The following is a 72,089-nucleotide window of genomic DNA, read 5'->3' on the forward strand; positions in this document are numbered from 1 at the left end:
AGGGAATATCACATCCAACAATCAAGCTAAAAATAAAATCATGGGACCATGCCCTTGAACCCACAGAGAAATCGGCCTTTATTTTAAGATATACTTTGACCCTGATGTTTTACCTTCTTCACTCCTGCTTACACCACTGACAGTTAGAACAATTTTGTCGTGCAATGCAAGTCCGTTGGGGTCGCACGTTGTCGTAATAATTTTATATAAACAGATACGTTTCTACGTTGTGTAAATAGGTGTTAAAATGTTCATGATAACAATTAAGAACTGTGTGGTGATTAAATCAAAATATTCTCAAATCAGGAATTGAAATATCTGATTTGCATGTTTTGTTTACAATTTGCGACATTTAAACGGTTTGCGGCAGGCGGCTTTCCAATATTCTGAATTTGTGAATTATTCTCAGGTAAACTTTTAAGATATTATAAGGTTGATAAATCTTAAATCAGCTTAAAGTGACATTGTTTTACACAAATGATTACCTCAATCGATTTGCAACGTGTGTTTATAAATATATGTAAAACTTACTCCAACTTTTGCGTTTATTTACTCGTTGAAAACGTGTCGGTTCATGCAACATTATGGCAAATGAAGTTTACTTTCAATGCAGGAACTGTTTTATATTGCGTTGAAAAAAATGCAATAAAGCACTGACCTGTGCGAAGTTAAACTCAAGGAGCACATGCTGGATGTTGATAGTCTTTTGTAAGACACCTTTTACACCTAAAACCAGCCTTGTTGAGCAAAATGTAGATTTGCAACAACGGTATCCGTAATCAGCTGGTGTTCGTCGCAATTCATTTAAAAAGTGAAACAGGGGAAATATCAGGGAAGGGGATGTACGCCCAGATCAGGGCTGAAAGTCACAACTATTTGAACACTAGCATGGCCTCCTATTTACTGAGCATCTGTTTTATATCCACGCCCACTTACATAGGCCACTATAACTTTATGCTGGCTGCTAAATGTTTCTGAGCCCAACAGGAACTTGCTAAAATGAAATTCTAAGGCAGCTATCTTCCCAGACTGTTTTATGAATCAACATTGGTTAAAGCTGTACCGGTTGGGTGAATTCACATACATGTAAGGCACCACGCTTGCTGGGATTGGTCTGGCGCTAAGGAACTGAAGCAGCCTTAACACTTCAATTGTGGTCTGAAGTATTATCATTGTAACTCTGAAATATCTAATTATTCACCTGGAATATTTCAAAGATCACATTTGATTACTTCTCAGACAATAAGAGAATAGAATAAATATTATTAATTTCTTCCTTCCAAAATAGTAATATTTCTTTGCCTTTGATAATTACTACAAATTAATTGATCACTTGTTGTAAAAGTTTCCTTTTGGCATTTCACCCTTGTGGAGTTGTTTCTTTACATACAGTTTTACCCACATACTGTGGTTTCACTTACTTTGTCATTATTGCCTGATGTAAAATTTCAAAAAAAAATATTTTTTTTATAAATTCCGGGGGATTTTTATCTCCCGTCGGGAGACCGGGGGATGGATCGAAATTCCGGGGGATTTTTCCCCGGGGGAATATGGCATGTATGCTTCTGGTAGAAATTAATATTGTAGAATTCTGATTGGTTGTTTCATCTGGCGGCAGATTTGTTGTAAAATATTTCGCTCTAAAATTCATTTGATCTTTGTTTGTCATTCCTGACAGTTGGCTTTTAAAAAAACTAGAAAAATGAATGTTCAGAACCAACCGATGTCTAGATATTATGATAATAATAAGTCTCAATAAGTTTTTGTTTAAACAATTGTTGAATGGACTTAGCTAACTCAAGTTTCACATCCCATCATCTACAATTAAGCCATCTTTTAATGATCCCCAGCATGAAATAAAAGACATGTCTGAATATTTTGTGGCATGAAATAAGTTAAAAATTCATAGTTTTATTGAGTTACATGTTGCCATGACATATCTTTTAACTCTGCCAAACTTATCCCCCTTATGACTACAATTTCCATCCTCTTCTGTCTATAACTTTTTGCAAGTTTCAGAACTGATAATGTATCTTTAAACAGTAGAGTTATGTTGACAAAAACAGTGTCCATGATGCAAAGTATCCCTAATAAGTCGTATTGGTTATAAATGTTCAATACCAGGGCATCAAATATGTATACAATTCTATTTGAGTGTTTGCCTGTATGTTTTTGAGTCTGCTGCAAACAACATAGAGGGCTTGCAAAACTCTATGTGTACATACACGCATAGCTAATTACTTGCAAACTATCACTTTAACTGGTACTTGAAGGCTTGTGTACATAAAGGAATAGCTAATACTTGCAAACTATCACTTTAACTGGTACTTGTAGGCTTGCTGATGTTTTCACAAATGTCATTCAGATGTCTAAACATGTACAATGTACACATACCTTGATTCCTGGATGATGTAGTACACAATGGGTACAAGTGAATTTGTTTGATTTGATTTGGCTTAAAAAGTCACCAGTATTTATTAAATGCTTGAAATACATACATGTAAAAATTATATAATCAACTTAAAATTTTGTTCTGTATGAATCAGTGAAAAACAAACGCAAGGCTGTTTTTACATTTTTCTATAGATAATCACCTCTACAACTTTTTTTAGGTTATTTTTGTCCGTGGATGATATATCAGCCAGTTTGTGCTCTTTTCCAGAATGGTAGTGCAGGGTGAGGGATAGCCATCCAGGTCTAACAATCCAACATGACTGCTCTCACTGCTGGTAAATATGCGTGTTTGTCTCACTTGAAAAATGATTATGAACTTTCAGTATTTTGTAATACATTCGCTCTCACATATTTTTTATGGGTATTTTTCATCGAAGGGAAATACTCCTGAATAATATTTGAGTGTAACAAAAACTAAAGAAGTGCATGAAATACATAAGTAAAAGTTTTGTTCCCCAGTGACTTATCATTATATAAAGCGCTTCCTTGAAAGAAACTTACATAGAAAGATATTAACTGTTGTAGCTGTTTTGTTAATAATTTAGATGTCCTGTTATTTCTACTAAATGAGGATTGCATATGAAATGAGACAAAAGTGTCACAACGTCTGATCTATTACCTGAGCTTGATCTTACATTTAACAATTTAGGGACAAATGCCCCCGTAATTAAACTCTTACACTGCCTGTAGTGCTCTCTGTCCATTAAACTGTGAGAAGAATTGTCAATCAGCGCCATACACTGTCCAAGAGTTGATGAACTTCACAGGTTGGACAGGCCTGCAGTAATCTCAGCCTCAGACTCATTACTGCTGGCCATTTCCATGTCAAATTGTTCAAGTATAACTCAAGATTTACAACCAGGTACTGGGCTTTTGTTGCACAAGGTGTCAAAGCTCAATAAGGCTTATACTTTGTTTCCTTCTACTACTTAAAATGTGTCATTGATTTGAACTGACTTATTCAGAAGTTTGTTGGATAATTTACTGCTTTCTAGATCTGTCTGACACTTCATTAAAATATCTGTATATTTCAAATAAGATGTGTGGGTTTTAAATTATAGATAAAAAAACCTTGTATATCAATGGCTTTACATTGTTCTTTTTAATTCTATTGACATAAAGTATGTGGTATTAATCTCCATTACATGGATGCTACATTTATATATTTTGCACTGGTCAGTGTAATGGCTGAGGCTTTCCAAAAAGTCAGGGCAGTAGTTACAAGATTAACCGGCTTACATTTCATCTTGGGACAAAAATTGAAGTCGACAGTGTCTAGGGATTTAGAGTCGCCAAATTGCTTGTCGGAGAAATTGTATGGGCAAACATGTCAACTTTTGTTTTATGTTTCATGGATTTGTTGTAGAATTATCCCAAATCTATTAGGAAAACTATCCAATTTTAGGACGGTTTAAAGGCTGGGGCTGTGGGTCACATGTATGTATAATTTGACAAAAATTGGTATTATATGGGCTTGTCTGTCTACTTTGTCCAAAAATGGGAAAAAATGGCAGATGACAGACAGGAAATTGAAATGCTGGTATGATCTTAAAGATAAGTCTTTTTTAATTGTCTGGTACAAACTAGCCTACCAGCTACTTACTTTATTATTATAGTTCTTATTTTGTTTGACTTTAAATAAATCTTATCTTAGTTGACTGATGTTAAATAATGAAAATTGAATGGTGCTCGTGTCTGACAATTGGACATTGTAACAGAACTGATGGACACTGACGTTGTTTTCCATAAGTACTTTAATATACAATTGGAAGAACATTGAGCGTTCTTTGTATTTTCACAATTCTGTTTAAGCTGCAGACCATGAGATTGGCCGACTGCTGGAGGAGAATAGACATCTGGCCCAAGACCTCAAACAATGCCAGGTGAGTGGAATTGTGTGAGTGGAACATTGTCAGGTGAGTGGAATTGTGTGCATGAAACAAGCCAGGTGAGTGGAATTGTGTGAGTAGAACAATATCAGGTGAGTGGAATTGTGTGATTGAAACACGCCAATGAGTGGAATTGTGTGAGTAGAACAATGTCAGGTGAGTGGAATTGTGTGAGTGGAACAATGTCAGTTGAGTGGAATTGTGTGAGTAGAACAATGTCAGGTGAGTGGAATTGTGTGAGTGGAACAATGTCAGGTGAGTGGAATTGTGTGAGTGGAACAAGCCAGATGAGTGGAATTGTGTGAGTGGAACAAGCCAGGTGAGTGAAATTGTGTGAGTGGAACAAGCCAGGTAAGAGGAATTGTGTGAGTGGAACAATGTCAGGTGAGTGGAATTGTGTGAGTGGAACAAGCCAGGTAAGAGGAATTGTGTGAGTGGAACAATGTCAGGTGACTTGAATTGTGTGAGTGGAACAAGCCAGGTAAGAGGAATGGTGTGAGTGGGACAATGTCAGGTGAGTGGAATTGTGTGAGTGTAACAATGTCAGGTGAGTGGAATTGTGTGAGTGGAACAAGCCAGATGAGTGGAATTGTGTGAGTGGAACAATGACAGGTGAGTGGAATTGTGTGAGTGGAACAAGCCAGGTAAGAGGAATTGTGTGAGTTGAAAAATGTCTGGTGAGTGGAATTGTGTGAGTGGAACAATGTCAGGTGAGTGGAATTGTGTGAGTGTAACAATGTCAGGTGAGTGGAATTGTGTGAGTGTAACAATGTCAGGTAAGTGGAATTGTGTGAGTGGAACAAGCCAGATGAGTGGAATTGTGTGAGTGGAACAAGCCAGGTAAGAGGAATTGTGTGAGTTGAAAAATGTCTGGTGAGTGGAATTGTGTGAGTGGAACAATGTCAGGTGAGTGGACTTGAATTGTGTGAGTGGAACAAGCCAGGTAAGAGGAATGGTGTGAGTGGAACAATGTCAGGTGAGTGGAATTGTGTGAGTGTAACAATGTCAGGTGAGTGGAATTGTGTGAGTGGAACAAGCCAGATGAGTGGAATTGTGTGAGTGGAACAATGACAGGTGAGTGGAATTGTGTGAGTGGAACAAGCCAGGTAAGAGGAATTGTGTGAGTTGAAAAATGTCTGGTGAGTGGAATTGTGTGAGTGGAACAATGTCAGGTGAGTGGAATTGTGTGAGTGTAACAATGTCAGGTGAGTGGAATTGTGTGAGTGGAACAATGTCAGGTAAGTGGAATTGTGTGAGTGGAACAAGCCAGATGAGTGGAATTGTGTGAGTGGAACAAGCCAGGTAAGAGGAATTGTGTGAGTTGAAAAATGTCTGGTGAGTGGAATTGTGTGAGTGGAACAATGTCAGGTGAGTGGAATTGTGTGAGTGGAACAATGTCAGGTGAGTGGAATTGTGTGAGTGGAACAATGTCAGGTAAGTGGAATTGTGTGAGTGGAACAAGCCAGATGAGTGGAATTGTGTGAGTGGAACAAGCCAGGTAAGAGGAATTGTGTGAGTTGAAAAATGTCTGGTGAGTGGAATTGTGTGAGTGGAACAATGTCAGGTGAGTGGAATTGTGTGAGTGGAACAATGTCAGGTGAGTGGAATTGTGTGAGTGGAACAATGTCAGGTGAGTGGAATTGTGTGAGTGGAACAATGTCAGGTGAGTGGAATTGTGTGAGTGGAACAATGACAGGTGAGTGGAATTGTATGAGTGGAACAATGTCAGGTGAGTGGAATTGTGTGAGTGGAACAATGTCAGGTGAGTGGAATTGTGTGAGTGGAACAATGACAGGTGAGTGGAATTGTGTGAGTGGAACAATGACAGGTGAGTGGAATTGTATGAGTGGAACAAGCCAGATGAGTGGAATTGTGTGAGTGGAACAAGCCAGGTAAGAGGAATTGTGTGAGTGGAACAATGACAGGTGAGTGGAATTGTGTGAGTGGAACAATGACAGGTGAGTGGAATTGTATGAGTGGAACAATGTCAGGTGAGTGGAATTGTGTGAGTGGAACAAGCCAGGTAAGTGGAATTGTGTGAGTAGAACAATGTCAGGTGAGTGGAATTGTGTGAGTGTAACAAGCCAGGTGAGTGGAATTGTGTGAGTGGAACAATGTCAGGTGAGTGAAATTGTGTGAGTGAAACAAGCCAGGTGAGTGGAATTGTGTGAGTAGAACAATGTCAGGTGAGTGGAATTGTGTCAGTGAAACAGGCCAGGTGAGTGGAATTGTGTGAGTGGAACAATGTCAGATGAGTGGAATTGTGTGAGTGGAACAAGCCAGGTGAGTGGAATTGTGTGAGTTGAACAATGTCAGGTGAGTGGAAATGTGTAAGTGGAACAATGTCAGGTGAGTGAAATTGTGTGAGTGAAACAAGCCAGGTGAGTGGAATTGTGTGGGTGGAACAACCAGGTAAGTGGAATTGTGTGAGTAGAACAATGTCAGGTGAGTGGAATTGTGTGAGTGAAACAAGCCAGGTGAGTGGAATTGTGTGCGTGGAACAACCAGGTAAGTGGAATTGTGTGAGTGGAACAATGTCAGATGAGTGGAATTGTGTCAGTGAAACAAGCCAGGTGAGTGGAATTGTGTGAGTGGAACAATGTCAGGTGAGTGGAATTGTGTGAGTGGAACAGTGTCAGGTGAGTGGAATTGTGTGAGTGGAACAATGTCAGGTGAGTGGAATTGTGTCAGTGAAACAAGTCAGGTGAGTGGAATTGTGTGAGTGGAACAATGTCAGGTGAGTGGAATTGTGTGAGTGGAATTGTGTGAGTGGAGCAATGCCAAGTGAGTGGAATCTTGAGAGTGGAAAAAGTCAGGTGAGTGGAATTTTATGAGTGAAATAAGTCAGGTGAGTGGAATTGTGTTAGTTGAACGAGTCAGGTGAGTGAAATTGTGTGAGTTGAACAATGTCAGGTGAGTGGAATTGTGTGAGCGGAACAAGTCAGGTGAGTTGAATTGTGTTAGCGGAACAAGTCAGGTGAGTTGAATTGTGTGAGTGGAACAAGTTAGGTGAGTGGAATTGTGTGAGCGGAACAAGTCAGGTGACTTGAATTGTGTGAGTGGAACAAGTTAGGTGAGTGGAATTGTGTGAGTGGAGCAATGTCAGGTGAGTGGAATTGTGTGCATGGAACAAGCCAGGTGAGTGGAATTGTGTGAGTAGAACAATGTCAGGTGAGCGCATTTGTGTGAGTGGAACAAGCCAGGTGAGTGGAACATTGTCAGGTGAGTCGAATAATGCAAGATCAGTAGAATTGTCTGAGTGGAACATTGCCAGGTTAGTGAAATTGTGTGAGTAGAACAATGTCAGGTGAGTGGAATTGTGTGAGTGGAGCAATGCCAAGTGAGTGGAATCGTGAGAGTGGAAAAAGCCAGGTGAGTGGAACAATGTCAGGTGAGTGGAATTGTGTGAGTGGAATAATGACAGATAAGTGGAATTGTGTGAGTGGAATAATGACAGATAAGTGGAATTGTGTGAGTGGAATAATGACAGATAAGTGGAATTGTGTGAGTGGAATAATGACAGATAAGTGGAATTGTGTGAGTGGAATTATGACAGATAAGTGGAATTGTGTGAGTTCAAAAAATGCCAGGTGAGTGTATTTGTGTGAGTGGAACAATGCCAGATGAGTGGATTTGTGTGAGTGAAATTGTGTGAGTTGAATAATGCCAAGTCAGTGGAATCGTGTGAGTGGAAATGTGTGAGTTGAATAATACCAGGTGAGTGGGTTTTTGTAAGCAGAGCAATGCTAGGTCAGTGGAATTGTGTGAGTTGAATAATACCAGGTGAGTGGGTTTTTGTAAGCAGAGCAATGCTAGGTCAGTGGAATTGTGTGAGTGGAATAATTCAAGGGGAGTGGGTTTTTGTAAGCACAGCAATACCAGGTCAGTGGAATTGTGTGAATGGAATAATGTCAGGAAAAAGGAAGGAAGATTGCCTGAAAAGAGTAATGAAAGTTGAAAGAAGTGCCAGGAGAATGGTACAATAATATTTCCTATTTTTATTATGTTCTTAAGAAAGAAAAAACAAGTAGTTTAGTTTAGTACATTGTGTTGGACCTTTAGTAACAGGTTCATTTTTACCTTTATTTCTGAAATGTTGTTTCAATATTTTGTCTGTGTAACTCCAGGCTGACAAGGACTTTGTGTGGTCGCTGTGGAAGAAGCTGCAGGTTACCAACCCTGATGTGACGGAGGCAGTCGGGCTTGTTGTGCAGAGGTTGGTGTCTCTGCATTGTTGTTATACATTTACTTTTCAGAGTACTTGTACTGATGTTGTTTAATTGTGTGGAGGCCTTGTTGGCAGTCCAAAAGTATATGTTCTTGATCCACATAAGCAACCTAGCTGTGTGTCCATTTGTAATGAGACAAAACCAGGTAGCTTTATGGTAACTACTGTGAGAATAACAGGGATGCAAACAAAAATTTAAGTATTCGAGCAAATGTTTGGTATTCCATTGTCTAAATCCGTATTCTAATATTCAATATTTTTTGTTTTAATGAATAAAATAATAAACCTTTGGCCTACAACTGTTTGGTTGTGTTTAAAGTTTGTTTGTCCTGTTTTTACAATGTTTGGTTCCTTATTCACAGAGGCGTGATCTTGATGACAATACACATATTGTCGGGAACAATAAACAGTCCGCGTAATTTAACAATAATTAGCTAATAAAAAGTGAATAAAACCATGCCAATTAACGGTTAAAGGAATCCCCCATCACACAAATGTGTTGACTGCAATATTGCTAAAATCGCCTAAATCAATGATATGAATGATGTGTGCTTGTTATGTGCTATAAACTGTTTGCCATGTTTAGATATATTGTTGTACAATAGATGAGTCCAAATCCACATTTATTTTCCTTTTTCATAGTTATGTTTAGTAAAGGCCAATCCCAGAACAAGGCTGCAAGTCCCACGGAACATTCATCCATTGGCGCATAACGTCATTTAACCAGGAAATTATGAATTTCCCTGATTTAATTTCACATTGTTTACAAATATTAACGCAGTGGAATTAAAATAGTTTCATTTTTAATTTTTATGCCCCCGAAGGTGGGCATATTAAAATCGCACTGTCCGTCCGTCCGTCCGGCCGGCTCTGTAACTTTCCCTTGTATAGACAGATTTTGAAATAACTTGCCACATGTGTTCCACATACCAAGACGACGTGTGGCGTGCAAGACTCGTGTCCCTACCTCAAAGGTCAAGGTCACACTTAGTGTTTATTCACAATGGAGTGCTGCATATAAGGACATAGAGTATAGGTTGTCGTGTCCGGGCTGTAACTTTCTCTTGTATGGACAGATTTTAAAATAACTTGCCACATGTGTACCACATACCAAGACGACGTGTCGTGTGCAAGACCCGTGTCCCTACCTCAAAGGTCAAGGTCACACTTAGTGTTTATTCACAATGGAGTGCTGCATATAAGGACATAGAGTATAGGTTGTCGTGTCCAGGCTGTAACTTTCTCTTGTATGGACAGATTTTAAAATAACTTGCCACATGTGTTCCACATACCAAGACGACGTGTCGTGTGCAAGACCCGTGTCCCTACCTCAAAGGTCAAGGTCACACTTAGTGTTTATTCACAATGGAGTGCTGCATATAAGGACATAGAGTATAGGTTGTCGTGTCCGGGCTGTAACTTTCCCTTGTATGGACAGATTTTAAAATAACTTGCCACATGTGTTCCACATACCAAGACGACGTGTCGTGTGCAAGACCCGTGTCCCTACCTCAAAGGTCAAGGTCACACTTAGTGTTTATTCACAATGGAGTGCTGCATATAAGGACATAGAGAATAGGTTGTCGTGTCCAGGCTGTAACTTTCTCTTGTATGGACAGATTTTAAAATAACTTGCCACATGTGTTCCACATACCAAGACGACGTGTCGTGTGCAAGACCTGTGTCCCTACCTCAAAGGTCAAGGTCACACTTAGTGTTTATTCACAATGGAGTGCTGCATATAAGGACATAGAGTATAGGTTGTCGTGTCCGGGCTGTAACTTTCCCTTGTATGGACAGATTTTAAAATAACTTGCCACATGTGTTCCACATACCAAGACGACGTGTGGCGTGCAAGACTCGTGTCCCTACCTCAAAGGTCAAGGTCACACTTAGTGTTTATTCACAATGGAGTGCTGCATATAAGGACATAGAGTATAGGTTGTCGTGTCCGGGCTGTAACTTTCCCTTGTATTGACAGATTTTAAAATAACTTGCCACATGTGTTCTACATACCAAGCCGATGTGTCGCGTGCAAGACCCGTGTCCCAACCTCAAAGGTCAAGGTCACACTTAGTGTTTATTCACAATGGAGTGCTGCATATAAGGACATAGAGTATAGGTTGTCGTGTCCGGGCTGTAACTTTCTCTTGTATGGACAGATTTTAAAATAACTTGCCACATGTGTTCCACATACCAAGACGACGTGCCGCGTGCAAGACCCGTGTCCCTGCCTCAAAGGTCAAGGTCACACATAGTGTTTATTCACAATGGAGTGCTGCATATAAGGACATATAGTATAGGTTGTCGTTTCCGGGCTGTAACTTTCCCTTGTATGGAAAGATTTTAAAATAACTTGCCACATGTGTTCCACATACCAAGCCGACGTGTCGCGTGCAAGACCCGTGTCCCTGCCTCAAAGGTCAAGGTCACACATAGTGTTTATTTACAATGGAGTGCTGCATATAAGGACATAGAGTATAGGTTGTCGTGTCCGGGCTGTAACTTTCTCTTGTATGGACAGATTTTAAAATAACTTGCTACATGTGTTCCACATACGAAGACGACGTGTTGTGTGCAAGACCCATGTCCCTACCTCACGTAATTGACACGTAAAGACGTAAAGGCAAGATCAACTTTTCATGTACTGACCTTGTTCGTAGGTCAATGTCACATTCGGGGGCATTCGTCATATACTGTGACAGCTCTTGTTTTAATTTTTTTTTTTGCTTTTTGTTGGGATATATTCTGAAAATGGGGAATTTCAGAGACTAATTTGGGGAAAAATTAGGGTCCATCGCGGGTACCTGCTATGACAAAGAAGGGTAAAAAAGCCCTGGCCATTTTACTAAAGCGAAAATAATAGTTAACTACAATTTCCAAAACATTTATTTTGGTAATCGCATATTTTTGATAGAAAGAATTACTGAATATTAGAATATCAACATTGTCATTCGTTTGCATCCCTAAAATATAACCTTAACATATGACAAATTTTGTACATCAGAAGTTGTCAAGTTAACTATCATTTTAATGAAAGTTATTGTTCTAATTCCTATGCTTTAACTAGATTAAAATAACTGCAATGAACTTACTTGAACGAATCCTTTCACAGGTGTAGTTTTCCACTGTTAGGTAATTAGAACGAGGCTGTGAATGAAAATTCCAAGTCGTTGATGAGTATATCATCATATAGATTACGCCAGTTTACTTAAGCATACCAATTTAAAGAGATTGAAATAGTTAAAGATTAAACTTTTATTGAAAACAAGAGAAATAATGCAGTGTTGAGATTATAATGGATAGATTCGCTATGAAGTTTCATATCTAACTGACCAGTTATTTAAATTTAATTGGTCAAGAGTGATGACCAGCAAGGTATTATTTCACTCATAAGGGTAGTGGGTGTAGTAACTGTCTAATACCATGTTCTCAAACTTACTACATGCAATAAGGAGTGTGCGTATATTGTAATTTATCTGCATGCTACACACTATCCAATATAGTACAATTTCTACAAACTTAATATGAGGCGGATTACATGCAATGAATGCATTCATTTGCATCATTCATGGCTGTAATGCTTGCATTACACTTCAAAGAATACTCTCACTGTCATTTAGACTGTGTTTATGGGAGTGCAAATTTTCTATTATTCCCTCAAAAATACCGTTGTAAATTAGTAATAAATAAGAAAGTCACTTTGAAATGGGGTTAAAAGTAGTGTGGGTATCTATTATTTAAAGGTGCTATAAGGTAATTCCCTGCCATTGGACCATTACTGGAAACTGGTCCTTTGTCCAATGATAAAATCCACAGATAAGACAGCCAGTAAATTACAAAGGTAATTGTGGCCCTTGTCGTCTCAGAACAGGGAGAAATTGTTGACGTAATTAATTACCGTCATTACTAATTAACTTTGTTGTGATTAAATTGGGATGTCAATGAGAGGATGGCATGAATGGGAGTCATCTTTTCATCCTACAGTTTTCAGATACAAATATGGCATTGAAGTATTTAAGTCTTTTGAATGTGTCTCAGATATTTGTTTTTCATTTCTCATTTTAACCAGTAGAATTTCATAGGGGTATGTAAAGATTCATTTAAAGAAATATAATTAAAAATGCCTTTCTTAGTTATTAATGTGTTTAATGTTTAACACTGGTAAAGTTCAAGTCTTCTAGCACTAATTGTAACTGACAAGCTATCAGAGACCATGTGTTGTATTGGGCTAAGTCATCTTGTGTTCACATGGTTTTAAGTACTAAAGTGCTAATTTGTCATATCTACATCGTATATTATGAATGAGCATGTTCTAGAGTCGCGATATGCAACAGAGTCTCACGACTGTCTGACATGGCTGCCATTCTATTTGCCATCCTTGCATTAAATATGCATCAATATCCCGACCTTAAATTGTTCTTTCAATGGACATAATTCTTTCTTTTTTTTAAGTGTCTTCATTCGATAGACTGGTTGAGTTGTTAGTGCCTTTAGGCAATATGCCATTTTAGTGGTTGTATTGTCAGTTTCATGAACTTGTTTATACGTCTGAAAGGGTGTGATTTTCTTACCCCTTCTTTTTACGATCCACATGCTTTTGACTGAAAAAATACAAATGTTTCACAAAATGTCTTTTCACCCCAGTGTAATAGTAGTATAAAAGTGATGTATGAGTATTAAGCATAGAATGAAATACCTACTGGTATGCTCATGATGCAATTTGGATTTTTGTTCAATGAAATGAGACTAACCTCTTGGTTGTTTAAATACTATTAGTATTATTTAACCTTTTATTGCCAATAATGATGAAGTTCAGTATTTAACATTGCTATGTTACAGAGAGCGTGAGAAGGCTGAGCAGCGCGACAGGAAGGTGCTGGAGATACTGCAGCGTAAAGATGATCGCATCGACGAGCTGCAGGCAAACCTCGCGTACAAGACCCGCGAGCTCGGACAGTCCACAGTCAAGTATGTGTCATACTATGCAAGATAGAGGTATCGGTTGTAGTGTCTTATGTGTGCACTATTATTTGCATGAGTAATAGACTAATTTTGAAAGGTGATAGACTGATATAGTCCCATTATCTATCTACAAATTTGTATGTCCTTCACTATTCAGTGCTCCTTTTAAAGAAGCATTTGCAGATAATTTACTTAATTCTTTAAAAGAATGGTCATAACATGATTTCTTCAATGATCATGACAGAGTTAAAACATACATCTAAATCAACTTCTACCGGTACTGTTCAACAGCAAGAAACTTCTGCAATTTGAGTTTAATGGCTCCGAGAAGCCTGTTAGATTTGCCTTTCATTGTTGCAAAGAACAGACAGTTAACATGTACTGGTCCTCATTATCCCCCGCCGAATCGAAGATTTCAGGAGGCGGATATTTTTTTGGCGTTGTCATTCCGTCCTTCTGTCCGTCCGATTCCATATCTTGGTAGGCATTGATCTGAAAATGTTCAAACTTGGTCAGAATGTTCCCCTTGATCATATCTCGACCACTCATAAAAGTGGGTCACATGGGGTCAAAAACTAGGTCAGTAGGTCAAATCTTAGAAAAATCTTTGGAACATACTAGAGGCATTATACATGGTCAAATATTCATGAAACTTTATCAGAATGTTTTCCTTGATGAACTCTTGGTTGTAAATAAAACTGGGTCACATATGATTGAAAATTAGGTCACTAGGTCAAATCTTAGAAAAATCTTGTTAGGAACCATATCATGGTAATGATTGGTCAAGTTATGTTCAAAATTGGCCATGATGTAAACCTTGATGAAATATGGACCACTTAAAAAAGTGGGTCACATGGGGTCAAAAACTAGGTCAGTAGGTCAAATGTTAGAGAAATCTTTGGAACATACTAGAGGCATTATACATGGTCAAATATTCATAAATCTTAATCAGAATGTTTTCCTTGATGAAATCTAGGAATATTTAAAACTAGGTCACATATGATCGAAAATTAGGTCACAATGTCAAATCTTAGATTTTTTTGTCCGAAATGGAAATGATTGGTCGGATTTTGTTCAAACTTTGTCATGATGTACCCCTTGATGAAAAATGGACCGCTTGTAAAAGTGGGGCATATCGTGTCAAAAATTAGGTCACTAGTTCAAATTTTAGAAAAATCTTTGAAACACATTAGAGGCAATATGTATGGTCTTATATTCATGAAACTTGATCAGAATGTTTTCCTTGATGAACTCTTGGACATGTTTCAAACTGGGTCACATGTGATAAGAAATTAGGTCACTAGGTCAAATCTTTCAAAAATCTTGTCTGAAACTATTTTATGGTGGTGATTGGTCTGATTAAGTTCAAACATGGTCAGAATGTTCTCTTAGGTTAAATTTCGACTGCATTTTAAAAGTGGGTCATATTGGTCAAAAACTAGGTCATATCTTACAGAAATCTTGGGAACACTTTAGAAGCAATATATCTGCTCTTATTTCCATGAAACTTAATCAGAATGCCTCGATGAAATCTTGGAATAGTTTGAAACTAGTAGGTCATGTGGGGTCAAAAATGATCAGAATGTTTGCCTTGATGAAATCTTAGATTAGTTTTGAACTGGGTAACATGGAGTCATAAACTAGGTTTCTTGGTCAATTCTAAATGTTGCATTATATACAATATTATTTTTTTTCAAACAGTTGCAATCAAACTCAAACTCATATATATATATATTTCATCAACAATTGATTTCTATTCCTTGACTTAGCCCAATCAGGTGGGGGATATCAATTCAACAAATTTGCTTGTTTCATCTGTTGTATTGTTCGTACAGGCAGGGGGATGTGAGTGACGAAGTTTACCAACTCCAGCGCCAGGTTGACATGCTACAGGACCGCAACTCCACTCTCGAACTGCAGGTAATGCACCCACCCATCTAGCCATGGAGTGTAGATAAACATGGCATCCTTTCTCAATGTTGTATGATTCTAGGCAAATATCAATGCTTTGAGAAATACTTGAATATGATACCAACATACTGTGCTGCCTTAATTGCATACAGGACTATTGACCATTTTGATATCTTGTATGTAAACAGCTAGCTTGGAATGTAAGTACAGTTATTTTCGTTCTGGAGTAAGGTGTTGTGTTATTTTCTAGTTATTTAAAGTTCTTAACGTAGAATTATTAGGGTTCTCAAAAGCTGAAAAGGCAAATTATTAAATATGTATCAGTTCCATATCCTGTGTTGAATATGTGGAATAAGTGTGTCATAAAACGAAATTGTGTGTTCAGAAGCTGGCAGATAGGAAATAGTGAGAACCCGTAATAATTTCTTAGATTGCCTATCAGTATTATTTTCTTACCATATTAATTGTACACATATTTGTAGCCTTAAAATTGATTTTAAGTTGAAGAAAGTGAAAAGGTCAAAATGTGTCAGTGAATCCCCTAGAAGAGACCAAACCAATCAAAGATTGTCTAACATGTCACCTAAACGGTCTAAATCCGTCAAAGAAGTGGAAACTCCAGATATCAGAACGAGACAAACTAAACATGCTAGGTCATCCCAGGTAGATGTAATGCACATGTAATGTTGGTATTAGCAGTTTCTGGTGATGGTTAGAATAATATTTTTATGTTTCCTGTGATACCATGCAAATAGGGATTAACTTGTCCGCATAGCTGTACTGTGTCGTCCACAGCGTCACACTTTCAAGTCGGCACTTTTAGTTGAGCATTTCTTACCCAATCTTTACTAATCTTGGTAACAATGTCTATTGGCATAATATCTCAACTGAATTCAATCAAAAGTCGTATCGCACTATTCACAATATAGTTATTTATAACCATTGAATTGTCAAAATTTGACTAAATTGACCTGGGTACACAGTCCCCAATTACCCATGGGTAGACATATATGCATTCAATGCTGTGGAATAAACATGACATAGAATATTCAATACACTAGAGAAATAGTGAGGGATAGGATTCATTTTCTTAAAGTACCATGAAGTTACCAACTCGCTTGAAACAAAAATAAGTTTGGAATGTTTCTTATCCTTTGTGAAATAAAAAGATGCAATGATGGTTCTGTACATGTGGGCTCACCCAGGTAGAGGATTGTTATTTATCGAAAAGCACAAAGTCATGGTCAAGCTCTTTCATTCATTTCAGCAAGTAGCAGGCGACAAGAGTGATATTAAAACACATGAAAAGCTCCTAACATTAGATTAGTATTGCTGAATTGGTTGGTACCGAGCACTAAAATTGTTCCTGGGTACCCTTCATAATGTATCCAGACTGCGGTTACCCTGCTACCCATCCAGTGCCCTTCTTTTGACTGAGTTTAATTAACAGCCGCATCACACAGTTAAGGCTAGTGTTTTTGCACTGGAATATTCAAACTTTCACCTCTCTCTTGACTTGACTACTCTGGATGACAATGTTTAAGGGCATTATATCCCAAACAAATTTGATCACATTATTAAATCCAGAGTTATGGCCCTTTATTTGTCTTTTTTAACAAATTTACATTTAAAGCTCTCTAACTTGAGCATTTGTGAAATATATTCTTCCTAAACCACACTGGATTACAATGTTTAAGGGCATAACATTTTCATTAACTGCCAGATTAGATTCTGTAGCAATGGCACTTGAATTTTTATATTAAATTTGACCAAATAAACTTAGTCTGCCTCTAACTTAAACATTTCTTATCTAATCTTATAGAAACTTGGTGATGATGTTCATGTGCTAAATGATAAACAGTTCAAATGTTTTGCTCCCGTTACATCAATCTTTCTCATAATTCATACTTGTTTAATTATTTTATCATTTCAAAATGAGGTCTTTCCAAGCCTGCAACATATTGAATTTAAAGAATTTTAGTTATGTTTTATCTTTGTATTGTAGTTTAATTTGATGTAAGATCAATTTGAATTGTTTAATCCGATTTCAAGTTGTGTCACAACATGAGAGAATCTGTTCCATTTCTATATGTGGTAGACACCATCATTTCACAGTATGGAGTGCAAATTGCTCACAAGTGATCCTAATCTTTACACAGGGAATCAAATTAACTGCCACTGGACCAAAATTGGATGGGTTTTCAGGCAAATTCCCGCTGTCGTAGGGCTGATTACATTCTGTCCAATCACGGGCACGAACCAATTAACGTTTTGACAAATACTCAAATCTGTCAAGATGGCTGATTTCTGCCTTTCGGGTCAGTGTATTGGGATGAGGGAATGTATCGTTTTAGGCTGTGATTTTGTAACTTGTCATGATTATAGGACAGACACATTTCTCTCATGTTGTAAGTCATTTGTTCAGCGAGTCAGAAGTCAAATCTACAAGCAAGGGTTCAAATTAACTCAGATTAGTATAATGTTGTAAATAGGTTGTTATTTTATTTGGAAATTTAATATCATTGCATCTCAAGCGGAGATCAGTATTGAAGGACATTTTTATCTAGCTGTTAAAATTCACATTGGATTACACCCTTCAGGAAATATACCAATAAATGGAATAATTCTTGGTTTTGCAGAAATTTGTAATTAAGATAAATGAAATAAAGATGAATAATTATCTTCTTACAATGGTGAAAGTTCTTGTTCACAGAAATTAATAAGTAGTATCTTTTTAATCAAAGCTTTTCTGCTCTTAAATATTATTGCTGTATTACTGTTAAGAATGTTTTACCTAAAGGCTGGCCATTGACGAATGCAGAATTTGCCAAGTCCTTTGACCGTCCAACATGGTGATATAAAGGAGGAGGGAATTTGGTCAAAGATTTACCAATTTTTCTATGGACAAAGAAAAAGAAACGGAACATCAGTTTTCAGTCTGCCCTGCATAGCAAGTGCATGTAAACTATCAGTCTTGACTGAGCTGCCATTTATCTATCTTAAGTAAAATGTTTTACGTTAAGTGACATGGGACTCCAACTTGTTTTCTGGCTAAACATAATGCCAGAGTAATGTAAGACTAAGTAAAGACAGGATCCCCGGGGAGGGCTCCATAGACCATGTCGTGTTACACTCATTAGAGACAGCGCTCCGTTGCATGTCTCCCCCAATAAAAGACAGTCATCACCCATTGCGGTGTCCATCATTTGTTTGTGAGAGACAAAACTTGAGCCTCTGTGGTTTGGGTTGGTGCCCCATGGTGGTCATTCCTTTACTTTAGGGGGGGCTGGTGTCTGCTGCCCGGATGTATGTTATGTTGGCTTTTGTGTTTGTGATGGAATGCAGATGAAAGGAGCCAAAACATTTTGTAATGTTGAAGAGAAATTGATATACCACTTAGTGAGGAAAAAAGCAAATTAATCCACATTAGTTTTGTATGTCATGGTCCAAATAGACAGCTGACAGAAATGAAGGTGGTTCTTTGCTTTGTGAAACAGTTGTTGGTTTCAACTTCTTGTTTAATTTGTTACCAAATCATATGGTTTTATATTTTTTTAGCAATATAGAACATGAGCATAAATGCACACATATGTAATTTTATACATTTTATATTAGTATTAGTTATTTTACTATTATGAATCTTTGTGGCTCAAGTTCATGTTACACTACTAGCCCTGTCAGCTTCATTGTTTCTATTTACCATGCTTAGATAGGCATCAGTTTGTCAAAAATTTGGTTGCAATGAAGAGGGTTATCTTGAGACATGATTTCATTTCCAACGTGTTTGATTTAATTTTCAATTCAAAGGGATACACCCTAAAGTCTGGTGTGTGTAACAGATAGGCCGGCGGGACTCACTTTGTTGACAAGTTGAGTAAGGCTCACATCTTATCCCGCAGCGCTAATGTGGATGATGGTCGTACAAACATATTGTGTCACATCAAGCCGACTTTATGGAAGCATCCCGGCCACTGGGAATGGAGAACATTTCCCGGAGACAGGAGACAATAAAAACAATCAAGCGCTTCCTTCAAGAAAACAAGAGCAAGAATTACTTTCACCATAAATAAAATGGTTTTACCTCCTATTATTTTGATTTAAATGTCACATAGTCTAAAATTGTCCTTGTGACCGAAGTTAAGAAATAGATAGAGAAATTGGAAGGAGAAGTTTTATGGTTTTTGGACAAAGGGGGCAATGCAGTAAATGTCACCCTGAACATTTATCAGAAAAAAATGAAAGAAAAATGTGGTGGGAAGATATATCTTCTCTGACTTGAATTTGTATGGAAAAGACAAAAACATCAAATGCTGATATTTGAACAGAACTTAAAGAAATTATCACTGAGCATAAAAATGAAAAGGTCTTAGGTTTTAATATGGTAATCTGTATGTGACCATTATACTACCATCGTCATCGTTGTTTTGCATCATTTTATAAAATATCCATACCTCACAAAGACATCACAAATATGCAACAATGGCCATGTCTGTTATTGTAGCTGTTGTCACTTGAATCTCCTGATCAGGAGGTAATTCAGTTTGCTGTGTTCTCTAAAGATGGCCAGTGTCTTGGTCCTTGCAGATTAAGTCTTTGCCTGATTAGATGAACGTGTGAGGATGTTTTGATTAGATCAATCTGGTTGGATGCTTCTGCACACTGTGTAATTGTCATTTGTGACGGTTTATTGCCTGCCGAGGTCTACCACAGGTCTGCATTGGGACAATACTAAGGCTATTGATATAGTCTCTGCAGGCTTTGGCACATTGCTATCAAAGAGACACAAAACTTACACTAGTACACTGATGTCTTTCCTTGATTTTAGTTTGTAGGAAACACTAGGTGAACAGTATGTTTGAAAAACATGGATACAAATGTTTAAATGTCCATGGGAAATATGTCATTGGTAAGGGATTTGTATGATTGCTTTGCTTCTCCAAATGACATATTTTATATCCAGAAATTGGTAGAAAATCATTTGTTCCAATGAAGAATAATGTGTATAAAACTTGCACACCATTAGAGCTAAAGACATTTTATGGAGAAATATTGCAGGACTCTTAACGAGTCCTAGCGAATCAATATCCAGTTAATTTTGTGTATATTTGTTGAAGATATCTAAACAAGGATCCCCGGAGCACACACAGTTCTCAAGGAACTCTTATATTGTTTGACAGTTGATAATATTTGTCTCTAGCATTTAAGCGACACTGAGGGAAAGGCTTGTCAAACAGATACTCCACACATTGCCCGGCCTGGAGGACAATAAAACCACCGTCCGGCTGTTAAAACATAATTGGATTCCTCATTTGTCAATTGTTTCCTAATAATGCAGTCATCTATTTTGGTTAAACATCAATAAGAATTGTCATGGAGGACTTACTCAAGAGAGCCTTAATGTTTCAATGACAGACGAGAACCCTTTGTGGTGGAAACTAACTACAAACACCGACTCCTTGCCTTTGACAGAAGCTTACTACGTACCCCGGCTCCTTGTGATAGCTAGGTCACTTGAAAAACAAAATCCCAGTGAATATACTCATGTTAGCAATAAAAATAATGATTTATATATTAGCCAGAAAAATGGTTCTCTATATGAAGAATAACACTAGTGAATATAAAATCTTTTAAGAATGTTCTTAAAATATGTTACAGACAGTATCACTGAATCTCAAGAAAGGTCATGAAATCACCAGTTTCTGTGTGATAGTAGCTAGCACTGTTGCCATTACATGCTGAATGATGTGTTATTTCAAAAGCAGAATATTCCTGAACAGTATTAATGCTCTTTTCCAGATAATGGCTGTAATTAAACCGGTGACTCTTTTATTATCTTGCAAAAAGGCAAATTGATTTGTGACATTTTCTTGCTTTTGTGTGATATTCCTACAGTAAGAAAATACTGAATGCTTGGAGTATGACAAAAATTATAATGGTAAAGATTTTTCTGAAACATTATTTAACATTTACAACAAGTTATCAGTAAATCAGGACTATGTGTATATCTTCATAAAAAATTACTGGTAGCATTTCTGCAGTTGACTAACATTCCTTGACGGGTTATTTCAGGTTCGTAATATTGAGGGTCGGGAACGAAACCTGGAGGGTGCACACAGTGAGACGATACAGGCTTTAGAGAGGGAGAAACGAGGTAAGGGGTAGTAAGGGGTTTTGTAGTCAGGGGTACTGTGAGAAAAATAGCAAGCTTTAAAACATAAGTTACTTGGCTAAAAAAAGTATTGATCTACTAGGTCCATTAGCATCGAACCATTAATGTTGTTTTAACAAATAGATATTTTCACATCAGAGTTGAGTCAACGTGTGCAGTCTATGGGCCATGATCTGGACAAGGCGCGGTCAGATAAAGCTGATGAGATGGCTCTACGTGTACAGTTGGAGAGTAAAGTCACGGTAGGTATCGGCAGTGTGTCAAACACACATTTTCAATATCTTATTGAATATAAACAAGTTTCAAGCTTGACTTTCTTCTAATCTCTATGTTGGCTGGCTACTGACTATGTTTCTATCCTGTTTCAGGCGCTGGACAGAGATGTGCAGCAGAAACTGGGCAAATTTGAACAGCTTGTCACAGAGGTGAGTCTCTTGAATGTAGCTAGGGTGTTGAGTGACAGGAGGTGGGGGTGATGGCTTGAGCTTCCTCTGTGATGACATCACAGTCTGAGTGGGCCATGATGGACCCAAGCAGATACTACACTCAAATCTCATTAGTTTAAGTCTGAGAGGAACCTGCTAACAGTTATATACATACACTAGTTGAAATATTCCTACCCCTTTGCAATTGTGGAGTCCTGTATAGATCAAAGTTCGATGTAGCCGCAAAGATTAATTTCAACCAAAGTCTTAATGGTACAACTGGCCTCAGCAAAGCCTAATAAGTTGGATTTGGTAAGGCACTTGCCCTTTTCAAGTGTACATCTAACGCTCGTGGATTCATGATTTGTGTTTGGCAGCTGGAGGAGGCTCGGTCCGTGCTGCGGAAGTTTGAGTCGCAGGTACGGCAGATGCAGCAGGACCTTGACTACAAGAACACTGAGCTGGAGACTGTGAGGCGGGAGCTAGCTGAGCTGTGGACCACACACAACCAGCTCACCGAGCATTCCTCACAGCAGGCTGACCTCATACGCCAGATACAGTCTCTCCAGACAGACACACAGAAAAGTGAGTTCACATTGGTAAATTCTTCATTTTCATGTGTAAGTTAAAAATATTTTTGACGTTTTATTGTTGATGATTATTTGATTTGAAAACTTGAAGTTTGGCTATTATTTTACTGTGATAAAAATGTCCTTGTGACCACTAAGTGGGTTTTTTTCCTACTTTCCCCTACAAGAGTTTCCTCATATTTTTTTCAGTGATGAAGAACCAGGAGGAGGCCTACTGTATGGAGAGCAGCTCCATACAACAGGTATGCTTGCATTTAGGGTCCCCTCTTTGTACACAACACATATGGTACATGGGGGTTTGTTGGCCTTTCGTGGCTCCTAAGTTGTTGACATGTTATTCCTGATGGCTTAACACTATGTTTATACAGTTTGTGTAACAGGTGAGATGTCTGAAAATTGGTTGTATATACCAACTTATAATGTTTCAAGGAAAATGTTTCTGTGATTATAAATTTACAACATGCGGAGGTTGATTGTTTGTTCACAGGGGATAGAAATTGTATTTGTTTGTTACAGTTCTAAAGACAACTTTCTATTAGTCATGTCCAGTAAAAGTTTCAATGCACATTAATCTTACAGATGTACACTGACTTGACTGCCAGGTACGACCAGGCAAAGAAAGCCGAGTCCGAGCTACGCTCACAGGTCCTCACTCTGAAAAAGGTCGGTCATTTGAACTGTGTCAGTGTTTTTTGTCATGTGACATTTTTTCTTTGGTCCATGATCTATTTTTTCAAGAGCATAAGCATTTCAACAACAAGACAGAATATTGTGATGCTATGCACTGAACATGATGGATGAAGCTTGTTTGCATGAGTGTGGCATATTTCCCCGGCAAATCTTCATCGGACGGCACAATTTATTACCCAATCGGGATACTCAACCATGATGAGGCTGATTACAATTTTTTTGTCCTGTTACAATCAAATTACTGTTTCTTAATTTCATATCTTCAAAGTTTGTATAATATTTGTTTTCAAAGATAATTAGAAATGGACTGTACAATAAATTTCACAATGTCTCATGGGGCAGGTTTTATGAGCCTCGCGTTTCCTTCATGATAAAATGACATTGGTCGTAAAGCAGCGGCTACGTCACCACTTTGACAGCTATTGTAAATATTGACTCCATTTTAAGCAGTTAATTACTACCGGGTCGTACAAGCAATTTGCATTTTTTTGAGTAAATATTGTGAGAAAATGATTCAAGAAGTTAGATTTGGAATTTCAATCCCTCAGAATGAGGAGAAATTCTAATTGTGTCACTGCCATATTATGTTGGTTGATTGAAATATTTCTGTGTTATGTATTTTTCCAATTATCAATAAAAGTAAATTTCACAACCAAGTTAATTATGTGACGACATAAAAAAACAGAATTGTCTTTTGTTGCCTATGTAAGTGTAAAAGTCTTCTTTTTTTTAAATCCATGCAAAAGAACATTTTATTATTTGCATTGTATTACATGTTAAACGGTATATATTTCTTTATGCTTTAAGACATATGATGTGTTCTATTGTATAATTTGCTTAAGTGGAAAATTAACTTGAGGTAAATTAACAGGTGTTTTTGTTGATTAAATGATAATGTTTTGTTCACCATTTCATCATAACAAGGCCATGTTTAAAATATCTAAAAACTCTTATTCCAAAACATAGAATCATTCTTGTGTGTCTGGATTTAGGTTCGCACAAAACCCTGTTTTCTGTTGGGTTTTTTGGCAAAAAAAACATAGAACAGCTGAATTTTGAACAGAATTTTGTCTCAAATTTTCTTATTATGCCGATTTGAACAAATCTTTAGACCCTTCCACCTCTGATATAGACTGTACTTTATTTGACGTAGTTTTTAAGTCTGAAATACACACTGAAATGAGAATCCCTTTTGGGGGCAAAACTTACTTTTAAAAGTAGCAAAAGAAAAGATTAAATTGCCAACAAAATGTGCAGGAATAATTTGGTGTAAATTTTTAAGATCAAGGCACCATATAACAGAAGCATCTTAAGTAAAAATTTTACCTTTTCCTTAAATTCAACATTTTCCTTACCGGTAACTGATTAATTTCATTTGAAGAAAGTGTTATGCTTAGTGTATATTTTGCCATTAAAATATGGACATTTAAGTTTTTTAAAAATGAAAACTTCAGTTTTTATAAGGAATATAACAAAAAATTACACCTATTAGTTAAAATATGTTAAAAATTCATTAAGATCTGATGCTTTTGTAATACAGACCAAGACCAACTAGTAGCTGAAAAACAATCGGGTTTGTTCTTCACACATTTTCACTTTTAATGTCACTTGAGACTAATGTTATCATAAGTGTCAACAACTTTTAATTGGAAAATTATTAACTAACTCATGATGTGCAGTAACTCATATTTTAATGTTATAGTTTAATTGTTCCAGGGAAACTTTTAAAAGTAAACAACAACAAAAAATCAAATAATGTTCATGTAAATTGCCGCATTAGCTGAGTGGTAGAGCGTCCGCTTCTAGGTCGGGAGGTCCAAGGTTCAATTCTGCATCATGTCAAAGACAATTACACAAAGGTACCAGTGCCTTCCTAGCGTGGTGCTCTGCTTTGAGAGTAGTACTGAGAAACTTGGAGTACTGAATACTGGTTAAACCCAGGAAAGTTGTCTCCTGTGTATGGGTGCTTCACATTTGTCATGTTGAAGAATCAAGGGTCTTTTTCGAAGTGAGAGCTGGACTCCCTGTTATATCCTACTTATTCTTCCACTCTGTCTTCAACTACCAAAGGACCCCATTGGAAATACCTACAGTGATCTTTTTAACCAGGTTTTCACATAGTGAAACCTGGTTATCAGAATGACGAACTTTGTTGTGCGGGCGGGCGGCCGGGCGGCATCAAACTCACTTATGAAACTGAATAACTTAAGTAAGGGTTGACATATCTTGACCAAACTTGGTCTATAGAAAGAGTTTATGGGTACCTTTCATGGGATTGCGTTTGGGGTCCCTAGGGTCAAGGTTAAGGTCACTGTTACTAAAAATAGAAAAACGGTTGAAACTGAATAACTTTAGTTAGGGATGACATATCCTGACCCAACTTGGTATAAAGGAAGAGTTTATGGATACCTTTCAATGGATTGCATTTGGGGTCCCTAGGGTCAAGGTCACTGTTACTAAAAATAGAAAAACAGACACAGGCTGAAATTCTTCTGACGATCATTAAAAACCTGGTTTCGTCGCATTGCGGCGTTTCTTGTTTATGATATCCTTGACAGCAAGATCTGAAAAATTAACATTTTTATAAATGACAAACATTTAGTAAGAGCTAGGGTTATTCCCCCTTGTATCTCCCACTATCTGTTCCACTCTCCTGTCTCTCCAGCAACAACCAATGGACCCCATTGGAAATGCATACAGTGAACTTTCATGGGCGGTCCTTTATTGCAAGATTCGGAATGATAAACAAACATACATAAATGCACACATACATGAAATGAACTCTTTTTTAATGGGAATTTGTAACTGAGTTAAAAGCTTTGGTCAAGACACAACAAGTGTCCCTTCTCTGCATTGGTCTTTTTTGGTCCAAAAGAATGAAAGAAATTATGAATAATTAAATTAATATTGAAATTTATTATGTTTACATTTGAAAATAAAGACATATGTGATGTAAATGATTTCTCTGAAGCTTTGATTCTACTGTATTATCCAGGAGATTATGGATCGAGAGGACATCATATCGGACTTGAAACGGCAACTTGACAAACGGCACACTCGTGACCTTAGTGGCAGCTACCTCGACCAGGACGAAAAGGTGGGTCTCAGTATATATTTTGAACAAAAAAACATAGGATAATATTCATTCTAAGTGAAAGAGGGAAGTCACTCAAAATACAAGAGCAACCATGCAACAAATAGTTGTCTCCCAGCTTCAGTAGCATTGTGATGAACACATGGGAGCCGTTGTTTAAATGGACATGACTTCTGTTACTTAGATATTTTACTCTGAAGCCAAATGTTAATATAATGATTCAGCAATTAACAGATGGAATTTGTGGTCCATTAGGGCACTTCCTTATACATCATTAATTAAAGTGTAAATGTTCAAATTACTCTTCGAGCTTGATTGGATGCATTCTGATTGTGTTGCAAGACTTAAACGGGTATTTGTGCGTGTTGTGTGTGCAGGTTGAGCCAGTGCTGGACCTGGAGTTCAAGTGTCGCGGCATGCAGAAAGAGATTGACAATCTCCGAAGACAGCTCCTCGAGAGGGAAGGGTAAACTGCACTCAATCACTTTAATAATATTAGAATACTCACATAAGAGTACTAACATTAAATTGTACTAGAACAGCATATAATGTTTAGAAAGCCCTGAAATAAGGAATTTTCATTATACTCCCACAAACGAAGTTTGAGGGGGTATATAGGAGTGCGCTTGTTGGTCGGTCGGTCGGTCTGTCTGTCGGTCGGTCTGTTGGTTTTCATGGTTTCAGGACGATAACTCATGAAAGGCTAGACAGATTTGAAAATTTTTTGGTACACAGGTGTAACATCAGAAGATACAGGTCAAGTTCGATATTGGGGCTGGTGGGGCCAAGGTCAAGGTTACTGTTACTAAAAATAGAAAAACAGTTTCCGGACGATAACTCATGAAAGGCTAGACAGATTTGAACAATTTTTGGTACACAGGTGTAACATCAGAAGATACAGGTCAAGTTCGATATTGGGGCTGGTGGGGCCAAGGTCAAGGTCACTGTTATTAAAAATAGAAAAACGGTTTCCGGACGATTACTCGTGAAAGGCTAGACAGATTTGAACAATTTTTGGTACACATGTGTAACATCAGAAGATACAGTTTGGTACACAGGTGTAACATCAGAAGATACAGGTCAAGTTCGATATTGGGGCTGGTGGGGCTAAGGTCAACGTCACTGTTACTAAAAAAAGAAAAACGGTTTCCAGATGATAACTCATGAAAGGCTTGACAGATTTGAACAATTTTTGGTAAACAGGTGTAACAGCAGAAGACACAGGTCAAGTTCGATATTGTGGCTGGTGGGGCCAAAGTCAAGGTCACTGTTACTAAAAATGGAAAAACAGTTTCCGGACGATAACTCATGAAAGGCTTGACAGATTTGAACAATTTTTGGTACCCAGGTGTAACATCAGAAGATACAGGTCAAGTTTGATATTGGGGCTGGTGGGGCCAAGGTCAAGGTCACTGTTACTAAAAATAGAAAAACGGTTTCTGGACGATAACTCATGAAAGGCTAGACAGATTTGAACAATTTTTGGTACACAGGTGTAACATCAGAAGATACAGGTCAAGTTCGATATTGGGGCTGGTGGGGCCAAGGTCAAGGTCACTGTTACTATAAATAGAAAAACGGTTTCCAGACGATAACTCATGAAAAGCTAGTTTTTCTTGTCAGCAGTGTAACTTCTAAATTACTCAACAGATTTAAATAAAACAATACATGCATGATAAAAGAAGATGCAGTGTGCAGTAACCTTGGAGGTATGGCCTCTTTTCAAAGGAATGGTTTGCCATTCCTGTGTCCATGCGGCATTTGGGGGTATTCGTCACTCCTGTGACAACTCTAGTTTAAGTAGTAGTTAAATAATATATTTAAATAAATGTTTCTGATTAAGTCAATATCTATTCAATTCGAATCAATATTTATTTATTGTTGGGTACTTCTAGTATGTACAACAGTAAACATGAGCAATGTATAGCTTTTGACTGAAATGACATTATAATATAAGCAGTACATTGTGTGCTGGATAACATTATTTACCTGGGCTTCTAAAAACCCACAATTTGCCAGTTTGGACCGATTTTGACAAATTTAGTTGCAGAAAATGGCTAAAAAATCTGTCCGAAAAATGTTTATTTTTTTCAATTTTGTCCAAAACAGCTAAGTCAGTAAAAAGAATAGAAATTGTTTGTCATTCCACATCCTTAAATACCAGTGGACATCCTTGAGGGCATTAACCCCTGTGTTAATTGACTTTGCTGTTTTTAGCTCACCTGTCACGTAGTGACAAGGTGAGCTTTTGTGATCACTCTTCGTCCGTCGTCCGTCCGTCCGTCCGTCCGTCCGTTCACAATTGCTTGTGAACACAATAGAGGTCACAATTTTGACCTAATCTTTATGAAACTTGGTCAGACTGATCATCTCTATAAAATCTAGGTCAAGTTCGATATTGGGTCATCTGGGGTCAAAAACTAGGTCACTAGGTCAATTAGTAGAAAAACCTTGTGAACACAATAGAGGTCACAATTTTAGCCTAATCTCAATGCAACTTGGTCAGAATGGTCATCTCTATAAAATCTAGGTCAAGTTCGATATTGGGTCATCCGCGGTCAATAATTAGGTCACTAGGTCAATTAGTAGAAAAACCTTGTGAACACAATAGAGGTCACAATTTTAGCCTAATCTCAATGCAACTTGGTCAGAATGATCATCTCTATAAAATGTAGGTCAAGTTCGATATTGGGTCATCCGCGGTCAACAACTAGGTCACTAGGTCAATTAGTACAAAAACCTTGTGAACACAATAGAGGTCACAATTTTAGCCTAATCTCAATGCAACTTGGTCAGAATGATCATCTCTATAAAATCTAGGTCAAGTTCGATATTGGGTCATCCGCGGTCAATAACAAGGTCACTAGGTCAATTAGTAGAAAAACCTTGTGAACACAACAGAGGTCACAATTTTGACCTAATCTTTATGAAACTTGGTCAGACTGATCATCTCTATGAAGACTAGGCCAAGTTCGATATTGGGTCATCTGGGGTCAACAACTAGGTCACTAGGTCAATTAGTACAAAAACCTTGTGAACACAATAGAGGTCACAATTTTAGCCTAATCTCAATGCAACTTGGTCAGAATGATCATCTCTATAAAATCTAGGTCAAGTTCGATATTGGGTCATCCGCGGTCAATAACTAGGTCACTAGGTCAATTAGTATAAAAACCTTGTGAACACAACAGAGGTCACAATTTTGACCTAATCTTTATGAAACTTGGTCAGACTGATCATCTCTATGAAGACTAGGCCAAGTTCGATATTGGGTCATCTGGGGTCAAAAACTAGGTCAGTAGGTCAATTAGTAGAAAAACCTTGTGAACACATTAGAGGTCACAATTTTAGCCTAATCTCAATGCAACTTGGTCAGAATGATCATCTCTATAAAATTTAGGTCAAGTTCGATATTGGGTCATCCGCGGTCAATAACTAGGTCACTAGGTCAATTAGTAGAAAAACCTTGTGAACACAATAAAGGTCACAATTTTAGCCTAATCTCAATGCAACTTGGTCAGAATGATCATCGTTATAAAATGTAGGTCAAGTTTGATATTGGGTCATTCACGGTCAATAACTAGGTCACTAGGTCAATTAGTACAAAAACCGTGTGAACACAATAGAGGTCACAATTTTAGCCTAATCTCAATGCAACTTGGTCAGAATGATCATCTCTATAAAATCTAGGTCAGGTTCGATATTGGGTCATCTGCGGTCAATAACTAGGTCACTAGGTCAATTAGTACAAAAACCTTGTGAACACAATAGAGGTCACAATTTAAGGCTAATCTTAATGCAACTTGGTAAGAATGATCATCTCTATAAAATCTGGGTCAAGTTCGATATTGGGTCATACGCAGTCAATAACTAGGTCACTAGGTCAATTATTAGAAAAACCTTGTGAACAAAATAGAGGTCACAATTTTAGCCTTATCTTAATGAAACTTGGTCAGAATGATCATCTTAACATAAGCTAGGTCAAGTTCCATATTGGGTCAACCCAGGTCAAAAACTAGGTCACTAGGTCAATTAGTAGAAAAACCTTGTGAACACAATAGAGGTTACAATTTTAGGCTTAACTCAATTCAACTTGGTCAGAATGATCATCTCTAGAAAAATATAGGTCAAGTTCGATATTGGGTCATTCGCGGTCAATAACTAGGTCACTAGGTCAATTAGTATAAAAACCTTGTGAACACAATAGAGGTCACATTTTAAGCCTAATCTAAATGTAACTTGGTCAGAATGATCATCTCTATAAAATCTAGGTCAAGTTCGATATTGGGTCATTTACCGTCAATAACTAGGTCAATAGGTCAATTAGTAGAAAAACCTTGTGAACACAATAGAGGTCACAATTTTAGCCTAATGTTAATGCAACTTGGTCAGAATGATCATCTCTATAAAATCTGGGTCATGTTCGATATTGGGTCATCCGCAGTCAATAACTAGGTCACTAGGTCAGATATTAGAAAAACCTTATGAACACAATAGAGGTCACAATTTTAGCCTAATCTTTATGAAACTTGGTCAGACTGATCATCTTTATAAAATCTAGGTCAAGTTCCACATTGGGTCATCCGCGGTCAATAACTAGGTCACTAGGTCAGATAGTAAAAAAACCTTGTGAACACAACAGAGGTCACAATTTTAGCCTAATCTTAATGAAACTTGGTCAGAATGATCATCTTAACATAAGCTAGGTCAAGTTCCATATTGGGTCAACCCAGGTCAAAAACTAGGTCACTAGGTAAATTAGTAGAAAAACCTTGTGAACACAATAGAGGTCACAATTTTTATGATAATAGGTCAGAATGTTCACTTTATTTAGCAAAGCTACAGGTGAGCGATACAGGGCCATCATGGCCCTCTTGTTTATTTCATCAAAGAGATGTCAGATTCACCTTCTGTTTCTCATGTAAACAATTGTCACACATTTGCTACAAAGATCTATTATCATTTTTGTTGTCTGACTGCATTCTGCGGGGTATCAGTCAGCTGCAATTAATTATGATCACAGCGTTCCTTGTTAGAAACTCCCTAAAAAAAGAGAAGCCAGCTTAATTTGGCACAGTTTGGCTTTTATCATACAGTTGTTTTTTTATTTAGAAGTTAAAAAATATAATATACAATATCTATGGATTTCTTTGAGTGTGTATTATTCAATAAACACATTGCCAAGTATGTTGTATTTCACTCTTGTATTTAATAATTCTGCAGGCAAATTGAGGCACTTGAGGAAGATGCCATCAACCAGACCATCGAGTTTGATGTGGCCCGCCTCAACCGACACGAACGCACTCACTCAACACCCTCCAAGCAAGTGAAGAGTGTCGCACTCAGCCCCATGAGAGGTCCGACCGAGTGGCCAGGCAAGAGTCAGCGGTCAAGGTCAATGTCCCCTCGGAGAGAGGTGTTAACGTCCAAACCCAGACTCCACATACAGAAAGATCTGGATGATTGTAGAATGATCCTCAAACTTAAGGTTGGTAACACACATATAGAGAACTTTATCAAGCTCAAGTGATTCACTGCATACATATATATATGCTGGTTCAAGAAAGCTATTATTGTAAAACAAAAAACATAGTATGGGTTTATCCAAAAGTTTTTGAGATTTCCCCTGATGAGCATGAACCGAAAATGTCATTTATTTTCTATTTATATATAAATATATTTTATGTGTTTTAGAATTGATAATGCTCCATCAAAATCTAGTAATATTTATGCGGATGATTTTATATAATAACTTTCAGTGTACATAAGAACATATCAGCTGGTTGTAATTTTGTAGAATAACTGTATATAATGTTGGTGGATTCTTTAAATGGACAGATACGGGAGTTGAATGAGCTGAAGAAAGCCCATGCCAAACGTCTGGAGCGCCTGAAGACCGTCCAGGACAGTTACCGAAATGTCAAGGAACAACTTAAAACTCTCGAGGACGAGTACTATGGGTGAGGCAAATATATCAGTTGTACAAAACGATAAGATCACTTTATTTAGGTTCATTAGATGGCATGAAACAGTTTTTTTTTTTGTTTTTTTTATAAGTTAAAAACAGAGAGAAAAGAACAGAATTTAATTCCTTTCCTTTTACACCAAGGCCAGGTTCTGGAGACTTCGATTGAAACCCAGGAATGATCAAGTTCAGGGTTAAACCTGAAATCAGGATGTAATACTATCGTACAGTTACAAAGTGTGTTTTCAGGCTGGGCAATTGCTTTCAAAATAATAAAAATTGCCTTAAAATGAATAAAAATGGCCTTGGAAACAAAACCCTTTAACTTTGCTTTGAGCCAAAATCGAGAATTCATTTACAGTAAAACTGCGATCGCTTTAAGGTCGCCGGGGACCGAGCCTAAACCTCGAGGGAACCGATGTTTCGAACGACCCGATTTTCAATTCTTTAGTCTGTTATGAAATATATTTCAGTGTATTTTAAGTTTGAAGTCATCTGTTTACTAAGACACCGTTTATGTGTTGCGTTGTGGAAATCGCTCATACGTTCAAAGGCTGTCGTATACTATATGTATACTAAATATAAAATGTAAAAGAATTATCAATAAATGAATAAATAGAATTTTTTATTTTTACAAAATTGCCATATTGCAAAGCAAAGTGACAAGAAGGAATTCTTTTCAGAGATACCGATGTTGGTTCGATATGGTAGTGTTTATTCATATTTTTATTACTCATTTCTCACTATTAACTTCTCATAATTATCTTCTAAAATGCCCATATCAACTAATATCGGTCATGCATTAACAGTGTTGAACGGTTTTTCACACCTTATCAAATTGTCTTTTAACTGTCATTGCAATTTTAACAACTTGCGAAAATTTAAAACCTAAAAAAAGCAATTGTTTGTTTATTTTGGAACACGCGTTCGGGAAAAGGTGTGAAATTATGACCTCGAGGGAGCCATAAGGTTTTGTGCATGATTTGTGTACTTGGGACTGAGTATATTGCTCGACCCCTCGACATAATTAGGTTTTGATGCAGCGTAGGTATATTTTATATGAAAATAGAAGGAAAAAAGTTTGGGACCAAGCTCCGACCTCGAGGGAACGCTGGTTCTCGAACGACAGCTTGTTCGAACGACCGCAGTTTTACTGTTATTGAAATGTTCAGAATAGGTTTTATTGATCTGTTATCATCCCTTGAAACCTACAGTCCATAATATAGTGCAATACCATCCCTGAACTGCTGGGATGTATTAATTACTGTTACTGACTCATCCCTGACGCTGCAGCTGGCCTTGAATAGCGACATTGTGTTCAATCCTCCAGCATGTTTGTTTACCTTCTTCACCAGTGACATTTACTGATTTACGTGATGAATTCATTAGCAGGCCTGTCAGTTTTCCCTTCCTTGGAGAGCACTTATTGAACACTTCAGGAATTTATAAGAAAAATAAAGAAATATGATTGTCACCTTGATTTAGTTTCTTAGTAAACATCATGTCTAAAATCATTCCTTTTGTATGTTGTTGTATAAGGCTGATTGACACCCATATATTATCCCCATTAGCTAGTTATCAACTGCGTAGTTTCCATGTTCTTCCCTGTTATTGGTCTTTGCAATGTCAGCTAGCTGCATATATTGGAGGCATGTTAACTTTGTGTATGACATCCGTAAAAAAAAGTGATATTATATCGTAAAACTCAGATCTAACCAAGAAGAACTTTCACTTGCTGCATAATAATTTATAACAAGCTTAATTTAATATCTAGGAGTTTTATGGTATCGTTTAAAACATATGACAATCCATATTAGTGCAGTGAAGCAAAGACGCAGATTGGCCAAAGAAAAGAAGTCAAAGGTTAGACTTAACATTTATTTTGCAATGTCCCTGATTTTCATGGTTGTCAAAACTGAAAAGACAATTTGAGTTGCAAATGTATCATGTATTACAAAAAAGACTTATTAAATGGCACAAGATATAATCAAACTTCTAAACAAATTCTGACTTGCCACTTTTATACTAATTATTGGCAAATATCGTTCAATTTATTGCATACTTAACAAAATATACATTAAAAACAAGAAAGTTACATAGAAATACCACTGGTTTGTAAAATATAACCTCTTTGGGCTTATTTTCTTTTTTGCAAAACATGATTCTAAAGAAGGTTTCAAAATGATTTCATCACGGCAAATTGCAAAATAGTAACAAGGAGAGGTCATTTTTTCTGTCTAATTTAAGATTCACACCCTAATTACTTCGAAATTTCGGATACTTGTACTTCAAATAAATCAGTAAAGCTAATTCATTTTAAATGTGATGAAAAATGAAACTGCTTTAGCAACATTCAAAGGCCCATGATTAAGTAGAGGAGTAGGAACAATCCTTACCATGACCCTCAATCGGAACAATAGTTCAAGCTCATGTGGAATCTCAGGTTCTGAATGTATAAAGACTTGGTGGAGTCAGGGTCAAGGTCACTGTTGTTAAAATTAGAAAAATTGTTCCTGCTGAATAGCTTCAGTTTCCATAGCCAGACATTGAAGTGTTTGCATGACGACTGTTGAATTTGGAAATTTAATATTTGAAACAATTTTATTTATCTTGTTACTTAATAGTATTAACCTTGTCTAGTTATTACTGGCAATTTTGAATGCCAAAGCAAGCCCCTTGTGACTGCTTCATGTCTATCAACATATCCCATGTATGATATCTTCACACGGACCCCTACCTTTGTTGAAGGTCCAAAAAGAAGCGTAAGAAGGTGAAGCGTGCAGATCCACGTGACCTGAGACAGGAAGACAGTCCCGCTGTGTGGAACGAACTTGCATACTTCAAGAATGAGAACAGAAATATGGCCATTGAAAGGTAAACGTATAAGTAAAGTAGTAATGATGGGGTTGTGTTTTTTGCTGACAGATTTTAAAGAATTTCATTATTTCACTATTTCATTTATTAAACTAGGGATGCAAACGAATGGTAAAATGGATATATGAATATTCAGTATGTTTTTCAATCAAGTATATGAATATTCGATTACCAAAATGAATCTTTAAGAAGTTGTAATAAACAACAACTGTTATCTATATAAATAGCAAGACATTTTAACCTTCTTTGTCAAAGCTGGTACCCGGCTTCTTTCCCATTTTCAGAAAAAAATCACAACAAAAAATTATATATTTTTAACAACCCATAGAAAAAATCACTAATATCAATTTCGCTGCGTTCTTATTTGTAAACAAAGCCAAGATTTGAAGATGGTATGATTGAAGATAAGAAGATCTTAAATTACGGGTTGAATGACATTATGCGCCAACAGAGGGTCGTAAATATCCCTAGGACAATCAACAATACTCCTAATAGTGGCCGAGAAGGGTATCTGATTTTCTATATTCTGCATTACCTTGCAGTCTTGCTCTGGGACTGACCTTTGCTTAATATAACAATTGAAAAATCAGACCAACTCAGGAAGTAGTACCTTAAACTCATCGATTGTTCAACAAAGCATGAATGTTAAAACGAAACATGAGCAACAGTTTATTGCAGATAGTTAGCACATATCATTCATATCCACATGGCGCTTCAAGCAATATTGTGGAGCTTAATTGGCAGATAAGACAACACCTTGGTGTAAAGGCCCATTCCTTAAATCCTTACTTGGCAGTGTAGTTAAATGTTCCAAACAAAATCTAAATTTGTTTGATATCACTTGTCTAATAGCCAGTTATTATAAAATTATGGACTGCTTGTAGTACCCAACAATGGGTCCCTAATTGACGTTCTTGCAGATTACACATATTGTCATCCCATTCATGCCTCTGGCATAAGGTGCCAATCGTTGTAAAAACAACTTCATACACAACAACACAATTGCAGGCAAAAGGTTTATTGTTTATTTATTCAACAACGAAAGTATTCAATTACAGATTTTGACATCTAATACCAAACATTCGATCAACTATTCATTTGCATCTCTATATTAAACGCATGGTTAAAGAAAGACACTTTAGTATTAACTATGAACTTGCTTACATGTTTGACTTATCATTTATGTTTTGTGTATTCTATTTAATTCAAACCTGCACTATACTGCAGGCCTTCTTAATTCATACCTGCCCCATACTGCCATCCCCTTCCATTCATGCAGGCTCTATGCTGCTGTCCGCTTCCATTCATACCTGCCCTATGCTGCCATCCCCTTCCATTCATGCAGGCTCTATGCTGCTGTCCGCTTCCATTCATACCTATCCTATGCTGCCATCCCCTTCCGTTCATACCTGCCCTATGCTGTCATCCCCTTCCAGTCATACCTACCCTATGCTGCCATCCCCTTCCAGTCATACCTACCCTATGCTGTCATCCCCTTCCAGTCATAACTACCCTATGCTGTCATCCCCTTCCAGTCATACCTACCCTATGCTGTCATCCCCTTCCAGTCATACCTACCCAATGCTGTCATCCCCTTCCAGTCATACCTACCCTATGCTGTCATCCCCTTCCAGTCATACCTACCCTATGCTGTCATCCCCTTCCAGTCATACCTACCCTATGCTGTCATCCCCTTCCAGTCATACCTACCCTATGCTGCCATCCCTTTCCAGTCATACCTACCCTATGCTGCCATCCCTTTCCATTCATGCCTACCCTATGCTGCCACCCCATTCCATTCATAACTGCCCTATGTTGCTATCCACTTCCATTCATACCTGCCCTATACGTCCACCCCCTTACATTCATTCCAGCCCTATAATGCCATCCCCTTCCATTTTTACCTGCCCTATGCTGCCATCCCCTTCCATACATACATACCTGTCCTATATTGCCACCCCCTCCATTCATGCCTATCCTATACTGCCATCCAACTCCATTCATGCTTGCCTTATACTGCCATCCCCCTTCATTCAAACCTGCCCCATTCTGCCATCCCCCTTTATTCACACCTGGCCTTTGCTGTTGTCTCCCTCCATTCATGCTTGTCCTATAATGCCATCCCACCCCATTCATGCCTGTCCTAAACTGTCACCCCCCTCTGTTCATGGCTGCCCTATGCTGCCATCCCCTTCCATTCATGCCTGCCCAATGCTGCTGCCCCCTTCCATTCATACCAGCCCTATACTGTCATCGCCCTTTGTTCATGCCTGCCCTAAGTTGCCATCCCCTTCCATTCCTGTCATATACTGCCATCCCCCTTCATTTATGCTTGCCCTTTACTGCCATCCCCCTCGATTCATGCCTGCCCTATACTGCCATCCCCTCTATTTATGCCTGTCCTGTACTGCCATACCCCTCAATTCATGCCTGCCCTTTACTGCCATCCCCCTCTTTTCATACCTACCCTATACTGCCATCCCCCTCCATTCATGCCTGTCCTATACTGCTATCCCCCTCCAATCATGCCTGCCCTATACTGCTGTGCCCCTCCATTTATGCCTGCCCTATACTGCTGCCGCCCCCACCCCCTCCATTTATTGCCACCCTATGCTGCTTTCCCCTTCCATTAATGCCTGCCCTATACTGCCATCCCCCTCCATTCATACCTGCCCTATACGGCCATCCCCTTGTTGCAGGATGAGTCTGGAGGAGGAGCTTGATGGTCTCCGTGTGCAAGCAAGCCAGGATGCTGCCACTGTACACGAGCTCCGTGTGGCACTACAGCAGGAAAAGGAAGGTAAGCCTGTCAGGGTTATGGAATGTCATCTTTCAGGGAGAGCATTTTGAATTCTCTGAATATTAAAACAAGAGTGTATAGGGTGTAGAAGTAGGTTCCAGAGTCTATACTTTCAGATTGTTAAGATCTACATAAAAGTAAAACTTAAACAACAGGGATTTAAACTGGGTATGTGCTTGATTCTAGAGAGAGCTTATGATCGTAAGAAAACAGAACGTGAGGTTGAAGGTGTTTCTAACCAGCGATCAGAGCTGGTGCTGTTGCGGTCGGAGGTGCAGAATGGGAAGATGACTGCAGAGAGGCTCACACGAGAACTACACGAGGCCCGTGCAGACAGGGAGGCACTCACGGAGGAGAAAAAGTGGGTAACATTCAGAATTATATTTACATACTGAGTACTTATAACATTCAATGGTACTACCGATCAGAGAAGCTTTACCATTTCAAATTATACCATAATTATATAATGTCAACAGGCATCAAACTATAACATTATCACAAATGGCTTCATAATAAGACAAGCTTATTTGTACGTAGGGTACCTTAAATCAAGCAAGTTTTGGGCTGTACTGGTTATATTCTGTACATGTTGTTGCGGCAGGTTGTTGAAGCAGGAGATGATGGATCTGAAACAGGACGCTTCTCAACACCGGATGGACCAGGCAGACCTCCGCAGGGACATTCACAGGTAAGCTACACACATAAACACACACACAGACAGACACACACACAGACACACACCATGCAGCAGTTGTCAGCACTTATTACTGCTGTCACACATATCACATGATTGTGATGTTGTTCAAAACTAAATAAGATTTGAAATAAATATTTAAATGAAGCATTAATTCTTTAAAGCTCATTTTATATAAACAATGTTTGTAATGTAAGAATTTGTCAAAAAATTCCATTTAAATATGTGACTTTTGCTATATTATTACATTATATGTAAAATTATGTGTATCATTGTCTAAATATATGGTAGATGGCAATTATGTAATGCAAATTCTATACTATTATGAACTGTACTCACGAAATTGAACTTATAGTAATAAAACGTATACATGCACTGTTCCATGTTTGCATCGGCCTTACATCAAAATGAACAGTTTTGTTTATTTGAACAATTTATCGTACATGTATAAATAATGTTATACCTTCACTGTTCAAACAACATGTTTCTAATAAAAACTAAAATAAATGACATTTCACAGCTTTTTCATTGTTTATTACTCATTCTGAACTTTCATTGTTTTTGCAAGTTACATGTCAGAAACAGTCAACATACTGAAAAAAATGTTTGCTGTTTGTATAAACTTACATGTGTAGTATAAAAATACAGCTTCTCTATGCGTGCAGCATTCACAGCTTTTTATAACCCCCGTCATGTTGATCCGCCATTCGGTAGAGTGAACCTCATGACCTGTAGATCCCTATATTAGACCCCTTTTGATCTTAAGATCAACATATTGATAGTCAAAGTCATAGTCATCTTTGGAAACAGGTATTTAAAGAAAAATACAACGAATGATAACAATTATTGGTTACCACTGAACCGAAATTGAAGCAACAATCTGTATATCTTGCATTGTCATTATTCTTTACTGTATTTCATCCACTTCACTTAATGAGGACTTTTAAGAGGCAGCATACATGTGTTACTGGACACTCATAACTCATCAGTTCCTATAACAACATTTAAAACTTGTCAATAACTACGGTATACATACTAGCCTCAATCTTGAAAGTGGTTTCAGTCATAACCTTAAATTTTCCAACATACATTTTATGCAAAAAGATTAATTGGCTGCCATTTGGAGGACAAATATGATTTTTAAACATCTCTTGTTGATCATTTAAGGGTCCCTTATTCTAGACTAATGTTGCATTGACAAGATATTTGTTACAAAAAGGAGATTAACTCAATCCAAATGTGCTGCTGATATACTTCATGGTCCTATTTCTGAAAACAATTCTTAACAAAATTTTGTTTCTGTAAAGCATCTTTTAATGAACGAATGTGCATATGTGTGAAGTAATCATGCTTTCCAAATAACGTTATGCTTAAGTTCACTATACTCTATTGAAATATATAATAAATTATGTCGGCGTCATCATATAACGTTAATTTTTTTTTTTTTATATAATTAGTTTAATAACTTAATCTGACATCATAAATGAATAGGATTGTTAATTGTAGATGTAATATATCAGTGTTTAAGGTATTGAGCTATAAATAATCAAGTATTTATTTTATAAATAGATGATCACATTCGTGGTCATTCAATAAGAAGTTTATTAAAATTCTTAACTTATTTTGATGAAAACTCGCTAAGGCTTATAACAATAAGATCACCACTGCAGCAAAACCATTCATTATGCACAATAGTAACATTTCATTCCACTGTTGTTATTATTTTTATTATTATTATTCAGATTAAAGAGAGAGTTAGATGAAGAGCGAGCTATTTCTCGGCTGCACTCAGGCAAAGCTACGTCCCCTATAATGAAGACTGTAACTCTAAAGCCTTCTGGCAAATCTCGCCGTAAACACAATGGCAAATCCAGAACTGCATTCAATGTCAGTGCATCTAAAAAGGTCTGTTTTTTCGAACAATGTTTTCATTGTGAACACTAAACTGCGTGTACCAGTATTAAAACCCAGAATTACTTTCAGGTCGTATATATTCGACTGTAATTCCTTATAGTTCATGTAGAGATATCATTAGTATTGCTTTAATTGAGACCTATATTTGAGAGCAGGGAGGAAGAGTGGTAAATTGAAACAATAACATGGGTTCTGTTTTTGGCTTCAAGTACATTTATCCTAATTTATCCTTTGTTCAATTGTTTTATTTCTTTGAATATGAAAAACTGTTGTCGAGGACTTACATCTTTGACATAATTTTCATTCTTCCAAAAAATTAATTGGATAAAAAAAAAAAAATAAGTATTTTATATTTGTGTCTTGGTCACATTGACTGATGTTTTATGGCTTGTTTCAGTTTGAGGAGCTGGTGGAGGAGGGCTGGGAGGAGATGTCCGGCGAGTCAGACAATGAAGGGTATGCCACTCACAAATACATGGCCTGTCAAACACTTATCTAGTCTATTAGCTGCAAATAATAATAATAATAATTTTATTAATAATAATATCTTTATTTAGAGAAGGTATATACACATTATGACATAATTACAGGTTCAACCATAACAACATCATATTTACAATGTGGCCTTCTATGAAGAAAAAACAACAAACAGAAACAAAATGCAATTGGTAAATCATAAAACATCTGCATCGCTCTTATACATTCGTATACAAGAACTATTGATGTTATGAATATAATGATTCTATACAAATCATGTTTAATTAACATAACAATTGAAGTTATTTCAATATACATCATGTGCACGCCGACAGACACTCAATAAAAACACAACATGATTTTTGTGTCTGCATTTGCTTTTAATGTTTTATTTTACATTTCAATGAAGAGACATTTCTGGAAGCAATGCTTTGAAATTAAAAATTTATTATATTTTTTGTATGCTTTTTGGTGGAATGGTGGATTATATCCTGATAAATTCAGCATTTGAAACAGGGAGTTTATCAAAATATAATCTGCCTGTTTCACTGTAAAAAACACTTATCAATTTGTCATTATTTTCCAATTAAATATCAATAAATTATGCATGAAATCAAAATATATTTATTTTTGTTTCAGTGTAAGATTGAAGTTACTTTCACATAGTGAACACCAAAAGTAAATACTTCACATGTGGCAAAGCTGTGAAATATCAATTTTGGTGCCCACTCGGTGTAATATATTGCTATCTTACACCAAAAAAACTGTTCTCCTACATATCTTAAAAGTTATGATGGATACTATTTTAGCCTGACCACCTGTTACAGATTTTAACAGCTAGAATTGACTACACATAAAAGTTGTCACAGTAAAGCCCATCAGTTGGCTTCAGTTGTTGTAAAGTAATGCCCCTTGACCTCCAGAGAAATGTTGAACAGGCACGGGCACCCTAATATCCTAGTTTATATTTCTATTATCAGAGGAACTGAGTCAGGAACGGACACTCTGGGTGAGAGGATTGTACAGAAATCACGCCACCACAAGCCTGACATGTCAACCACAGACAGCAGTATGGACCAGCACAAACACCGCAGGGTAGGAATACTGGCATCGATATTCTACATTGAAAAGGATTTTAATTGGATTGATTATTTTTGCTGCATTTCATGAAACACTTCCCTTCAATTTCAAGCACAAGATATGAATAATAAAACTAATTTTTAAGTGGGGTTTTGTCTGAATTTTCAGTGTCATCATTGTTTCAGTTTTTTATGGTAAATCACATTTGAGAATCACTGTGACCCATGATGCCAGAATGAAGTATGTACAATTCAACTGGTGTGTTTCAGGGAACCCAGATGAAGCACTCCCGCTTGCACCATCCGACGTCGCCTGTCCGGGAGCCTGCACAGTTCCCTCCCCCTGCTCGCCACACTGAGGCCCGGGCCCACAGAGGTAACCATGTTACATACAAGCATCGAAGAATAGGTGGGCTATACTACTCGCCCCAGCGTCGGCGTCCGGTTAAAGTTTTAGGGCAAGTTGGGATTTTCACTTATAAGTCCAATACCCTACATTCAATTGACTTAATACTTCACGCAGTTGTTCAGGGCCATCACATGATGAGGTTAGATAACTCCATATTATTATCCCCCGCCTATGAAATAGGGAGGGGGATATTGAAATGGCATTGTCCGTCCGTCCGTCTTTCCTTCCGTCCGTCCGTCACCTGCGTTTTCTCAGTAACTAGCCGGTATAATTTTCTCAGTAACTAGCCGGTATAATTTCATGAAACTTAAAATAAATATGAACCACTATACTGGAATGATGCCCGTCCAAAAAAAAATTGATTGGTCAATTGTCCTTGGAGTTATTGTCCTTGATTTTTTGAAAAACTCTCATTTACAGCCATTTCTCAGTAACTAGTTGGTAGAAATTCTTGAAACTTGAAATAAATATGAACCAACATACTGCAATGATGCCTTTTTATTTATATTTTGGATTGTGTAATTTCTATATGAGTTATTTGCCCTTGATTTATTCATATAGATCCATGTTTGCAGCCTTTTCTATGCAACTAGCTGGTAGAATTTTATGACACTTGGAATAAATAAGAACCAACATGCTGTGATGATGCCTGTCTATTTTTCTTTTGGATTGGTCAATTTTCCTTAGAGTTATTTCCCTTGATTTATTAAAAAATCATTGTTTGCAGCCATTTCTCAGTAAAACCAATGTGCTTATCTTATTCTTTCTGAGATTTTTTTTAACCTTCAAGCACAAACAAGCCATCAAGCACAAACAAGCCATTGTTGGCAGGGGATATCTTTTCACTGAAAATGCTTGTTCTTTACACAGATTATGGCCCCTGATTGACTATGGAACTTAGGTTTAAGTTTTAGGGCAAGTTGGAATATTTATTAATAACTTCTATATCCTTTGTTCAATTGACTTAATACTTCACACAGTTGTTCAGGACCATCACACAATGAGGTTACATAACTCCATATTATCCTAAATACAAGTTATGGCCCCCGATTGACTTAGGTTAAAGTTTTAGGGCAGGTTAAAGTTTTAGGGTAAGTTGGGATTTTCACTTAAAATTCCAATACCATTCATTCAATTGACTTAATACTTCACACAGATGTTCAGAGCCATCACATAATGAGGTAAGATAACTCCATATTATCTTTTATACAAATTATGGCCCCTGATTGACTATAGAACTTAGGTTAAAGTTTTAGGGCAGGTTGGGATATTGTTTAATAACTTCTATACCCTTCATTCAATTGACTTAATACTTCACACAATTGTTCAGGACCATCACCCAATGAGGTTACATAACTCCATATCCTTAATACAAGTTATGGCCCCTGATTGACTTAGGTTAAAGTTTTAGGCAAGTAAAAGTTAAGAGCAAGTTGGGATTTTAATAAAAACAACTTATATACCGTTCATTAAATGCACTTAATAAAATTCAAAATCATTTACGACCATCTTATAAGAAACATAACTCCGTTTTAAGCCTAAATACAAATTATGGCCCTTGATTTTTTGGATTTTTTTTTTTTATTTCCTTTGAAAGGCATATTTGTATATTCTTAACCACACCTTCATAATGGGAAATCAAGTTATTTGAATGACTTGCGTAATTGTTTGGGCAGGCTGGTGGGAGGGCAGCATCAAAGTCACCTTATGTATCATATAATTTTAGTTAGGTTTGACATAAAGAGACCAAACTTGGTATTATGACATCTTTATTGTATTCTAAGTCAAAGCGGCGTAGTCGAGCGCGCTGTCTTACGACGGCTCATGTTATTGTTGCAGTTTTAATTTACTGATTTTTGCCTTAGATAAAATAATCGTTATTTTAAGTGAATAAGTTACAAAACATATGGACATCAGCTTAAAAAAGCATTGAACCGGTTATTACTTATACATTCCTTTATAAAACTTTGTTTATGAACCAGTTGTACCCATGTAATTTATTTGAACACCTGCAAAATGCTGCAATGCCTGTGTACAACCAACAGCCCTGTACCGAGATGCAGGCACCTCGCCTGTCCACCAGCCTGTCCAGCTCCAGACATCACCCACAGCCAAGAAATCACCCGCGTACAATGCCCTCGTGCGACAACTCAGACCAATGAAACAGAGAGTTGGATATCTGCAACAGCAGGTAAATAGGTTGCTCTGAAGATTTTATTAAGGAAAATATTATCATAGTATTTCCAACATTTTCCATAATTGCTAGTTTCTTATCATTTAGAACTTGGCAATGAAATGTATGTAGGTTAGCAAGGATAATATTGTGTGGGGTTCATTGGTCATTATCCTGGTTTTAGGTTTTAACCCTGCGTGAGTCACGAGCAGTGGCCCTCAAGTTGACTGAGGAGTTGAAGGAGAGGAATGTGCAGCTGGAGACTGATCTTGGACATGCACAGCAGAGACTCCGCACAAATAAACAGTCCATTCAGGTACACCTCAAGAACATGTCAACACTGATCAAAATGCATGCTATACCTTTTATTTTTAGCTCGACTATTCGAAGAAAAGGTGGGCTATACTACTCGCCCTAATTTATTTTGACAGCACATTTTTACATTCTTAACCAGTTTTTTACCAAAGGAGGGCTATACTATATGGCCTTGAAAAGGCGAGGGGATATAGTAATGGTAGGCGCGATTCGGTGCGTGCGTGTGTGTGTGTGTGTGCGTGCGTGGGTGCGTGCTTGCGTGTGTGCGTTCGTCCATCCCATTCATTTCTTTGCATCTCCTCTTACATTTCTCATGCGATTTCTACCATCACAGATTGATGATCATAAAGTGAAGCAGCGCATATTGTCAGGCTTTCCCGATTTGACCATTTTTGAAAGAGTTATTGCCTTTTGCTCATTTTACATTTAAAATTGGTTTCTTCGCAACTCCTCTTACGTTTTTCATGCGATTTCTACCAAACTTTCACAGATTGATGATCATAAAGTGAAGCAGCGCATATTGTCGGGCTTTCCTGATTTGACCATTTTTGAAAGAGTTATTGCCCTTTGCTCATTTTACATTTAAAATTGGTTTCTTCGCAGCTCCTCTTACGTTTTTCATGCGATTTCTACCAAACTTTCACAGATTGATGATCATAAAATGAAGCAGCACAAATTGTCGGGCTTTCCTGATTTGACCATTTTTGAAAGAGTTATTGCCCTTTGCTTATTTTACATTTAAAATTGGTTTCTTCGCAACTCCTCTTATGTTTTTCATGCGATTTCTACCAACCTTTCACAGATTGTTGATCATAAAGTGAAGCAGTGCATATTGTCGGGCTTTCGCGATTTGGCCATTTTTGAAAGAGTTATTGCCCTTTTTTTCATTTGAAATTGGTTTCTTCACAACTCCTTACACTTTTCACGCAATTTCTACCAAACTTTCACAGATTGATGACTATATAGTGATGCAGCGCATATTTTCGGGCTTTCGCGATTCGACCATTTTTGAAAGAGTTATTGCCCTTTCTTTATTTTACATTTAAAATTGGTTTCTTCGCAACTCCTTACATTTATGACTATATAGTGACACAGCGCATATTGTCAGGCTTTTGCAATTTGACCTTTTTTGAAAGAGTTATTGCCCTTTCTTAATTTTACACCTTTCTTACGTTCCTGAGAAACTACCCTTATCATTGATTGGCTTTCGTTACAAAAAATGTCCCCATGAGGGGGATATAGCTGTCTGTGACTGCTCTTGTTATTTTATTTTTTTTAAATTTTATTTTAATTTCTTTTGAAAGGCAATTATTTGTATATTTTTTACCACATTTTTGTCATGGGAAATCAAGTTATTTGAATGACTTGCGTCATTTTTCGGGTGGTGGGAGGGCAGCATCAAAGTCACCTTAATTTTAGTTAGGTTTGACATAAATAGACCAAACTTGGTAATATTACATTGTTATTGTATTCACTTCTAAGTCAAAGCGGCGAAGTCAAGTGCGCTGTCTTATGACAGCTTTTGTTATTTATATTCTTGCAACCCTATATGTTTCTTACAACGGTGAAGAATTGAAATGAATTGTGGAAAATTGACTGACTGCCTGAAGTCCACATTTTCTCATAAATACTAGCATGCAATAAGTGTTTCCAATCAACCTTCCATGGTCACTTTCCTATCACTGTGTACCATATTTCCCTGCAGAAGCTGAATGGTGACATGGACAAACTGCTGGGTGAGAAAAAGGACTTGGAACAGCGACTTACGCAGAAACTGGATAATCTCCTACCAGAGACCGGCCGCTCAGACCATGACTGGAAGGTCCTGGAGGCACGACTCAAGGTATTGACTCTTCTTTTGGGTCCTGGGGCTCTTATCATTGAGGTCCTGGTGCCTGGTGCCTCCCATGGGAATCCCTGGGCTCTTATTATGGAGATTCAGGGGCTCTTACAATGGGAATCCCTGGGCTCTTGTGGAAATCCAGGGGCTCTTATCATTGAGGTCCTGGTGCCTCTTATCATGGGAATCCCTTGGCTCTTAATATGGAGATTCAGGGTCTTTTATCATGGGCATCCCTGGGCTCTTATCATAGAGGACTCTTATCATGGGCATCCAGAGGCTCTTATCATAGGAATCCCTGGGCTCTTATCATGGGCATCCAGAGGTTCTTATGATAGGAATCCCTGGGCTCTTATCATGGACATCCAGAGGCTCTTATGACAGGAATCCCTGGACTCTTACCATGGGCATCCAGAGGCTCTTATCATAGGAATCCCTGGGCTCTTATCATAGGCATCCAGAGGCTCTTATCATAGGAATCCCTGGACTCTTACCATGGGCATCCAGAGGCTCTTATCATAGGAATCCCTGGACTCTTACCATGGGCATCCAGAGGCTCTTATCATAGGAATCCCTGGGCTCTTATCATGGGCATCCAGAGGCTCTTATCATAGGAATCCCTGGCTCTTATCATGGGCATTTGGAGACTCTTATCATAGGAATCCCTGGGCTCTTATCATGGGCATTTGGAGACTCTTATCATAGGAATCCCTGGACTCTTACCATGGGCATCCAGAGGCTCTTATCATAGGAATCCCTGGGCTCTTATCATGGGCATACAGAGGCTCTTATCATAGGAATCCCTGGGCTCTTATCATGGGCATCCAGAGGCTCTTATCATAGGAATCCCTGGACTCTTACCATGGGCATCCAGAGGCTCTTATCATAGGAATCCCTGGGCTCTTATCATGGGCATCCAGAGGCTCTTATCATAGGAATCCCTGGGCTCTTATCATGGGCATCCAGAGGCTCTTATCATAGGAATTCCTTGGCTCTTATCATGGGCATCCAGAGGCTCTTATCATAGGAATCCCTGGGCTCTTATCATGGGCATTTGGAGACTCTTATGGGAATTCCTTGGCTCTTATCATGGGCATCCAGAGGCTCTTATCATAGGAATCCCTGGACTCTTACCATGGGCATACAGAGGCTCTTATCATAGGAATCCCTTGGCTCTTATCTTGAGCATCCAGAGGTCTTATCATAGGAATCCCTGGGCTCTTATCATGGGCATCCAGAGACTTTTATCATAGGAATCCCTGGGCTCTTATCATGGGGATCCATGGGCTCTTATTATAGAGTTCAGGGGCCTCTTATAATTTGGATCAGGGGGTTCATATCATTGGGGGGGGGTATCATGGAGTTCCAAGAGCTGTTTTCATGGAAATCTTGGGGTTCTTATCATGGAGGATTTTGGCTCTTATCACACAGGTCCCAGGGCTCTTATCATACAGGTCCCGGGGCTCTTAACATAAGGATCCGGGGGTTCTTATCAGGAGGTCAGGAGCTTTTATCATAGCAATCCCAGGGAGATCCTGATGCTCTTATCATGGAGATTCAGGGGTTCTTATGGATGTTTAGGGGCTTTTATCATGGAGATTTAGGTGCTGTTACAACTGAGGTTCCAGGGCTCTAGAGACTATATTGAATAGGTTATCAGTAGTTATCAAATTTTTTGTTCTACACGTAGAGATTTACCCTCTCAGGCGATGAAGCTTTGCTCTTGCTTATGTAGTCAATCCATTTGTATGGCAACCATTAGTGAAGACTTCCATGAAGTTATTATGCTAATGCATATGGTAGTTTGGACAAAAATGGCCTGTGAATTGCATGCAAATTTAACATAAAGAACTTCTTCTGAGATTAATAACTAGGCAGTGTTGTTTTTAAAACCTCACTTATGTGTAGTACATGTAGTAAAAAAAAAAAGATGATCATGAACTCCTTCAAGGATGGGATATGAAGATTATTTGAAAACAATAGCACCAAACCTCCTACTCATTGCCATCCCCTAATTAGTTCCATGTATTGTCAGGATTGGCAAGATGTTTATTGTTGTGATCGATTAACAGGTCTTCAATTCCCTTCAATTGTTGGAAGACTGCTCTATTATTATCATTTCTGACCGTTCCTTAGTTACCTGTTCTATTATTCTGACATAATCAAATAGGACCATTAAATCATAACACTTTAGTACTGTTGTACCAAACATTCGCATGCATTGTCAGTGTACAAGGAGTTTTTAATTTCCTTTCAGCCCAGTTTATTTTCACTATGAGATAATAAATATTGTTATTGTAGTTCTTATAAATCCTCATTTAATAATAAAAAAATAAAATAGAATGGCGTACTGACACCATGTTGTACTGTAGAGCTGTTCCACTGAGCTGTCGCGTCAGAACAATGTTGTACGCCAGCTGAAGCAGGAGAACGAACAGCTCACTGACCAAGTCAAGCTGCTACAAGACAAGTCAGTCGCTTTTTTACATGATTTACTAATGTAATCCTGAATGAAGTTATTGCAAACATGTACATTTGATTAATCACAACTTTATTAAAGGAAATTAACGTAAGTTGTATTTTTTATTATATGTAATAGTGTTCTAGGTTTATATCTGAGCTTTAAAGATGAATAATAATATTGATACATATTTAAAAGGCTGTATGTATGTTGTCAGGGTTGGACGAGCGGAGCGTGACAGCAGCCAGAAACGTACACTTCTAGAGGACCAGCGGACGCGAGTACGCCAGGCCCTGGAGAGCGCCAAGGCCGATGCCAACTCTCTGGTACGCTAACTCACATGCTGCATCTAGTAGATGGCCTGTCCTAGCACAGTCATGTGACAGGCCTCACTGTAGTGTAGTGTATAATAGAGCAGTGTTCATGTGGAAAGTTTGCACACGACAATTTATCAATCAGGATTTATCACAATTCATATAAAGAAATATTGTTATAAATAATATTGCTTAAAACTCACTTAAAATTACACTGAATTGTATATAATCTGAAAAGCACATCAAATATATTGTGAACCTTACATCATTTTCCATATTATGTCATTCATATTTTTGTGCGGGCTGCAATTTGATTTGTTCAAGAAAAGGCCAAAAGTATATCAAAATTTTATTTCACAGTTGTAAAGTTTTGTCTGTGAGATATCAATCATATCTAACTGATAAATTCTTTAAACCACAAGAAAACATAATTATAATAAACTGATAAAACAATGCAATGTACACTATAACTAATTCAACTTTCTTTTAACAAAATAATGAGATAGTTTGATTTCTAATGCTGACGTCTATGTTTACTTCAGGAGCAGTTGGATACGAAAACCAAACTGTTGCAGGACACAAATGAGAAACAGAAGATACAGGTAGGTACATCCACTCATACCTCCATGGTTAAACAGCTTTCATGGGAAATTATATATTTATGTTATTTAAAGAAATTATGATTCTTGTCAGAATTTAGTTTAGATTAAAGCTATTGTCAAAAGTTACCATTAGTTGTCTTAAATGTTGGTTAGTTTTGCGGTTATAGCCAGTAAATCATTAAAAATCACATGAATCATAGCTCTCTTGTACAGATTCATATTTGTTCATTTTTATATGCCTTCCAAAATGTGCCTATTCACATAAGATGCAAACTGTGAAACAATGCGTTGGCATTCGGTTTATCATCAATTTTGTTATAAAACCATTTAACAGTACATGTACTTATTTATATCATGTTTGCTGGTGTTTGTAGTCTCAATGAAAATCTGACCATCACTTAATTACATAATGAAATAAAACAAATGAAACCACAATGAGTGTAGCATTCAACAGATGCCATGGCCAGTTGTGTCAAACATACAGCTATTAGCATTCTGGTCTATCAATTAGTTTGCTTGTACCAGTTTACTTGAACGTTGTACTAACCATTCAAGATAGTCAAATTGTGCTTTCAGATTGATTCGTACAAGAAGAGGCTCGGAGCGGTGACCAGGGAAAAACGGGACTATGAAGAGAGATTCCTCAAACTTACAGCCGAAGTAGAGAAAAAGGTACAGTCAGTCAGTCTGTGTCCCCTCCGTCACACTTCAGTTTCACTCTTTAACATTTGCATTTGTTATACAATCTGTGGTCACAATATTTATTGATCTAATGTCTTGATTGATTAGGATCAACAGCCAGATCCCACATTTAAACCAAGAGTTATGGTCCTTGAATTGTCAAAACAAGGACCAAATTCACTGTGTCCACTCTCTTAACTGAGCATTTATTGTCCAATCTATAACAAACATGGCTACAAAGATTATGGCTGTTATATCTCAATTGAGTTTTATCAGCAGTCAGATCACATTATTATTTCTGGAGTTATGACCCTTTATTTGTCAAACTTTTACCACTTCCACTCTGCCCACACTCAAGGGTGAGCATTTCTTATCCAATTTTAACCAAAATTAGTTACTAATGTATAGGCATAATATTATAGTTTGATCAACAGCTGGATCTCAATACCAACTACATAACTACTACAATGGGTTGCAATGTTGAAACATGTTATATCTCAAACAACTTTTATCAACAGCCATATCACACTATTCACTCTCGAGCTATGGCCATTAAATTGTCAAAATTTAACCAAATTTACTTTAACTTTTCTCTAACTTATGGCCCTTGAACTTCTTCATTTCATTAGTCAACTCCATACAAACAGGCCCATGATTTAATTATATCCTTTGACCTAGGAATGTTTGGTTCATGCGAATGATCTAGTAAAGTCGTAACAACTATATTTCAAATGTTTTACTTTTTAATTTTCCATTATTATTTTTCAACTATGCTATGATATATGCAATCATGATTTAAAGTGTTTGGTTTCTTTCTTTTCTAAGTCTTTTTAATATAAAGGTATTGAAATTATATGAAAATATCTGCATTTGCTTTGGCTTCTGACGACATCAACAAAACATACGACATACAGGTATATAGAAGCAGACAACATCAACAAAACATACGACATACAGGTATATAGAAGCAGACAACACCAACAAAACATACGACATACAGGTATATAGAAGCAGACAACATCATCAAAACATACGACATACAGGTATATAGAAGCAGACAACATCATCAAAACATACGACATACAGGTATATAGAAGCAGACAACACCAACAAAACATACGACATACAGGTATATAGAAGCAGACAACACCAACAAAACATACGACATACAGGTATATAGAAGCAGACAACACCAACAAAACATACGACATACAGGTATATAGAAGCAGACAACATCATCAAAACATACGACATGCAGGTATATAGAAGCAGACAACATCATCAAAACATACGACATACAGGTATATAGAAGCAGACAACATCATCGATGCTGATGTTAAGCTTATGTTTCAGAACAAGCTATTGCTGGATAGCAGGCTCGGCGTGCAGATGTGGAGACGTCACTTTCTGCCATGGAGGAAATGGCCACACGACAGATGAAGTCGCTTGCCCGGGAAAGCGAGGATGCGCTTGAGACTGCGAAGGACAAACTACGCGAGATACACCAGGTTCTGCAGGCATACCAGCGTTTCGTTAGGGTATGGTCTATTTGCAGCTTTCTACCTTTTATAAAAAATGTTATCCTAAACTTTAGGCATGTAAGTATTTGGTCTTTTCAGAAGTTCTTATTACTTTATACTCCATTCTACTATTACTGAATGCATAAAGCATTGTTTGTATTGCACACACCACATATATTTTAACAATTATACGTGTCTACAGAATCTAGCTGCGGAGATATTGCGGCGAACACAGCAGGCTCGGGCAGCAGTGAAGGAGCAGGACCAGCGACGGGCGGCGTGTGAGCGGGAGAACATCTCACTGAAGCGAGCACAAAACCTTGCCAAGGACATCCTAAATTTGTCACAGTCTGATCTTGATGAGATCATGAGTGCCGATGGAGATCACACAAACATGGTTGGCATTTTATACTCATCAGTACTATTACAACACTTTCTAACTTTTTATTTAACAATTTACACTTAAAGGTTGAGGCCAATTTTTATTTGCATTATGGTGTTTGACTTCTTTGACTTAATAATCAAAACAAATAAATGCATATGTTTTAGATATAGATGAAAAACTATTAAAGATTTTTTGGCTGTTTTTTTATTGTGAAATTTGTGGCCATGTAGCTATTTATTAAAAGATACATTTGTAAAGTCTGATATTTCTTATCTGTACCTTTAATATGCATTTTTGTTTTGATCATGATGAGTTAAACATGATAATGCATTCAAATAAAAAAAAGAAAAAGATGTTGGACCATCCCATATTGTGTGCCTTTAAAACTAGTCTTTTGGTTTCCAAAGCAGGTTTGTGGTGCCAGACACTTGATCCGATTGTAATCTTGTCTGTTGTTATTTTTTAAGAAAATAAAGTTGAGATATTGTGATTAAAACTGGTGTTGGCGCCATCGTAGCCAGCATCAAGCAAAATCTTTATCCTAGTCTGATTAGTCAAAGACTATTCAAGATATTTGAACTTGGTACAAATTTTGCCAGAATAATACACACATGTATAGCCAGGCCTACTATTATGGCTGTAATAATTGCAGAACTATTTTTGACTAACAAATGAGTGTTGGCTTCATGGAACTCTTGTGTTTTCTGATTATCATGTTAAGATATTTATTTTAAAAAATATCAATATTGTCTTTTAATGTGCATTCATGAGAATAGAGCAATGCTTTGGGATATTTTTAGTTTTCAAGTACATTAATTCCCTGTAAAGAGCTGGAATGCTGAGCTGTTTACACGATGACTGTAGAAAATGTTACACTCAATTGTAACTGCATGTTTCTCTTAGTTTCAAGTGAGATGTATTGTTACCAACTTGTCTATGCTTGAATAGTATGACTGTTTTCTCTAAGGAGTGCCTTTATTTTGTGTATTTGCAGGAGAGTGAGTCTGAAGTTGAGAGACGGCGGGACAGGAAGTGGGCTAAGAAGGTGGACCGTACACAGAATGGCAAGGTACCCAGCGGCACACACAGCTGCTAACATACCTATCAACTCCCTATATATATCATATCTGCTTGAGGTTATAGGGAAAAATAGATTAATGATTCATCTTATACATGATGTTTAAAAAAAAATCACTGACATAATATTTAGGAAAATGATATGTCACACAAATCCGTTCCCTTGTTTGTTTGAAGGTTCAGTAAACTTAATACAAATGGAAGGACTATATTGTTTTAACAGTTTGATGTAAAGATCCTTGTAGATTTCATTTAACCAAAACTGTGACTGTAAACTGTGAATATTAAGGAAATAAGACCATGATAATGCTGTATTGTTTTTCGTTAAATGGAAACAACACATGTAAACGGTGATAACAACACAGGATTGTTGACAATCATCCACTGTTAATTTCGATACCGTCACACAGTCATATTATCAAGCTTTGAAAAAGTCTGCTTATATACATTCTCACGTCCATTGCTATACACATTCTTCACTTGTATCACCCCCATGTTCATTCCTGCAGGACGACTTTGCCCTGGCATTGATGGACTTGTTCCTACAGAAGATAGAGGAGCGGCATGAGCTGATGGGCACGGCCCGGCCCGCGGGGGAGTCCCCCATGACCTAACAGCACCCTGGGAGTCCCCTGTCCCCATCCACTCGTACACAAGGATCGGAGCTTCCTAACCAGACCTGCAAGTGGATCTAACATAAGGACAGCCATACATCTGTAGTGGTTTAACAGTATAACCAGAGATTCAGACACTGCCGGAACATTTGTAATCACTTGAATTTTTTTTTTTGTAAACTTGTGTCATATTAAATGTTTGACATCTCAGATATATTGTACAGTCATGTGATGTTGAAATTGCAGTCATGTGACATTTTATTTCCATGTTTGTACTGTACTGATTGTATCATCTATGTTTTGTGATATTAGAAATGACTTCTGCACATGAAGTGGTAGATACCTGTATGTGAAGGATTCTTATAATATTTAACCCAGTGTTTACATTATTTCACTTGTACTGATGTGATTATTTAGATCTGACTGATGCCGTCTCCTGTGCTGTAACCGTCCTGTGCTGTAACCTCGCCTGTGATATTACCATATGTGTACAGTGATACTTGTATATACCCACATGATATGTGTGGACAGGCAGTACATAGCTGATGATGCATTCCTGTAACTGAGACTACTGATCTTGTATTCCATGTGTATGCAGTGAGTGCACAGACATGTACATACCAGTTTCCATACAGATTTTATATTTTGAAATGGACATTATGTTATAATGTCATAGTTGTATTTAATTCATGTGGTTAGCCAAATTGTTTATTTTTTTAAACAAAATTATAGTAAAATAAAATAGAAAAAGGTTGAAATGCGTTATTTGAGAATCAATGCAGTTTTCAGTCGTCTTCATTCCCATTCTATTAATAGTTCGTTTCTTCACGACATTTTCATTAAAAAGGTAAGAAGTAACATAAACGGATATACATGTTTTTGAAAACGATTTCAACGGAGTTTAAGCCCCCTTTCAGAATTTGGATGTTTGTTTTGTCATGGTTGGACAAATGGTATCATTTCAGCAGCCTACATGTATGTGATGTGAATGTGGTCTTGATTAATTGACGATTTCTGTACCAGTTGATCACACTATACCACCCTGATCTCCTATCCTCTCTTATTGTCCTCATTCTCGTTCACCAGAGTGATGATGCTATGCGTTAGTTTTATCATTATCAAATACTCTGATGAATGAGAAGGAGAAGAAGTGGGGAGGAAATATATAAATGTGGTCTCCTTCCTCATGTAAAGGCCAAAGGCCAAACATGCACGTGACGGTGGGGGTTAATGTAAGCTTGTTTACGTATACCAGTCTATAGCACTGTCACACGGGACCCCCATTTAGATGATGAGTATTTCTAGTGGTGCGGCAGGGATTCGAACCTGCGACTCGTGGATTGACAGTCGAGTATGTTACCACTAGACCACGGATCCGTCACATCCAGGGGCTTGATCTATGGGCTTAAATATGCTTGGGATAGTTTTTAAACCTACTACATGTGTTAACTCCCCTTAGTCGTTGATACAATTTCAACAATAACATAAGGAGAAACGGCCCCTCATTATCTGCAAATGGATCCAGTGAAATAACAATATGTCGAGTTAACGCCAGAAAGGTATCATGTCCCGCCTTCGACCACTATTTAACCTATAGCCGACTTTTTTCTGACCCAAATCCGACTGACCCGGAAATGTTGCAACCCAAATTTGACCATAATTGTATCCAATTGTCATCAATGTCCGATTTCATCTGATGGAGGTCGAATATAGATACTACTCTACCATCCAGGGACCGTACCATTTATTTAAATGCTGTCCTGTTTAGAGCCACCCGCTGGTCTTTATCGAGACTTCATCCGCTGCAGACAATATAGTTATCTCTTACCAAGGGAGGCACTGGTGGCTCACTGGTCCGAGACCGGTATGTAGTGGTCGGGGATTGAATCACGGACATTCCGCACCGGAAGCGGACGCTCTACCGCTGAGGGAGCAGGGCGGTCTTCGTTACAGATATATTCACGCTCGACCAACTATAGTATTGGTAAGGTAGAGGAGATTATACTGTTACATACAAAGGTACTTGCATGCATGTATTAAAGCTGCACTCTCACAGATATACCCTTTTTACAACTTTTTATTTTTGTCTTGGAAAGAGCAAATTTTTGCGTAAATATCTGCAAACCAATGATATGAGATCGCCGACAAAAAATCAGATCGTAGATTTTCATATTTTCGTTCGAAAATTAACGTTTTATGGCTTAAACCGTTACTAACGGTTTAAGAAAAATGCATAAAACATCAATTTTTGAACTTAAATATAAAAATCTGCGATCTAATTTTTTGTCAGCAGTCTGATATAACTGGTTTTCCATTAATCAAATGAAATTGATGGCCTTATGGAAGATAAACAGGAAACGTTTTGGAAGATAAACATATGCAAATTAGTCCCCATTCGAATAGTACTTTGAACAGTTAAATAATTATTTTTCTCATTTGATCGTATCGAGAGTTTTCTTGTGGAACTATTCATTGCTGAGTCAGTGCCCGAATGTTTTTGTCAATTTAGTGTGTATCGACTGGTAGTACAAAGCCCCCATGCCGGAAGTGTTCGACTTTTGTATCGTAGGGGCGGGTATGGTGGGCAGCGCGGCAGCGAGACACGCCACCTGCCGGCCAGGAACCAGTGTCTGTCTCGTGGGACCAACGGAGGCACAGGTACCGCAAAATTGTTGAATTGTATTCGTTTCTATTCCGCATAAAAATTGGTCAGTTTAAATACCGCAAATATGTTAAATTGGCGGCAATGGTGAACAATGACTAATGTTAGAGATTAAGCCTCATTTTTGGCAATGTTAAAAGGTGGTCGTTTTATTTTTTGCTAAGACGTGGTCCTCCAGAGATGGTGACGTGTTCGGGAGCTGGTACGACGAGGGGCGGCGGGTGTCATGCCTCGGGCAAGGACGCAGCGATGGCGGACATTGGTCGAGCCACCATAGAACGGTTCCCCGACATAGAGGACCAGGCTGGTGAGTAACGGTGACCATTAAAGTTAATTGGTTTTAATTCGTCTGAAACACGACCGACACATTTATACACGTGTAAACGCGCTGTAAATAGTTCTGGGCTTTACATTAACTAGGTATTTTTGATACGATTTGCAAAGCAAGCATGTTTTTCTTTACAGGTTTTAAGTTTTATTACGAGGTTGGAAGCCTAAATATCGGACAAGCATGTGTTTGTTTCAATGGTAAACGAAGCCAAGATTCTGTACGCAAACTTGAGAATGCCGATATGAAAAAACAGTTCCCGTACCTGGTCATGAATAAGACGGACCGAGGTGAACTGGAGACACAGAACGCTGGCTACATCAACCCAAGGGCACTCGTGGCGGCTCAGAAAATCATAGCATTACGGGCCGGCTGCACGATTATAGACGACATTGCGGTGTCTGTAGACAGGGTTTTGGCGGGCACCATGTACCACATGAGCGTCCGTACCGAGGGTGGGCGAACGATACTCGCACGGCGGGTGCTGCTGGCCACTGGCGGGTTTTCCACTTTCCGTGATCTGCTACCAACGTCGGCGGGGTACCCCGACCAGTACGTGAAACCCACTTGCGTTTCGTTGCTGAAAGTCAGCGCGGACACGGCCTCCAGATTCAGGTCGGTAAAACACATAATTTTACAATAGTACACATGCTTGTCTTCTTACCTATCGCTGCACGCAACGTTTTATTATATATATACATCTATAGTTCTATTCAGGATTTGTTCTTGTTTTTCTTTTGGGTATGATGTAAAAACAATTTCAGAGCTATGCCATGTGTTCTGTACAAGGGTGAGGGTGACGGTCGCTGGATGAAGGCGACCACGGACGGCACGGGACGCCTCATCGACTTCTACATGCTTCCGCCCATACGCTACCCAGACGGTTAGCATGGCTGTATACAAAGTGAACTGTTTGCAAACGTCTTAGCAAAATCTGTGTTCATAATTCTTGTAAATACACCCATTAAATGAAAGGGTCTGAATGTAAATGTACTTGCGAGCATGTTGACCATACACTTAGCCCAGTGAAAGATTTCAGGCTTTACTCAATAATTCGTGGGTTAACGCTGTTACTGTCTCATTTTCTTCAGGGTGTTATTACATAAAATTGGGTCTGACGGGTGCCGTACCAAAGATGTTGCGTTCACAGGATGACGTTAGACGTTGGTACCGAAACGGAGATGTCACCGTGCAACGTAACGTCGCTGAGTTGCAAAATCTGTATTTCAGGGTTGGTATTCTATTCGATGCACATACTAAGTCTCCGCCAACCGATATGTTCTTAACCAGGGTTACATTTTGTCGATGCGCTATGCCCCACTACCGAACGAAACTGATACTCTCACTTTTGTCGACGTCCATAGACAGTCCAGTGGCGTCGTAAACTATTTACACACTTTACCCTTTTAGATATCCGATGACCGTTAATCCGTCAGTTTATATGGAACTGTTTTGTTTTCATCATAGGCGTGGATTTCCTAGGCTGTCAAGGGTCCGGATGTGTGATCACAGAGACGACGCCGACGGGCCGGCCGTACATCGACATGGTGCACGACCAACTCGGGGTGGCTTTCGGCGGGAACGGAATGGCGGCCAAGTGGAGTGACGAGATTGGGCGGCTTGCGCGTTCCAGATGCTGCTTGGCGACTGGCGACTGGGACTCGCACCTACCTCGGGACCTCTTCCGGCTTAAACTGTCCCATCAACGCCTAGCGCGGTTATAGCCGTAACACCATACACAGATAAATGCCATTCTATATTTTCACATTTGATATTTTTTTACATAACAAATATTGTGTAATAGAGGTTCCAAGTGACATATACGAGGGTTCACGGGTCCAAAATTTACATATAGTGTGGTGTCACGAGTCACGGATCCAAAACTTTGTAGACACTGTCTTAACACACACTTAGAAACCTTCAGTGATCGTTGTATAGAGCAGTTCCTTTTCTGTACAAATCAATGCTTTCAGTCAGATGGGACTTAATCAGTGGGACTACATCGGTTTGAAAAAATATTTAATTCAGGATTTTTTTTTTCTTTCTCATTTAATGCTTATTATTTGTAAATTATTTTCTTACGACGTCTCATGTTCGCAGCCTTTTCAAGTTGATGTTGTAAAAAAACAAGGATAGCGTGACCGATATAAGAATAGCAAACTGTTGCTTTTGTTAGAACTATTAATGATTTATTAAATATATTTGCAGGTGTGAAATCGTCGTTGATTCCATGGCATTATAAGTTTCAATTTCAGACATAAATTAACAAGTTTATGATACACCTTTATTTTTCATTAACTCATTGCAAACACATTTTATTGATATGGTACACAAAACAATAAACATGAAATAAAACATTCATGAATATCTCGGAGATAAAATGTGTTTGACTGGAACTGTGCTTACTTCCGGTCTGATGCAGTGAGTATTTTTCTTAGGAGAAAAGTGACATACCTTTTTTATTGTTTAAATCAATTGGCTTTGAATTGAATTTTAAGGAAAGGAGATGTTTGCCATATAGGTGAAACGTTTTTTCTCAATCTGAAGTGTTGCCTGTTTACATTGGGATTCATAGGGAAGTTAATTAGGGAAAACTAACCTAAACCAGTCCCTGTATACGCCAGTACGACAAGGAGTCAATAAAGCGATGTAGACCATGGATACTCTGTATGTCCCAAAGAAAGCAATGATTCCAAAAGGTGTGGACAAATCTTCAGTCATATGTGTATATATAGTAGTTTCGTTTTCTGTCCAGTCAGATGTGACGTCATAAGTGTAGAAAGTGTGAGTTTAAAAAAACAACCACTTCTTGGGGTTCTGGGTTTTATATCGTGGTAAATAGAAACCTATAAACATAACATATATTATAGAAAACTAAACATTATATATTTAAATACAACACAAGACAAATGTTAAAAAAGACAGTACAGGATACAATACAATAACCACGCCCGTCCGTGTAATGGAACACAAAAGAAATACAAACATGGGTTTAATTATTTAGATATTATTTTAATACAAACTACTAATCTTTAACTATGTAATGAAATAAAACAAGAAACGCCACAATGCGACGAAACCAGGTTTTTAATGATTGAAAGAAGAACTTCAGCCTGTGTCTGTTTTTCTATTTTTAGTAACAGTGACCTTGACCTAAGGGACCCCAAATGCAATCCATTGAAAGGTAACCATAAACTCTTCCTTTATACCAAGTTGTGTCGGATATGTCAACCCTGAATTAAGTTATTCAGTTTCAACCATTTTTCTATTTTTACTAACAGTGACCTTGACCTTGAATCTAGGGACCCCAAAACGCAATCTCATGAAAGTATCCATAAACTCTTACTATAGACCAAGTTTGGTCAAGATATGTCAACCCTTACTAAAGATATTCAGTTTGAACCATTTTTCAATTTTTAGTAACAGTGACCTTGACCCTAGGGACCCCAAATACAATTCCATGAAAGGTCTCCATAAACTCTTTCTATAGACCAAGTTTGATCAAGATATATCAACCCTAACTAAAGTTATTCAGTTTCAACTGTTTTTCTATTTTTAGTAACAGTGACCTTGACCTTGACCCTAGGGACCCCAAACGACGCAATCCCATGAAAGGTATCTATAAACTCTTCATGTACACCAAGTTTGGTCAAGATATGTCATCCCTAACTAAAGCTATTTGGTTTCAACCGTTTTTTTCTATTTTTAGTAACTGTGACCTTGACCTTGACCCTAGGGACCCAAAACGCAATCCCATGAAAGTTAGCTATAAACTCATCCTATTGACCAAGTTTGGTCAAAATATGTCATCCCTAACTAAAGTTATTCAGTTTCAACTGTTTTTCTATTTTTAGTAACAGTGCCCTTGACTTTGACCCAAGGGATCCCAAACGCATCCCATGAAAGGTCTCCATAAACTATTTTTATTGACCAAGTTTAGTCAAGTTATGTAATCCCTAACTAAAGTTATTCAGTTTCAACCGTTTTTTCTATTTTAAGTAACAGTGACCTTGACCTTGACCCTATGGACCCCAAACGCAATCCCATAAAAGGTAGCCATAAACTCTTCCTATTGACCAAGTTTGGTCAAGATATGTCAACCCTAACTAAAGTTATAATTCAGTTTCAACTGTTTTTCTATTTTTATTAACAGTGACCTTGACCTTGACCCAAGGGACCCAAAACGCAATCCCATGAAAGGTCTCCATTAACTCTTTTTATTGACCAAGATATGTCATCCATAACTAAAGTAATTCAGTTCCAACCGTTTTTCTATTTTTAGTAATCTTGCCTTTGACCCTAGGGACCCCAAACGCAATCCCATGAAAGGACTCTATAAACTCTTCCTATAGACCAAGTTTAGTCAAGATATGTCATCCCTAACTAAAGTTATTCAGGTTTAACCGTTTTTCTATTTTTAGTAACAGTGACCTTGACCTTGACCCTAGGGACCCAGAACGCAATCCCATGAAAGGTACCCATAAACTCTTTCTATAGACCAAGTTTGGTCAAGATATGTCAACCCTTACTAAAGTTATTCAGTTTCATAAGTAAGTTTGACGCCGCCCGCCCGCCCGCCCGAACAACGACGTTCACCATTCTAATAACCATGTTTCACTTTGTGAAAACCTGGTTAACAACTCACCAGGATACGATGCGGTATATTAAATTAAAATTATATAACCGTTTTGTGATAAACCATTTTGTAAATAGAAAAATGCCGTCAAACTTTACAGTTTGATGTTATGGCAATGAATGATTAGAAGAAAATCTAGAAGGTTAGTCTGTTGCAGTGAAGATATAACCATCGACCAATGAAATTGTAAATTAAATATATGAAACCTGTTTAAGACATCACCCCATACAGAACATCGTACAAACATGAATACTACATGGACTGAACGAATGACAATTACATGGACAACACAAGTGACAAACAAAACGGACTGCTGGGGTGGAGTTGACCTGTCTACATAAGTAAGACATTCCGTTTCTAAATACCGGAAAGCAATCCCCTTGCATGTTTGATTTATGTTTGTTTCATATTTAACTGAAACTTTTTATAAATGTTCTCGTATTATTTCTATGCAGTTAAATATTATTAAAATTAAGATTTGGCAATATCCCAAGACTATGATGGTGAAGAAGATTTACAGAGGACATCACTCCTGGGATGTTCTGCGGTGTCTACCAACTATTACTGTCTTCCTTGCCCGCAGATTTACGAGGACATCACTCCTGGGATGTTCTGCGGTGTCTACCAACCTATTACTGTCTTCCTTGCCCCTGCCGCGCCGGCAGCGCAAACCCGTTATCGGCACAAAACCATAGGTCCCAGGCAACAGTCTTAAACAATATTATTTAGGTAACTAGTAACACAAATCGTATCTCGTTAACCAGTTACTACGTAATTTACTAAGTGGAATTCGCAAATCATAAATAGATAACCTGTTAGCGCCTGAAACTGGAATGCCTTCATACTTTTTATAGGTAACTGGTAACACGAATATTATCTAGTTAACCAGTTAGAAAGTTACTTAATAAGTGGAATTCGCAAATCATAACTATAGATAACCAGTCACTGATTAAAGCCAAAAAATGCATTTATAGATAAGTGGTAACACGAATTTTATCTAGTTAACCAGTTAGTAGGTTACTTAATAAGTGATATTCGCAAATCATAACTAGATATGGTTTATTTGTTTATAATTGCAAGGTTTTGGAACCTAGGGGCGAAAGCAAAATTATAAATTCTAAACTGCATAAAGAGAATCAAATGTAAATGATTTAAATAATATCGAAGTACTTAATTATGTAAAAGGTTATTTGACGAATAAGATTGAAAACAATTTGAAGTTCTTTATATTACCTTGCCTATTTCGTATTATTATATGGATATATGCAGCGCAGGAAATCATATTTGGGTTGAAGCGAACTATCCCAATAACGTATATAATTATATATATATATATATATATATATATATATATATATATATATATATATATATATATATATATATATATATATATATATATATCATCCTGTCGAGATTGATCAAGAAGCCAACCTTTTTGGAAAATGTTTCATTTATTTATCACAATCGGAAAAAGACGCCATTCTGGTACGATAAAAATAACGGGTCAACGCTTGAACAGTCCTGGACCAATGGCGTTGCGTCATTCATGTTTGAGGCACGATATTACAATTAATTATTTCATGCTTTTCGATGAAATAAGGAGTTTTATCAGTGAAATAACAACAGTGATAATATCAATTTGATATTTTCACTGCAAAATATGGAATGAAAATATCAGCTACTTTTAATATCCATTGTAGTTACTTCCCGTTTATCAAAACTAAACACGTTACTTCTGAACAAGAAAATGCTGCCAAGAATGTTTTGAAATTTAAAAAGGTTGCATAAGTTTAAACAAGGATATATTTGGAAATACACCACTTACCGTTTATTAGAAAATGATAATCCTGTTCAAACGTTTTCTTGAACTTTGAAACTGAATGTTCGAACATTTGCTTTCAACATAAATCGGATGTTATATCATCGTTCAGATATATTTTTTCGATTCTGTGTCGTTGTTATGCGTGATACAAACTTCGCGGAAAATTTCGCACAACAATCAACATATTAACAACGGGGGGGGGGGGAGGCGTAATTTCGTTTCATGCAAACATTAAGTGAGAGAAATGTTTCATGGCAAACAAAATGGCGGATTTAGAATGAAAAGTACCGATTCAGGTACCAACTTTCGCCTGTTAAGTGGATTTTTTCTTTAAATTTTGAAAACTGTATGCATACAGTATGTGGCGAAAAACATATTCTTTGATCGACATCTTAGTTTGGTAGCATAAATTTAAAGACAAAAAAAGTTATTGAACAGATTGTGGCTTAGGAGACAATGTTTACAAATAAACGTGTCGATTTTATCCACAATATTTCGTATTATCGCGGCAAATATGGCATATCTGTGCAATACGTCCCCCCCCCCCCCCCCTGTATTAACTGATGATTATTTTTTATCCCATCGACGGTTCGAAATTTGTCAACCACCCAGCGTGGTCTTCACTCATCACCTGGGATACGACCTGTCTTCAAGTGAATCAGACTGATCTCTGACAGTGAGGGATGACTGAATACCCATGTATCATGAAACAAACTCTAAAACCTAGAAAAATATTTTCATCCTATGATTATCCGCATTTGTTTAGCAATAAGTTCGACCTTTTAAATGTTCATTTAATAAATGGCGGCGTAGTAATTTGGGTATGTATTCCTGCCCTGTTTAATTTAAAGGTGTTTTCATTATATTCTGGAACATAGGTGCATACTTTAATGAAAGTTCATAAAATGTTTGCACTAAAAACGAGTGAATAGTTAACTATAAAAATATATCCGAGAACTATTTATCCACAAACCAGATAGAAAATTTATTGCTACGCCATCAGCTTTTTTCAAAAAGGGGTATTTAGAAAAATGAATTAAAATACTTATAAATCTCCGAAAATAATTACACTTATAATAATAGAAAAACTATATTTTCTATGACGCTTGTGAAATAAATTACGAATTTACACTGAAATCAACAAATGTCCTCTATATATTCGTCCGTCCGCAGTCCGCCTACAAGTTCATGATAACTTTGTCGTCGTTCGCACACCATTCCGTTTTATACACTTTTTCTCTCTCTGTTATATGTGTAAACAATAACTCCGCATACAGTAAAAGTATTGGATACTTTTTGGATGAGTTTAATAAACTAAGGTCAGGTCTTGGACCAAAATAAAAGGAAAGCGGCGATGCTTGACAAGACTTTATTTAACAAGTAACAATATGAAGTATACTAAATATATCTTTCATACAGACTCAAAATAATACGCACAAAATAACAACAAATAAATACTAATAATTAAAGAAAGCATAGAGGATAATTGTTTGTTTCAGTGTAAGATCGCAATATATTTCACTGAGTGAACACCGAAAGATATATTTCACGAGTGGCGTAATGTAATATTTGTTTTTGGTGTTCACGTGGTTAACTATTTTGCAATTTTACTATGAAACAATTTATTTTTTTTGGTTACTTTGTGCCTAAAATAGATATAAAATTACATTTTTCCCAGAAAATTTCGCCAATTGGTATGCAGACGTAACGTGAATTCGAATATGACACCGTTGAAATCGTGTCCCAGCCGCCTGTTCGCACTGCCTCACGTTTGAGTCAGTGGATCTGAGAGCGGTCTCAAATTTCAAAACAGTGAAAAGTATCAAAGGGATATGTTCAATGTTTTAAACAGTAAAATATCAATTTCATTTCATTGATAAATCTCTATACGCATTGATAATTTACCGAGATTTCATAAACACAATATTCCACTACTTGACATTGTTGTGTGTTCTGATACACTAGTGAAAAACAACAATACACAGTTACACACTCATGAACATACATAGTGTCATTTCATATAAAATAGCAGACAAATGCATTTAGAAACGAAATAAAACAGCACTTAAATATAGCCACCGTAATGTGATATAATTATAAGTTAAGTACCTAATAAAAATATTAGAATTACCTAAATAAACGTGTTTATTACTGTTGAAGTTATGTTTCGAGTAATTACACATTGACCATAAATTTATATACAAAAGACTTATTGGTTGCCAACAACTGGAAATATTTTTTTCTCTTACATTTTCTTTCCAGACCTTAATAATATAACACGTTTCTGGAAAATGTTAATGTGATAGATAAACAGTTGTGATACAATACATTATATAGATATAATATGTATTTTTTATAAATTGCAAGATATTTTTGTTTGTTATAACAAACCTACTATTTACAAGTTCACAATGTATTAGATATGATTGAAAGTGCTCCCATGATATCTGTATGGCACTCCATTCTACTGCGCGTGACTGGATGCTGAGTCTTCAACGCGCTACAATGTATCTATGCCAAGGTCGCGCAGCTCAACATCTTGCGCAGCTTCCACGTTGCGCGACTCTTCTCAAAATTTTAAACTTTGGATACATTCGACAAATGGATTCCTTTTCTCAAAAGCACTTGCTATACACATTATGAGTGTTGCCACTATCGGACACGTTACCGGAAGCCGGTGAGTGACACGGAATGTTCGAGCGCCTTTCGCCGAAGCGATGCAATACTGGTGCCTCGCCACGCTTCCCCTATATCCTGGATTCCGCATGACGTCATCTGGCCGTTAGCGAGGGAGGTAGGAGGTGAGGGTGGCGTTGATGTCTGTGGCGGAAGTCCGTAGCCGGCATTGTACATAGAGCCATTAGTCATGGAGTTGATGTTGTTGGCGAGCGAGACAGCCGCGTTCATTGGATCGAAGTTGCCCATCTGGCCTGGGAACGTCTGCGATATACCTGCACGGAGAATCAATTCTGTTTATGTCACGTGTTTTTTAAATCAACATACAAAATTTGTTGTTGTTGTTTTCTTAAATGTGTTTAGCTTAAAACGCAGGACATAGCTTATGTAAAAACACCGAAAACTATGCATTAATACGGACCCATAGTTTAGATGCATGTACGCGTCCTTTCATGTGGATCAACATATAATTATTATGAGAGGGTACCTTGTCTAGGGATGGTGGGGAAGGCGAGGTGATTGGTGTTTAGCGGCGGGGCCATCTGTCCCGACCAGCCCCGCTCTCCGGAGTACAGCGAGCACAGCGGGTCGTTCATCGCTCCGAACGGAGACAGCCCAGTGGTCGGCATCAACGCCCCGGGCGTCCGGAACACATTTGTCGTCTTCTTGCGCTTCTTCCATTTCGCCCGTCGGTTTTGGAACCATACCTGTAAGTAGTCAAAGTCAGCTTTTGTTAAATCGTTTAAGTTTCATAACAGGAAAAGGGAAAGGGCTAGCTAATCAGTCCGTGCATGGTCAGCATTCGCCGGTTCCCTGAGACAAAAGAATATCACGACAGGTGGCCGTGTCAACAAGAAGCCCGCTAGAATGTCAATATTTCACACCTTATATTCCCAGTTTGGCCATAGGTTCGAATGTCACTTTGCTCTTCATCGGAGTTCAAATAGCACCACAGTGAATGTGCAAAACATAAACAGGTAAACATTGCGTGACTTGTGTTTTAGCCGTGACTGTTTAATATTGCCGGTCTAGAATGTTCATTGTGATTTGTCATAGGAAGGCAAAGACTGTCCAATATCTAAAATAGACGGCAGAACTACGCATATTTAATTGACATTTTTCAAAGTTAAACAAAAACAAAGTAACGCTTATACAAGCTCGTTGTAGATAAATACATTTAATCATCAAGTAAAAAGTAAAAAAGTGAAGTATAAAACCAAATTGAGATATAGCTTTTTAATTTAATATTTTTTATCTATTTGTCAATTTTAATGAAAGTGACAGTGTCAGAAACAAGATTCTGAAGTTTTAGATAGCATGTAACTTAAAACGAGTTCCTTTCCGTATGGAAGAAAGATCATAGTAGGAGGAATATAACTCATCACCAACATTATTTGTATTATATAATGTACAAAGTGGAAAATTCCTATCAGCATTCGCCGCAAAACAACAACCATTTACTGTTAAAACATCTCTTATTTTATTTACATAACCGATTTAAAACATTAGTAAGATAGCTATCTAGCTTACATTCTTGTAATTGAAACCTTCAGTCGCTAAAACAGGATGGCTTTTATTGATCTTGCAATACATATATATTAATAATTAAGAGGTTTGGCCATGTTTTAAAAAGGATATTGTGCTGCAAAAGAGGGACAGGGTGCTTAGACTGTGAAGACTTTGAACACCATGAAGTTGACGGTGTATAAAGTGGAAGGAATTGTGTTAAATTGAATTAATAATAGGTTTCAACTGCCAAATATGTCAAGTTTGTATGTATTTATAATCTCATCATAAGTCAGGTTTATTCAAACCAAGAGTAATATTTGACAGTCTTAATCAATTCATTCTAAGAAGGCAGAATGGTGCCCATGTTGGTCTCCTTGAGTGCAGCACCCTTCAATAACTCTTGATCTAAACCGTGAAATTGATACCAACTTCAACTTCAAACTTCAAAGATTATTGACAAATCGGCATATAACAATACCTTTGGCCATTAAACATATTTAACATTGTACAGACGACCGAATGATATTTTTTACAACACAATTACATATATAGTTATAAGGAGTACATGTTTTTAAAGAACATATAGATAGATATTAAGCAAAAGTTAAGAAGCAGGTATATTATCAAGCTGTTCTTGTCTATTTAGCAGAGCATGATGAATATATTTAGAAACATTTCTAATTGTTTTTTTTTATTTTTCACACGACATTAACTTAATAAACTTTTGAATAGTCGGGAATGCTACATTTATACAATATTTTAGTCTTAAAGTACGATAAAGTGGGCAGCATAAAATAAAATGGTATTCGGATTCTACTACTCTCAAATTACAACATTTACAAAGTCTAGCATTTCTATCAATATTTAGATATCTGCCCGTTAATACCGACAATCACCGAGCGAGGGGAGATCACTGCCTTTAACTTCTTCACTCGGGGAGTTAAACATCTTGAGTATTAACGTAGCCCCTTAAGCTTGTATATATCATACAATGCTATTTCATTAATAGTAATTTCCCCATATATTTATAATTCAATCGCAAAATGATAATTTTCCATTTTTGACTGCATAGTAATTTTAAAATCTATTTTAAATTGTCAAGGGAACGGGCTTTCAGCCGGAGAACAAACTACAGCACGCGTTAAAATGACAGAGGAGAGTTCTCAAATATTTTGTTATGCAACCAGTTGTGTTTCCTCGACAAACAATCTACGGACAAGCTCCTGCAGAGCAAGATTAATTACAATTATGGGCGCATTCGGCGTGTTGACTCGCGACATGATCGGATACTTAGTTTGATCTAGACATACGACCGAGAAAGTGTTATGAAATAAATTAAATAAATGCCCATTAAATTGTTTGCTTTCCTTTTAACTCTAAGCTAATATCTCTGTAAAGCGATCGGCTGTGTGTTTGCACTGACATCGATACACGGACGACTGGCCGGTCGTGTCGCCGCCAGGCACGCGCTCGTTTGGTAGGACGCCGAAGTAAGCCGAGGTACCATCCGAATATGAGCGAGTCAATTCTTGTATAAATTTATAAAATATGCCTCTTTAATATAAAACGTCAGTGAAAACTTCTCCAAACTTAATACGCATATCTATTTTTTACCGTGATATAATTTCAAACAGTATTTTAAAAAAATGGGTGTCTGTCGGAGTGTTTGTTTTCAAAGTTAGATTCAACTTATTAAAATCAACACCTTATTATTTAAAATGATGTTATTGTGTAAGATTACTCATAAACTTAATTCTAAAACTGCGTGTCTTTCTTCTTCAGCTGAGAAGGCAACCTAAAATACTATTATTATCCTCATCATTATTATTATTATTATTATTATTATTATTATTATTATATTATTATTATTATTATTATTATTATTATTATTATTATTAAGTTTGTTGTTGTTGTTGTTGTTGTTGTTGTTGTTGTTGTTGTTGTTCAGAATAAACGATTTAAACGGTGTCGCCATGGACCAATACATTTCCCCAAAGTGGCAGTGCTATAGTTTTGTTTTGCTTCTTTCATTTCTGGTACATTTGTACCTGAGTCATTGCGACCCGCTGTATGTTCTCTTAAACTCTGCTCAAATCAACGGGAAGTGAGTCTACTACACACTATTCAAATTTGCTTCCACTATCGACGCCTCGAGTGTTTAAACATTTTGCTTACAAATGTATACGTAATTAAATATTTCTATATAAAACACAATTATAACTAGTGCATATCCGCCCTTAAAACTCTACATCTATATCATTTCCGCGCCAACAGCGCAGCACCGCCGAGTATCAACAACAGGCGAACGACCGCCGGAAATGGATACTGTCACGCACGTCCCTCTAACGAGTTCCCTCTCGGGGGACGGGTTTTCGTCTTTAAGAAATTAGCTGTCAATTTTCCTCAATAACGCGGATCAGCGGGTCTGGTCCCGGGAGGACGGGAATTACCTCAGTCACGAGAGCGACCACAGACGGGCCAACGCAATCGTTGGTGTACAAGCTTGCTTCCATTCGAATATTAATATATTCGCTTAGCGAATGTCAGTTCTATGTCAATGTTGAATATTTACTTCATTTTGCGATGCGCGAAAACATTATTTACAGTTGAATTTTACTAGAAAATCATTTTTACCCACTAACGTATGTAAAGTTAAACCAAATTTCCACGCACGTCAATATTGTTCGAGATACTCACGAAAACTATAAATCTTGCATTTTGTAGAGGGAACTGTTAAACATTTACTCATATGAGTTCCTATGATTTAACAAATAAAAAAAGACAATTTATGTGCACGTCTTATCGTCAACAGTTCACCATGGATTTTACAATACAATTAATATTGCTTTATTAACTATTTTAATTTGTGAAGCTAGATACATTACCAATGGGACTCATCGTAATTACTTATTTTAAATGAGTTTCCATTTATTTATTTATTTTAACTGAATAATATTTATTTGTTGATGTATTCAATCATTAAACTATACCATGGTAAAGATATATCAATTTACAGAAGATACCATTTGTTTTTCACACATCAAATAATAAGGTGTTTGTAAAGCAATAGTTTATCATTCGATGTTTTAACAATCGGCAGATATCGCGCTACATCCGAGTTAAATGCAAATGTTTTAAAGGTATATCCTTCAAAATGTGCTATGATAATCAATTTTTTAACTTAAAATCTTAATTTCAAAATGTATTTGATTTCTTGCTAATGACCTATGTGCGATTCAAGACAAAACAAGGCAACGGCTTATTGTGATAGAGGTCCCCAGCCAGTGACACACGAATATTAAAAATATATATATAAATAGTATTCAGGAAAAAAATCCGGGAAAAAATGAATGAATGAGTGATTAAATGAGTGTGAGTGAGTGAGTGAGCGAGTGAGTGAGTGAGTGAGTGAGTGAGTTGCGAGGAGCGAGCGACCCAGCAAACGAGCGAACGAATGAATGAATTCAGCGAAATAAAAAATCAATAAAATAATAAATAAATACACAAAAAATGTTTGTTTGAGCATCTGTATTTGCCGTCTTTCTGTTTAAAAATGGCAATTTCATTTGCAGTGATTTTGCCAATTTATTTGTAAAATTGAATCCATTCGCTACGTCTTCTCCACTATCAAAAGTCCATACCCTCGCAAATAATTGGACGTTGGTGGATTTTTTTTACCATTTCTGTACATGGCAAGTCCTTCACGAAGGATTAGAAGAATCCCGTTTAACACGTCTATTATTTTAGCCTAAAACCCTCGCTACAATTTATTAGACTTAGTTGTTCGAGTACTGGTCTCAACTGCTTACACATATGTGGAATGATTGTTAACATGTAAAGTTAT

At 37.4% G+C, this 72,089-nt stretch overlaps 2 protein-coding genes and 1 pseudogene across 2 annotated transcripts in view; 2 read left to right on the top strand and 1 right to left on the bottom strand.

The window, feature by feature from the left end:
- Positions 1-353: 353 nt before the first annotated feature.
- Positions 354-55,361, top strand: LOC128229122 (centlein-like). The gene is given in 37 exon segments (XM_052940810.1): positions 354-409; positions 2,663-2,729; positions 4,267-4,337; positions 8,471-8,559; positions 13,414-13,542; positions 15,372-15,456; positions 15,949-16,110; positions 21,517-21,598; positions 21,755-21,858; positions 21,985-22,041; positions 22,419-22,626; positions 22,821-22,873; positions 23,211-23,294; positions 26,317-26,418; positions 26,793-26,881; positions 31,639-31,903; positions 32,254-32,375; positions 35,129-35,254; positions 37,954-38,054; positions 38,241-38,415; positions 38,656-38,742; positions 40,491-40,653; positions 41,060-41,118; positions 42,120-42,234; positions 42,489-42,594; positions 44,673-44,818; positions 44,985-45,116; positions 46,821-46,958; positions 49,328-49,425; positions 49,634-49,742; positions 50,273-50,332; positions 50,909-51,004; positions 52,367-52,382; positions 52,385-52,551; positions 52,736-52,930; positions 53,913-53,987; positions 54,505-55,361. Coding segments are annotated over 36 exon segments (3,990 nt in total). The 5' UTR covers positions 354-409; positions 2,663-2,710; the 3' UTR covers positions 54,610-55,361.
- Positions 55,362-57,141: 1,780 nt separating this feature from the next.
- On the top strand, positions 57,142-59,323 carry LOC128226429 (uncharacterized; annotated as a pseudogene).
- A 7,401-nt stretch (positions 59,324-66,724) lies between these two features.
- The window catches only part of LOC128226430 (homeobox protein orthopedia-like), an 11,633-nt gene continuing 6,268 nt past the window's right edge, over positions 66,725-72,089 (bottom strand). The window contains exons 4-5 of the mRNA XM_052936306.1: positions 67,224-67,443; positions 66,725-67,011 (exon numbers count right to left, since the gene is read on the bottom strand). Of these exons, the coding sequence (XP_052792266.1) occupies positions 66,725-67,011; positions 67,224-67,443 (507 nt within the window). The remainder of the gene's footprint in view (positions 67,012-67,223; positions 67,444-72,089) is intronic.

This window comes from Mya arenaria, chromosome 3 (assembly GCF_026914265.1).
Source record: "Mya arenaria isolate MELC-2E11 chromosome 3, ASM2691426v1".
Classification (NCBI taxonomy): domain Eukaryota; kingdom Metazoa; phylum Mollusca; class Bivalvia; order Myida; family Myidae; genus Mya; species Mya arenaria.